This window comes from Brassica napus, chromosome C6 (assembly GCF_020379485.1).
Source record: "Brassica napus cultivar Da-Ae chromosome C6, Da-Ae, whole genome shotgun sequence".
Lineage (NCBI taxonomy): Eukaryota > Viridiplantae > Streptophyta > Magnoliopsida > Brassicales > Brassicaceae > Brassica > Brassica napus.
In genome coordinates this window covers 43,671,766-43,728,385 of record NC_063449.1, presented here as the reverse complement: position 1 = coordinate 43,728,385, position 56,620 = coordinate 43,671,766, and the positions used below count along the sequence as shown (strand labels likewise).

Below are 56,620 nucleotides of genomic sequence, written 5' to 3'. Positions count from 1 at the left end.
AGACCCCATGAACACATGTAAAGTGTTTAATAGAATAAGAGAAAAAGTACCAACCATAGCGAATCAAGTGAGAGAACTCTATATGCTTGTAAACACCAGAGCCACGAGAAAAGGTTATAAGACCTAAACAGTCACACTAATCCTGAAATGTCAAAAGCCTACCAACCTTGTATTATCTACTTGATAAAGCTGTAATGACTTTACAAACTTTTGTGTTAAAAACCTCAAACAAATATCCAATAAGCTAAAAAAAGAACTGAACAGAAGAAAAAAAACTCAAAAGAAACCAGAGAATCCAGTTCAATATTCCAAAACCTTGAAAACAGAATAGGAAAATTATTTGAACTTGGACTCAATGGCCCAAAGGAAAAAAAATGTGAGAATTGGATATGATTTCTTAATCGGCACAAATGGCCCAAGAGAGATCTGATGTGGACAGTGGGTTGGATCCGAAAAAATGGTCCAATATAGATGTGTTATTAATATTACTTGATTGTCCTTAATGAAACATGCAATGTTAGTAAAGAAAGGGCAGACTAAGATAAAAAAGACAATAGAATCCTGCTTTAATAGTATAGATTCCCAACAGTTTTTAAACGTCTGCACTACAACAAATAAAACAACCTGCCAGACTTCTTGATCTCAGCACAGATTCACTTGAATAATAATACGAATATGGTCATCGTTCAAAATTGATAATCTTGGTTATATATATGCACTTTTATATATAAAAGTTCCACTCGGTCCTACATCTATTTTTGATGTAATTGCACCATCTATCTTGGTTATTTATAAACGAAAAATTTTCAAACACCCGTGAAAGTTATGAATTCAATGGTTCTAAAACTAAAATAAAATTTTGATTGGTAATCCATTGAAGAATATTTAACCAAAACTTATATAAGTGAGATAAAAGTTTATTTAGATCACGGGTCCAATTAGTTGAGTTATAAATGCAAAACATTTGTTGTAAGAAGTTATTGTGTATTTTTTAGTGATTTAGTTGTAAGTTTTTTTATGTAGAGAATATTATAACATTTAAACCGTTGCTTTTTGAAAGAAAAAAACATTACGTAAGGCTGTAGATTTAGGAGGAGGGTCCATTATACTACTTAGAGACTAATTGGAAACAAAGCTATAAAAAGTAGTAAGCGAGATGAAGCTTTTCTATAGTCCAATCAATCAAACAGCATAACTAAAATGTAATTAACTTTTGTTCATTTTGTTCATCATCTTATATATTTTTTCCAATAAAAAAATATTAAAATTTGTATACTGAAATTCAAAATCCGTAAGACAAAAACATTGAATAATTAAAATAATTTAAATTTTATAATTATATATCTACTTATATTTTATAATAAATTATACTATTTATATATTAAAATAAACATACAAAATATATAATTACAATTAAAATTTAAACAAAAAATCTCGGGCGTAGTCCGGGCCAAACCCCTAGTTGCATATATAGTATATTGTTTTCCATGTGCGAATAGGATAGGACATAATAGTAGATGCTGATAATGGTGTCTTTAGTCTCAAGCTACATATCAATCACTTATAGACGATAGTGGTCCATCTTGTCTCATCCCATACTCATTTATTATGTTTAATTATGCACATGTCCACGCTCACACATATATGTAAGTGCTAGATATTTACATATACATACGTGTATTAATCACTGCTTAATCTAAATTCTTTTTTTTTTGGGGTCAAATGCTTAATCTAAATTCAAAAATCTGAAATGAATAAGTTACATAAATAAACTTACATATGTGATGATTTTTCATTAAATGTTGAGGAGACGGCAAATTAAAATGTGCTCTTGATACATTTTTGTTAAAATGTTTTTGTTTTAAAGCTAGTGCTATAATATTTGGACTTGAGTCAATAATGTAAAAGTACACACGCGAATACAAGGCAGACAATGATGAAAAGCAATGTTCATATTAAATTGTTTCTACTAATATTATTAGAAGTTGGTCATCATTTATATCCCACGTAACTTTAGGTTCTTTGGTTCCCCACTAGTATCTTTCAGTGCTCCAACTCCAAACTTAGAATTAACGAAAACAGGTAAACGAATTCACTAATTAATAATTCGATTCTCTTACATATCAAACTACTTTTTCGTGTGAATATCTTAAACCTAGTTGTGGTGTGTAAGAAAAGTACTTACACTTCACCTATAATAAAAAAAAAAGTTATTCCCTTCGAATATTCATACATTCTGTATTATACATACAGGTGTATTTATTTTTGTATATTGGATTTATGGATATTCAATATGAAAAACTATTCATATATTTAATAGTTCTGTATACTTTATTCACTCCTATCGATCATTAATATTTTTCAGGTTATATATCGTGACAAATATTTTGCTATTTAGTTCAAAATTTTCACTATGTAGCACCAAATGTCTTTTTTTTTTGCTAAAAATGTATAGCACCAAATGTCCATTGTGGGAATATCCCATACCGTATGTATTTTTTAATTCTGAAAAATATGTAACTGTTTTGAAGTGTTAAGAAGATGATTTAAGACTTTTAAGCGTAAGAAAAATAGTCGATATCTTTTAATTTCAAGGTGTGGGTATTTGTGAGTCGGTACTGACCTTGCACTATGATTGATACGAATATGAATTAAAATACAAAGAGAAGATAAAATGGAACGATCTAAAGATAAATAAAAATTAATATTAATCTGTACGCTAAACCAAACAATTTGATATAAACAGTTCCTAATCTATCTTAATAAGTTTGATGAAGACATGTTAACTACAGCGTGGGACATAATGTGAACGAGTACTCAAGTATTACAGGTACAGAAACAGTATTTTGAATACTATATATGGCATGATATTTTTCCCCATCAATTAGTGTTTTAAAAATTTGAAAATCAACATTCATAATTGATTGATAATGTGGTGTGAATTGGATTTTCATTTTTTACATGGATTTTTTTTTTTTTTTTTTTTGCAAAATACATGGAATTTATTTTGATATCCAAATAAAGGAAAATGGAGTCAGTTAATCCCAAACAAGTAATAATAGTATCTTTATAAAAATAAATAAAGAATTTCCATATAATAATTTTTCATTCATCTTAAAAGGTATAATATACATAGTCTACATAATATTATTTTCTTCTAATAATTTTAGATGCTTAAGAAATTTTTCTTATTTTATTTTATAACATTTTATGCAAAGTTTTAAAATTATTTTATCTTTATGACTATCTATATTATGCATTATATATTATGATTAATTAACATATTCTATTAAATATTAAATAATTTTTCGCTATAGAAGATCATTTATATGTTTTCTTTGACTCTGTGCCAAAAATAGCAGTACATAATACAATAGATAAATTTTAGAGCATTAACCACAATGGTGAAGTGTTTGGTGAAGTGTTTGCATTAGATTTTTAGACGGATAGTATTTATATTTTTTTTGTATTTATATTTTAGCATAACTGAATTGCTGGTTTTATGTTTTTAATTATTTTTCTTAGGAAAAGTCATTTAAAAGAAAACATGTTAGTATTTAAAAGTATCTCGTTTGATAAGTTGTTGTAGCTTTCCCTTATTTTTTATTGCATACTACATAAATATGAGTGTACAAGACATGCATGCATATGGTCGATCACCAACCCCTTTATTATTTTGTTAATTTGTTTGCCTTGTCCGAACACCAAAGATGAAAATCCTTTCTTGAGAGACTTAAAGAAATATAAACTTATAGAATATATCTTGGTAAGAGCATCTCCAATAGCAACCTTATATTTGAGGTTTACTGAACCTTATATTTGAGGTTTAAGGGTGACTTTCTCCAAGAGTAAACTTCAAAAAAACCTTAAAAATTTTCGGTTTTTACATAACAGTCCTTGCATTATACAAACCTCAAATAAAAGCATAAAACTTTTATATAATCTAAAATCATACAACAAAAATATTTTAAATAACATTTATTAATAAACTATTATCCAATAGCACCTAAGAATCGTAAATATTTAATCTACACCATTCTCTAGATTTCATAACTTTTCCATCGTTGGATGATATTTTAAATAACATATATAAATATTTAATATTTAATCTACAAAAAATATAACATGGCATCAACTATTAGATCAGAGTCTTGTCTTATCTATTTAATATATCAGAAAAGAAAATCTACAAAACTGAATTGTGGCCACTCATTTGAAATTTTTGGTTCAAGATCCAAAACTGAAAAAAGGTTTTAAATTTGACCATGTGTGGGTTTTGATGAAGGATATCCCAAAATTTACGGACAATATTAATTTTGGTAGTCCAAACACTCAGGAAAGCAATGTTGCTGGTTATCCAACATCACAATCTCCGTGATTGTCTTCATTTTCAATCAACTTAAGTAGTGATGATGGTGGATCAAATTCATCACAGCATCCCATTGGATCAAAGAAAGCAAAACTCAAAAGAAAAATCTCAGAAGGTAACAATTCTTCAGTTGACACTTTGGTTTCATCAAATGAACAAGTCATTGGTTTTTTAAAAGAAAATGCATCAGCTAGGGAGAAGAATTTTGAATTAACTCAGTTACATATGCAAAACCAAGCAAAAAAAATAGCCCTTAAAGAAATGCATGAAGAGAATAAAATGTTGTTAACAAACCTAGAATCTATCAGTGATCATACTACTCGTGAGTTTATTCGATCTGAACAAGAAAGAATTATAAAGAAAAGAACTCGAGGACAACAACAGCCTCCTAATGCACCAACTTTTTATGGACAACTTTTTAGTGATATTGAAGGTTCGGGATCAGGTTTACCGGAATATTAGTATAATTGTAATATTGCTTATGTAATTTTATTTTATGCATTTTTAGTTTTTGTATTAACTTGTTTGATGTAATATTGTCTTGTATAATATTTGTTTAATATTATTAAAATATTATGCTTTGTTTTTATTTAATCATTTATATATTTATTGAAATTTATATGTAAAAGTTAAATTTATAAGAATATATAAAAGATATTAAATTGTATGGACTAAAATGATAAACAAGAAAGTTATGAAGATTTTTAAAACACATAAAAGTATAAGGACCAAATAAAAATTGAACCTCAAATATAAGGTTTTGTACAGTGAAACCTCAAATATAAGGTTTCACTGTACAAAACCTTATAATTTGAGGTTTTGAGGTTGCTCTTGGAGTAGATAAAACCTTATATTTGAGGTTTTAAGGTTGCTCTTGGAGATGCTCTAACATCTGCCTTGTTAAAGTAGAAGTACCTAAAGGTTTTGTTTTGCAACTTTAATAGTAGTAAAAAAAAATTAATACTTTTTGGAAACATGGATATCTTAATAAGATAGATTTATTATTTCATGCTTAAATCTTTTAATTTACACTAAATGAGCTTTTAATTCTCTTATATCTTTGACCCGTTTTTGTGTTGGTCCACCAATGATAATCAAATAATGCTCTTTGACATACATACAAAACGTTTTATTCCGTATCAAACCAAATCATAGAAATCAAAACTGAAATATTTTTTAATAGTAATATTTTTTAACAGTACCATTCTATGGACCCCCTATTACACAATACAGTGAAAAAATACATAGTTTAAACATATAAACAAAAGTAGTCAAACTAGTCTATCTTATTAAAGTAGAAGTACCTAAAAGTTTTGTTTGGCAACTTTGATAGTAGTAAAAAAAACTAATACTGTTTGGAAACATGAATAGCTTAATAAGATAGATTTATTATTCCATGTTTAAATCTTTTAATTTACAATAAATGAGCTTTTAATTCTCTTATATCTTTGATCCGTTTTTGTGTTGGTCCACCAATGATAATTAAATAATGTTTTTTGACATACATACCAAACGTTGTATTCCGTATCAAACCAAATCATAGAAATCAAAACTGAAATATTTTTTAATAGTAATATTTTTAAAAGTACCATTCTACGGACCCCCTGTTACAGAACCTCCTGTTACACAATACAGTGAAAAATACATAGTTTAAAACATATAAACAAAAATAGTCAAACTAGAACCGTTAACTTTTCGTTTTTTTAAGTTTGTATATACCGTAAAATATGCATTCGCGCAATCGCGCGGATGAAGATCTAGTAATATTATTATAACAATAAGCAGTTTCTATTATATAATGCAACTCGATTCACTAGGTACGCTCAACTATCAGCAGTTTCTAAATGGTAAAAACCAACAAAATAAAAGATCAGTACGTACAAACTCGTCCATGTCTAGAAGAACAAATTTAGTTAATGTTATTTTGTATGTACTTGTACATATAGCCTAGCTTGCTTTCACATGGGATGGGATTGGAAATTAGCTAGAGAGATATCACAGAACGTTCAGTCTTGGTTCCACAAAATTGTAATAATTGCAGAAAAATACAATAGTATTATATAAAAAAGTTATCGCATAGACACATGTATTGTCAATAAATAACTAAAACATCCGTTTGCGAACAATTCACTCTGAAATAATCATGTGCCCACTCATAATATGTTACATTCATAGAAAATTATATAAAAAAGAGTATTACAAAGATCAAGAGAAAATATATATAGTAAACACAATGAATTAACGGCGACGGCGTGGCAGATGATCATAAGAAGCAGCTTTTCTTGTTCTTGGGAGATAAACAATGGACTCTGTCACTGTACAAGTTCTCCGACAAGAACCGTAGAGACTCACTAACCCAAACCTGTCGCCGATGCTGCTCTTTGATCCACCGGAGTTTCCTCGGAATCTCTCTTCTTCCCTCTCGTCTTCATCGTCGTCGTTGTCTTTGGAACACTCCAACAACGCGGCCGCGAAGGGATCTTTCTCAGTCACCGGGAAGCTGTTCTTCTTACTTAAACTGTTAGATTTTTTATTTTTTCCGGTGACCGGAAAATGTGTACTCCGGTGAGGAGGGAGGGGTAGTATAACTGAAGATTCTTTATTTAGGCGGTGGTTGAGTCTGTGAGAGTAGTCTTTGGGTTTCCCTGGAAGGTGTTCCCAAGAGAATGGAACACCGAGGAGACGAAGAGGAGTCGCCGGAGAATTTAAAGGAGAGTCGCCTTGAAACACGAGGGAGCTAGAGGAGCAAGAGGAGAATGACGAGAAGGAAGAAGAAGATAAAGATCGTCGGGAACAAGTGTTTCTCTTCGCCGGAAAGTTGACCGGATCAGATCTTCTAGCTAAAGTTCGGGTTCTTGAAGAATCCATGAGGAACAAGAAGAGAGAGAGAGACAATGTGATCCAGAGAAGAGCTCTGTATTTTGGCTTTTAGTTTATTCTCTGATGAGATTCTCCTTTTAAGCTGTGGAAAAATAAAGGACAGAATTGTCCAATTATTATTTTTAAACATTTTGTTAAATTTTATTGTAATTACAATAGTGACAGTAAAAGGCAAAACATAATTATTACATCTAAGTAGTGTTGTTTTGTTTCTACTAATTCTGTAACTCTTTACCGAATTAATTATACGCTTGCATTTGAAACTTTTATTTAGATGCGGAATAAACACAATAATAGCACAAGGTTCTCTCCAGAGCATCAACACAATAATAGTACAAGGTTCTCTCCGGAGCATGACACATCAGACTTTTAAATCATTGTGTAGTTGTCATGTAAATAAATGAAAAAAGTTGTATTACGAGTCAAAACATTTCATTGTTTATACATCATTCTAAAATATACACGTTAACTATCTATTCTCTGAATTCTATTTGTCTTCTCTCAGATTCTTTAGTTTCATCATTTTCAAAAAACGTCGTCTTCCCATCTATATCCTTGTAACACCGTCTGGTGGCTCAAGACAAGTGGTACTGATAAAGCAATCAATTGAAAGTGGAGAAGAAAACGCTTGGTGCACAAGCAAGAGTGGATAGTGATCTCATTTGCTCGGATCTCAACGTTGGTGGCTTGGTACGGCTCATATGGTAACGGTGTAGGATCTCCGGTGGATATATTTCAGCATCGAGTGATGGTGAAGAGCGGCCGCTCGCTCTCTCCTCCACGTCTCGGTTCCGCTACATTAAACCAACAAGAGTAAGGATGACTTTATCACTCTATGGTCAAAAGATACGATGGATCCGATGGTGAATAGTTTGCAAGAGGCAGTGGTGGTGACGATCGGAGACATAAGCAGAGGGCAAGATTTGAAGGGATAACCTAGAACCATGCGAAGGCAGAAGGAGGGGAAGAAGAGAAGATAAGAAAAAGGAGATGGTGGTGAGAAGCATCATGGATTACCTCACAAAGAAGATGACGGCTTGGCTGTAGGTAGAAGGAGATAGATATACTTATACAATTTATACACAGATTAGGTTAAAATGAATAAAAGAATTGAGTTTTGGTTTGATAAAAGAAAATTAAATAGACAAACCAAACCGGTTTTAGTAAACTGAAATATTATAATTTATTACTAAAATTGGTGAAATCGAAGACCATGTAACATGACAGTAAACCGGTTTTAGTAAACCAGGATATTATAATTTATTACTCATAAAAGTAGAAGTTGCATTCATAAATAATGTAGTTACTTTTACAATGCGTCGACCTTTTACAATGAGTAGATTTCGCATTCCTCATACTTAAAAGTCCTTTGAAAGATAAATTATTGGTTCTACAGAAATTAGAAAAACTTGTTTAACGTGGAATTCAATTTCTATCATGTCATTTTCTGTAGAAGATGAATTATTTTTTTTGTCATAATTAAAAATTGTTACTTTAACAAGTTTTACAATCCAAAAGACATCAGTTTGTGTATATGGGTATTTCATCAATTGTTTCTATTTTTTATAATTGTTTTGATTCCTAAAACTATTTATTTCATTAATTTTGAAAAATGGAAAGGGTAATTGAGTTAAAAAGGGACAAAAAGAATTTATACTAAAGAGAAAAAAAAAATTTAAAATTGTTTTCACAAATTTCTCCATTATAAATTTAGTAAACTAGAAAAGTGTGAAAAAAATGAAATGGACTTCTACTCTTAACCTTAAACTCAATTTAAAAATAAATAAATAATAAAGTATAAATATATAAGTGATCTAAACAAAAATTAAGCGTATATCATTTAGTAAAAAATGATAGAATACAAAATCGAAATAAGGATCAAATACACTATTCTGGTAGTTAAACCGGCTATCAAATAGACATATTAAGAAAATGATTAAGCTCTTTATATTATTTTTAATTAGAGTTTCACATTACTTTTTTTTAATCAATAAATAAGGTAAAAATAAAGATTAAACTGATTTTTAATATATAAAAAAATGTAAAACTGATATTTCTATTGAAATAAATTTGAAAATACAAAATACTTATGTGAAACAGAAGGAGAAGAGTTTTAGAGTCTTTTAGACCACATACTGAAAACTAAAACCCCCCAACTCAAAAAAATTAACTTGGAAGCTAATTCGCTAAAGATTATCAAATAAATAATTGTTATGCAATAACCAAAATATATAATACAATATATTTTTAGATTATAAATATCTAAAAAATGATATTAATATAATTATTTATTTATGAAATAAAAATATTTTATAAATAATAAAATAAGAATAAATCCCGCGGCATACCGCAGATAATTACTTAGTAACTTTAAAAACTCAAACAGAGAAAGGTCTTGTTTAATTTGGAGAGAGTTGTTAATTGCAAGTAAAGATGAATTAAGAGTGAGAGGGGCGACCCCATTGAATTGATGGCTTTGACGTGAGAGATGAAACCGATACTGGACATTAGGGACATGAACTTTTAAATTTCATAAATAGAAAAGACTTAAATGGTAGATATGCGAGCTTTTTTTTTTTGAGTGATGGATATGCGAGCATGAAAACTTATATATACTTTCTAAGTAAATTCTGTCTAGTTGTAGTATATGATTCAATAGAAAAAAGTTGTTGTTACATTGACTTGAAAACGGGACTGAATCATAGCTACGTGTTTTGTAGTTCGCGGTGAGAACAATGAAAGAACGGAACTGAATCATAGCTGCATGTTTTGTAGTTCGCAGTGAAAACGATGAAAGAACACAACTCTTAGTTGCAAACTTACAGATGATATTGATTAGTAATAATCATAAGTTCATAACTATGTAAATGCAGGACGTTGACTCCAATCAACAAGAACGCAACGCAAGTTTGAATTAACTTGGGCTAACTATGAATCAGAAAAAGTCAGAAGACATAGAAAATACTTCTTCTTAGTGGGTCAGTTAAAAAGGCGTGTCTAAGTGGGCCGATGGTGTCCTGAGCTACACTACGATGTTGCTTTTCTCTATTCAAATCTGACTTGGAGAAATAGCCCTCTTGTCCAGCTGGTATAGTCTATAAACCTCTATTCTGTAAGAACTAGATTTCAAGGTTCTGTTTGGTCGCACGGGAAGAAATCTAAAAGGAGAGAACGAGAAGCAGCCCACAAGCCATCATAACAAGATAATTATGGACTATGATAGAGAACTCACCCTACCATTTCCAATAAGAGAACGATTCTTTTTTCTATCCATCTCTTTGCACGTATATATTGATTTATATATCACAGCTTATGCATGCCGAGTTTCAAAATATGATCATTTTCTATCCAAATATCTGCAAACTATGAAGCTTATCTGCATATGTTTATTGGAATCATGTTACATATCGGTTGAAGGAAGTAGCAGAATAGGCTGTAATGGGCTGGTAATCAACAGCTTATGTTCCATTACAGAGAATAAACTCGATAACTTTGTACTCATATTGGAATCATATATCACAGCTGAATAACATGAGGACAAAGTTATCGAGTTTATTCTCTGTAATGGGCTGGTAATTTGAACAATCATATTACCCTCTGGAACCATTCAAAAATTAACTAGATTTTGACCCGCGCTTCAAAAACGCGGATTTTGTTTGGGTTATAAATAAATTTGGATATGAATTAGTACTTTAGGTATTTTTCGTCTTTCGTCTTTTCGGATACTTAAATTTTTTTTTTTTGCTCCTAAATATCCAAACTGAGCTAGACTATTACATATCCAAATTACATGTATTTTAGAATTATTTGCATTATGGACTCGAACTGACTCGATTCCAAAAGGAACCAAACTGAACTATAACCGGAAATATTTCAAATACCTAATTGGATCCAAATGTCGAGGACTCGAATAATTCGGATTTAAAAGAAAAATAAAAATAATTTACCCGACCTAAACCGAAAACCGAATGAGTATTCTAAGATATCAGGAATGTAAATATATATTAGTTATATTTTAAAATTAGGCCGGTTCAGGTATTACAAACATGTTTCAGATACATTGGTTATTTGTTTATTTTCAGGTTCATATACATCAGAACCGAACATATCCATATTTGGGAGGACCTACTCGAACCCTACCCAAAAAACTCAAAACTCTAATACCCTAAAGAATTGACTCGTACCCAAATGGGTACCCGAATGCTCATTCATACACTTAGGTCTGGACGTTTGGGTTTTTGGGTTGGATTTGGTCCAATTTTTTCGGATCTGGGTCCTTCGGATCCTAGAAATTTGGATCTAATAGGTATTCGTAAAATTTTTTTCTGGTTTGGGTTGGTTCTGGTCTATAATTAAAATACATGTACAATACTCTTAATTTTCGGATCCATATTGAATTCATGTATTTTCGGATCTTAAAAGCACATGGTATACCCAAACCCAATAAAATTTGGTCGAAATTTGTTATATATATTTAAAATTTTACAAAATAACTTAAAATAAACTATTAATAATTAAAATAAAATATTTTTAAACTCTAGATTTTACATTTTAAACTTCATATTACTTGAAAATGTTAGAAAATAATAACAAATATTGTTTGTAAAAAGATATTTTAACTAAATCATAAAATAAATATAGAAAATAGAACACAAAAATCATAGTTTTGAATATTCATGTTTTTAAGTCAGGTATTAATTGGCTTTTATCAGGTCGAGTCTGTTCATTTTTTTTTGGGTTCAGGTTCTTTCGGATAGAAGAATTTCCGATCCAATAAATACTTTATATTTTCGGTTTGGTTTCGGATCGAATATTTTTGAATCGGTTCCGGTTCGGATTTTTGGGTCCGGGTAAAATGTCCAAGCCTGTTTGATTTTGATGATACAATAACTTCCTTAAATTTTATACTAAACCGTGACAAATCTTCACTAAATAATTATAGAAAAATTATGGTAGTTTGAAGTTTATATGTGGATATTTTGGTATATTTCATTTATAATGAATATGAGACTATATTTCACATATATTTTATGCTTCAGTATATTGAAAAATAATGAGATCATGCAAGTATATTATTAGAGTTACGTTTTACCAAAGTTGTTAGATATTTGGTAAGATCCAGTAATCTTAGTTTAAATAAAATCCAAATCATATCTAAAAATCTCAATTAAATTCAAATATTCAATCATTTGAAAATTATAAGAAATTATTTGATCAATTAGGTAATAGTAGATTTTAAGCTTTATATTAAATTATTGTAGTTAAATGGTATGTTACGATTTGTTCCAATATTATACCAGCATGAGTTTTTTTACAGTTTATTCAAATCATTTCTGTTGATCTCAATTTTTTTTTAGAGTTTTTCTTTTTGCTAATTTTTTTTAGAGTTTTATCATCGTTTAGAAAACAAAGTAAACATAGTAATTACTGTAGTTTGTGTTATACCAGATAAACCCATATAGTATGATGATAACATGTTGGAAATATGGAAATAGAAATCTACTTATATAATGAGTCAAAATGTGATAACAATGTGATTATATGTAGGCCTGGGAAGAATCGGATATCCGGGCAATTTTCAGGTATCCGGATCCGGATCTTTATCCGGCGGATCCATAATTTTACTATCATTATCCGGATCCGGGGTTCTCGGACGGGTGTCAGATATCCTTCTAAAAATTGTAATATCCGGATCCAGATTTCGATCCTTAAAATAAATAAAAAATAATATTAATATATCTAAAATATTAAAAATAATTTAAAAATAAAAAATATATAATGTTTTTAATTATTTATATGTATAATATTACAAAATTTACATAAAATTTACATATACTATTATAAAAATGAAAATATATTAAATAAAGTTAGTTCTTATATATAGATATTACTATTTTTGAAATAATTATTAATAAAACTTACGGATCCGGATATCCGGACAAAAAAATCAAGATATCCGGATCCGGATCCGGCTTTGACGGATCCAACATTTTAATATCCGGATCCGGATTCGGTCCGTCCGGATATCCGGATTTTCGGATCGGATCCGGATCGAATCTCGGATCGAATCCGGATCTCGGATAAAAGTCTCAGGCCTAATTATATGTATGCATTTTCTGAACGTAAATACATTACTCAAGCTGTTAAAATGACGGGTGACATAATAATTTATTGGAAAGCTGATACAATTATTGTTTTGGTTCGTGTTTTAGTCGACCAAACCATTTTGTATAATACGTTAGCAAATTGACTAAAGTAATCTTAGATAAATATTTGATCAATTATATGATAACTCAAAAAAGGGAAGAAGTAAAAATCTGTAAATCTATGGTATAATGTTATTGACTAACTTATTGTTACAAAGATATAAGGTAAGACCAAATATGTATTTAAATCTAAGGAAATGGTGCAACAACCTTTTTTAAGTAGATTTTTCCAGAATGATTCCCTTTTAATAGTATAGATTATTGACTAACTTATTGTTACAAAGATATAAGGTAAAACCAAATATGTATTTAAATCTAAGGAAAGGATGCAACAACTTTTTTTAAGTAGATTTTTTCAGAATGATTTTCTTTTAATAGTATAGATGACTCAAAATTATCTTATTAATTCTTTTGAAGTTTGATATCTCTGATACATACAGAACCTCTGAGGTTGTCTGTTGCAACTCATAAATGCATAGAAATATGGTATGTTGGTGTATCTATTGACCTTGAAAGAAGGCTTCTGATATACTCCCTATGTTCCTAAAAGATTCATATTCTAGTTTTTTCACACATTTTAATAAAATACATTAAATTTACATAAATTTTTGTGTTTATCTTATTTCCACAATTTTAAGCCAATAAAAAATCAATTAGTGCAATTAAGATTTTTGAAATTTGCAATTATTTAATAAAACATGCATTGAAAATGTAAAAAATGAATCTTTTAGAAACAAAATTTTTCTCTAGAATATGTATCTTTAAGGAACGGAGGGAGTAGAATGCTGCCTCGCTATCTGGACATTACGGTTAGGTATCAAATTACAGAGCTCATTGACTTTTCATATCTCTATTAATTAAGTGCAAGTTGGAATGCTTATAAACAAACTATTGGGTCTAATTTCGATCTTTGATTTTTACATTTCTTGTCCGTGCGCAAATGTGACTAAGTACTAGTGCTTAGATGTTCACTTTCCAGTCTTGGTTAGGTTTGAGATATGGAATCAGATTGTTAGATTGAGTGGCCCATGTACAGAATCACATGTCCCTAGTTGTAATGTTACCCAACAATGTTATGTGTGGTCCGGTCTTCTTCTTTTTTTGTCATTTATGATCAAATCTATGTTCATAGAGTATAAGACTAGACCACCAAAGTTGATTGAAATTAAAAAAGGCATTAAATGTTCAAATGGAAAACACATAAATCAAAGACTCTTTATGATTTCTCGCTTTTTTTTCTTTTATAAAATATGTTTAGCTCCATTTTCATTGGAAAATTACCCCAACGTCGTATTTATATGACTCAAAAACAAGCGAAGAGACATGCGTGGAAAATATATTTCAAATAATAGTCTTTTAACGTTGATGCAAATCTTGAAAAAGTAATTGTAACAATGTCTGATGAAAATGTGCTAATCCACTCATCGACACGATGTAAAGAAATTAACGACTGCAAGTCAACCAAAAGAACATAGTTTCGAAGTTTTTGGTGAGTAAGAAGTTTTAATTTTTTACCGACTGGACCACCGTTTGCAGGTGGAGAAATTATACAACTTATATCAATTACTGGAGGTTCTGTGATGCCATTTATAATCGGGCGAGACTACCAAGTTAAGTTATAACACTTGGCACATTCTACTTTTTTTTAACACTAGTGAATCATTCTACAAAATGAAGTAAACAATAGTATGAAACATTTGCAATATGTAATTTTGAATTAAAGGGATGTGTGCCGATAATTGTCTAGTTTGTTATTATTAAAAAAATAAGTATAAAAGAAATATAAATGTAATTTATGAAAAAAATAGGTGAGGGTACATGAGGTTAAAAGACAAGATTTAAATTAAATCAAATTTCACAACAAGAGTCTAATTTTAAACCTTAATTGTCCAACTTTAAGACGCATAAATGTAGTTAACGAGGAAATGGAGGTGGTGATAGAAGACTTCGAGGCTTCTTCTTTTTCAACGAATATTAAATTCAGAAACTATATTTAGGAAAGAAACTAAAACAGATTAGCAGAGAAGAAACCATATGATAAGAAAAAAAGAAAAAGAAGAATCCAAATTAATTTATACTGCCGTGACGTAATTGTCATATATAAAGTGCACTCAAAAAGAAAATGGGCGAAGGGGATGCTCGTTCGTTCGTTATGATGACTCATGGCCATAAGTGGATCATGTGGTCCATATTCTCTGTACACTACTTAAAATAAATAAATCCTCCATCACACCTTTACTTTATCACGGCGAGTTCACCCACGCGCCGTCGTGGAAGGTGAGCTAGAACAAACCCATCTTCGAAGAAAGGAAAGTACACAGTGAATGACACAAAACGGATCTGAGTTGAGAAAAAAAGAAAGGACAGTTTTGAGTGGATCATCACTCATCACGTGCGATCGACACGCGTCGATGTCGTGGGGTTAACTAGTGGGACCCACCGTTGAAAGTTGAAACTGTGAAGTTCTTACACAAGTGACCTAAGCCATTCATTGTACTTTGTGTTTTTGTGCTTGTCTCTGTAGCGAAGTACTGAAATGATCCCGAGAAATCTGTTATTTTCCTTTTACACGATCTTTGACTTTTGAGATAGATTTGTATTTGTACAATCTCAGTCACATCATGGTCAACGCTCGCGAGCCAAATTTAATCGGGGATATTTCCATAGCAAAGAATAATTGCGAACGGTCTTCAAAACGATGTCGTGACGGCTCTGAAACGCACCACCGTACATCCCCGTAAACGCACGTCTTCTTCAACAGATACATGCATAGAGTTACATCATGATCACAAGAGTAGATAGAACATACGATATACATCATGTAACACATGTTTGCTCTTATCGAGTTTTGTCAAATTGAACCATGCATAATATTAATACAGTACATATGTAAGTCTTTTTTTGGGTGCACATTTTTGCTCTTATCGAGTTGTAGTCTTCGTACCCTAATTGAGTTGATCCACCGATTAGAAGGAACATTCGTGTCAATAAGTTTCTTCTTTCGTTCGACTCACGACCTTTCGATGTTTTTAACGTGTAAGGTCGTGATTCTTTCATGTTCGAATATTGTTTCACTCTTAACATGTTTTACAAGATTTGTTCATTAGATTTAGACATGTGCCATGTTTCTATATTCGCTCTATTTTGGATAATGAACAGCAGATGAACTTCAATAGAAGCATGTACATGTCGTAGAGACAAATGTATATACCATTTCAAAACATCAAATTAGCCACACACATAAAGCAATACAGCAACATTCTTCTTATCAAAACATAGAGTCTTCCATACGTTTGAATCATCGCAACTATTAAGATCTTATGTTCTTTCACAGGTTATTGGAATAACAAAAAGAAGACCAACAATACTTATGTTATTTTGAAACATCTACAATAATATAAAACTTACCATCAATCGTAGACTAGCATTTTTCAGTCATGCTTAAATATCATATTATTTGAAATAAAATTGATGGTCGACAAGCAATGGCCGGCTATGGCTTCGGGACATCTCAGATTTATAATATTTACACATTAGTTTTACCTCGTGTTGGCAAAGTGGCATGCTCACTATCTTACCGGCCGGTACTATATGCATTACGTACCTTGTGTCTCTTATATTTTATTTTCATCAAAAATATATGATAGTACAGTTTTGAAATGCAAGTTTTGTTCAAACTTTTCTCTGTCACTGTTCTTTTCACTTTATAATTCGATTTGATAATTTATTACATTTATCACTTTTATTTAACCATTTTATGTTTTATATAAATATCTAAATAGTTGTACAAAAATTAAATAACCATACAAACATTTTTGTAATCATTAATTATTGTTAATTTAAAATAATATTTCAGTTGCAACTGAACAAAAATTATCACATCTAGATAAAATGGTAATTTTGTTTTAATAGGAACTATTTTTGAGAAATTTATATTTTACTTCTCTTTCTTTTCATTAAATATATTTCTTTTCATAACCAAGTGGTAAAGAGGTTCCAGCTGGAGCCATAAACATCTTAAATGGCAAGAAAATCCGGATTTCTGTGGTCCTTTTGGTGAATAGTCTTTGGATCTAGAAAGCGTTTGAATTCACACCAAAGTTATCAAAAAAAAATATTCATAAAATAATGAAAATAAAATAAAATATGTTCTTATAAAAATAATTAAAATAAAAGCATAAAGTTATAAATTATTAAATAGAAAAATGATGGATATAATTAATTTTTTAAGATAAATATAAATATTACTCAACAAAAAGTCTTGCAAAAATATTTCTTAACCCTCTCTGTAAATTTTTAAATTTTATTTTCCTTTAATAGATATATACATATAGTAGTCTTTATTACATTTCTCAACCAATCTGATTATTTAACTATTTATTATCTTTCCATTAATATTTTTCTAATTTATAGTTTTCAATTATTAATTATATTTATTAGTAAAAACTCATTAACAGAGTCAGATTGAAAATATCTATTTTATTTGATTCAAAAAAGTTTTGGAGGTAAAGCTCACTCAACTGGATCTCTCTTCACTTCTCTTTCCATTATATAGAAAAAATTTAGAGATGCATTTATCACCTCTACAATTTACAAAAGAAAACAAGATGAAGCCAGCTGACACACACATTAACGAGAAAAAGAAACTAAAGCACATCCTGACAACATGATAATATACATTTAGACGAATCCATCGTCCTCCTCCAAGCTCAGGTGATTCTCAATTTGACAATTATAGTGGAAAACACTTATTTAAAATCTGTATTCTGTAAAGTGAGAGTTATATTCGAAATGAAAGAAAGAAACATAATAACAATCCCAAAAAGAGAAATAGAAAGTAGAATTTAAAGACACTTTCTTTTCCTCTTCCAACGACCCGATTCCGTTCAGCAGTCGCCAGCTGGTAATATACGTTTCGCCACGTGTTATTTGCTCAATGAACATTACTTTGCTGACGTGGCATCCACTTGCCTTTCACGTCCCACTTCGTCTCCATAAATAGAGGTCTCAGCATCTCACCCCCGGATCTTCAGACTTCTCCATATTCACTCACCTCTCTCTCTATCGCTCTCCGTCTCTAACTCCGTTTAAGTTTCGCCATCTGTTTTTTTTTATATATAAGGAAAAGAAAGAAGGACGTAACAATAATGTCAGGTTTTGACGGCGTTGAAAATCAAATGAACGGTCCAGATTCATCACCTCGTCTCCCTCAAGATACTTGTGATCAGCCTTCCTTATTATTTTCATCGTCTCCGTGTTTCCCAATCACCCTCAAGGTCTAACACACACACAAAATCCAGATTTGAATTTTAATATAGATTACAATTCATTTTATTTTTTTGAACGAACAATTTTTTATATTTACAAAAAAAACAAACACTGAATTGTTGACTAGTTTTGACTCTAGACATGACTCGTATTATTTTTTTTGATATAGTTCGTCGATGTGTGTTACCGAGTGAAGATACATGGCAAGTCCAGCGATTCCGTGAAACTCAAGAGATTGTTGGGACTTGAACACAAACCGTCCGATGAGATCCCATCAACGGAGAGGACGATACTAAGCGGAGTCACCGGAATGGTGACACCTGGCGAGTTTATGGCCGTTCTCGGACCATCGGGAAGCGGTAAATCAACGCTGCTAAACGCGGTCGCAGGGAGACTCCATGGAACAGGCCTCACGGGAAAAATACTCGCCAACGACGTCAAACTAACGAAACAAACGTTAAAACGCACCGGCTTCGTGGCCCAGGACGATCTCCTCTACCCGCACTTGACCGTGCGCGAAACCCTAGTGTTCGTGGCCTTGCTCCGCCTCCCTCGGAGTCTAACTCGAGACGTCAAGATCAAAGCCGCCGAGTCGGTGATCTCCGAGCTCGGGCTCGAGAAATGCGAGAACACGGTGGTTGGCAACACGTTCATCAGGGGGATCTCGGGAGGTGAGAGGAAACGAGTGAGCATCGCTCACGAGCTGCTCATCAACCCGAGCCTTCTCGTTCTCGACGAGCCGACGTCGGGTCTCGACGCGACGGCGGCTCTGAGATTGGTCCAGACGCTGGCTGGGTTGGCTCATGAGAAAGGGAAGACGGTGGTGACGTCGATTCACCAGCCGTCGAGCCGCGTCTTTCAGATGTTTGACACTGTGCTGCTTTTGAGCGAAGGGAAGTGTTTGTTCGTCGGAAAAGGAAGAGACGCCATGGCTTACTTCGACTCCGTCGGATTCTCGCCGGCGTTTCCGATGAATCCGGCTGACTTCCTTCTCGATCTTGCTAACGGTACGTTCTCAAACTTTTAATTATTTGGTGTAATCATACTAAAACGCATTATTAATTACGAATATTTCACTAGTCATATGATTAGACCTATTGGTATATATTTTGTGAAAAGTATTTTCTCACATGAAATTGACTGATGATAGGACCAACAAAAATTAATTACGAAATCATCTTTTGTGGTGGTTTTATTATGTGTGTATACGTATTTGAATACTGTAACCATGCATGAGACTACTCATGTGAGAGGAGGTAAAGATATTTGTATAGAAAAATACTTTGAAAATAACAGCTCGACCCCAATAAAAGAGAGTAATAATAAATGTCATATTTATGATCGTTATCGCAGACGTACGATGAGAACTATACAAGTCTAAGCTTTGATGTGTCCCTCGTTGACTCTTGTCATCGTTATGCCTCTTTATATTATATATATACAACTAATTACATGGTTAATCTATAGCTATTACATTAGTCTGGCTTTATGTTATTAGTTCGTATCCCAGGGGTTAGTAGTAGCAAACATTTTCTTGTATGGTAAAGGGACTTATCTAGCATTTTTTTTTTCTCACCGTTTTTCCAATAATTGTTTATTCTAAAGTTTACAATAATTTTTAAAAGTTAAAGTTGAAAATTGAAGGGTGGCTTTTTTATGATAATAATTATGGGCTATTGGGGATACGTGTTATGTTTTCTCTCTCTTTTTCAGTATGATATATATGCCATAGATTTTTGGCATAGATTATATATCATCTGAATAAATGTTATTCCTTTTTATGTTAAAACCTTATCGCATTACACATTTACACTATTATAACCGTGCTTTTTCTTTTTCTTTTTCTTTTTCTTTTTTTGGCTGGATAATAAACAGAAAGAAAAGGTTCTTTATTAAAAACGGGATTAGTGGAAAACACCACGTGTTACATGGTGACGTATAGGTTTCGAACCCTGGCTCTTTGTGTGTGTTTCTGTTTCCTCTTTATCTAACTTTTATTTTCATTTTATCTTTAACATCTTTTTCTGTTATACAAATAAATTCTCTTTTTGAAGCCACAACTAATAAAAACAGCCTTCTTTTTCGCTGTTTAATCAAAGTAGTCTTTCACACTTTTGATGCTCGTGTAACTTTCGAGCTCCACGCTTCGACTCAAGCGCGTGGTTTAGGGCATCTGCATCAATGAACTATGAACTTTGAGTGGGGTTTATAAATTTAATTTTTTATTATTTTTTTTATTTTTTCGTTTAATTTAAAAATAAAAAATAAAAAAAAATAAGCAGACCAATCGCGGGCCACCACGTAGCGTGGGGCCCGCGATACAGTGAAACCAGGTTCACAAAAAAAAAAAAATTTTTTTTTTTTTTTTTTTGGGAAAAGTGTGAACAGATGCTCTTAGAATTGTCTGCACTCCCTTATTTCCATGCATCCTTGATTTGAGAAACTTTTACTTTAATGAACCGCCTAAAAGAATCCAATCACACCCTCGCATCTACCGCGTGGTATCACTTTCCTTCCCTCAGCCCTCATGTAAGCAATAATCGTTGGGAATTGGATATTCTCAACTCACTTTCATTGTTTTTTGAGTCTTATCGTGAATACAAGAATTCTCACATTTTTGTGATTTATTTTTCTCTAGATAAGTACAAGAATAAGTGTAATAAAAGTTTTTCACATAGAAAAATGAAAATGAATTTATGGGCAAACTACAATCTTTAGCCTGAAGGGACATATACATAGGTCACGTTAGTTTAATCCAGTTCGTCCTTGCTCTATCCAAAACGGATGAGTAAGTACCAGATTTTGGTACGAGTGTTTTGACGTTTTAGGCATGTACAACAATGTGGACCAAACTTAGGTTCGTTTAATAAATCAGCAATTAGTTTTCATGACAATATTCATACATGGTCCATATCTAAGCTAGCTAGGGACATGCATCACAGATCCACACACGGCTGATTTAATGTTTTTCTAGGGATTGTTAAAATGGAATTAATGACTTAATTGTGTTACCCAAGACCAAACAAATCTCATAAGGCTGCATTTAGTTTCCGTCGTTGACTTTCTATTTTTGTTTGGTGTTTTTTTTTCTTCTGAAAAAGCTGTTTGGTGTTATTATTTATGACAAAACTTCGCACATGTACGTATGTATATACACGCACATGGTATGTATATTCTGGTGAAGCTATAGGTAGAGTAAGAAGGCAATAATAAGAGTTGAATGAAAAAGACGCATAAACAGTTTGTAGTGAAAAAAATAAGAAAATAAATAGTTTGTTGCGCACGATGGCATATATTTAGTACTATCAGATCTAATTTATTAATTTAGTGGGTATTAAGTTCTTTGTCTCCACGAACCATATATGCTTCATATTCAATCTTTCTTTGTATCATTATCTTTGTGAAAAAATCCCATTTTATTGGACCAACCATCCACATGACCATTCAATCTATTCCATGAATATATCTATGTATATATACATATGTGTGTGCATGTGTATGTGATTTTCCATGGCTGGAAAGCTGATAATCACATGATCTACTAAGCAAAAGTATATGCTATATTTGAAAAGGTTAGATATTGCTTTCTACGTCAAAGCATAACAGTAAACTCCACTTGCCCTAACTTATTGATCAATTTGAAAGAAAGGAACAACAGAAATTAATTTTTCTTTTCCAAAAGTTGGCTCTTGACACTTGATGATAACACTTGTCGAGTATTTCACTATGCATTGTTCATATTTATTTATATATTGACTTCCTCTAACTTATGTTCCCTGAATTCAATTTCAATCCTGTTGATAATCCACCTGATATGTAAGTGGAGTAATAACTAGTCGGCTTAATTTGTATAAGCTTTATCGTTTAGAAAGTTAAATTCAAATACTATAGAGTATTTGATGCTCAAGCTTTTGCATTTTATTTGTTTTTGGAATCAATGAAGAAGCTAAAACTAAGAACGTCTTTAGTGGCGACCTTATGCTTTCTTGGGTGGACTCTTTCGCCTCTCCACCTTGGTTGGTCTGCTTTACCGCAAATCCGATCTCCATTACTTATTAATTTAAAGATAAGTTAGTTTTGTTAGACAAAAAAAGATGGGTCCAATACAATGTCAAAACCTCTTTAAATACATTTGTTTGGTCGGTCCAGAGAAGACGATTGGTTGATTAGCCGTCACCTCGGTTCGGTCCAATGCCACTTTGAATTGTCTTTTGCTTTTTATATTTAGGACATTTAATTAATTACTCCATTGGCCAATTAACTTCCTCCTATTTGGATGATAACTTGAGTGGCTTAATTTCATTAATATATAGTTTAAGAGATAAAACTTTGGATACTTGATTGGTTGTTTGATTAATTAATTGACCACCCTGAATCTTTTCCATTGTGAAATTTATTATCCGATTAGCGAGTCATAGATACTTGGTATGCACTAGTGGTACTAGACACGAAAACAACTTTGTTTTCTTTAATTAATTTAACAATGTTTATTGACTATTATACGTAATTTATCTAACTTGATTGAGATTTTATGACCTATGCAGGTGTCTGTCAGATTGACGGTACAACTGAGCGGGAAAAACCTGACGTGAGACAAACACTAGCCATTGCTTACGATACATTGCTAGCCCCAAACGTCAAAGCTTGCATCGACGCGTCACCTTCTCCCGCAGAGAACGCACGTTTTGTGAAAACAAGAAAAAACGCTCGTGGAATAATGTCCGGTCTTGCAACATGGTTTAGTCAGCTATGCATCCTCCTCCATAGACTTATAAAAGAACGCCGCCACGAATCTTTTGATGCACTTCGTGTTTTCCAGGTCCTCGCGGCTTCACTACTATGCAGTCTCATGTGGTGGCACTCAGATTATCGAGACGTGCACGTAAGTATATAGACGTTATTAATCATATGTAACAAAAACACTATTTGTTTTGTTTGGCGTTATTTTTTCTAACGATAATATTGTTTACAGGACCGACTAGGACTACTCTTCTTCATATCTATTTTCTGGGGGGTACTTCCGTCATTTAACGCAGTCTTCACCTTTCCGCAAGAACGTGCGATTTTCACTCGAGAACGAGCGTCGGGTATGTACACACTCTCATCTTACTTCATGGCTCACGTCATCGGATCGCTCTCCATGGAACTCGTTCTCCCGGCAGCGTTCTTGACGCTAACTTACTGGATGGTCGGTCTACGTCCAGGGCTAATACCTTTCCTCCTCACCCTTTCCGTGCTATTGCTATACGTCTTAGCCTCTCAGGGACTAGGACTTGCCTTAGGCGCAGCTATCATGGACGCTAAAAAAGCCTCCACGATCGTGACTGTGACAATGCTAGCGTTTGTTTTAACGGGCGGTTACTATGTTAACAAAGTGCCATCAGGCATGGTGTGGATGAAATACGTTTCCACAACGTTTTATTGTTACCGTTTATTAATAGCGGTTCAGTACGGAAATGGCGATGCGATATTGGCGATGGTTGGATGCGAACCAAAGGGAACGCATGGAGCGGCAAAGACGGCTGGGTGCCGGTTTATGGAGGAGGAAGTGATCGGAGACATTGGATTGTGGACGAGCGTGAGCGTTTTGTTCTTCATGTTTGTTGGTTATAGAATATTGGCGTACTTGGCTTTGAGGCGTATTAAACTATAAAATGAGAGGTGAGAGGGAAAATTATTTTAATAAATAATGAGTGGGTATAAATTAATTTCTAGGCTTTATAATTTCTAGTTACCTTAGTTTGTTCGATTTTTCTTTTTAACATGTGAAAACCAAAATTACTAGAATGTTTAGCTGATTTATAATAAAAATGTATATTTCCATCTATTACATTGTTTTCTTTCCTTGCGTTCACGAGTTCAATTTTGTGTATGGGCCGGTTGACGAGTTTAATCGGGTATATTATGACCCATGGACTTGTTGTCGAAGGCTGAATATTTTTATGGTTTTTAGTGTTTTTAATCAGATGATTATTGGACATCGATAATGATTGTTAACTTAACTCTTCTTGGTGATGAAACTCAGAAGTATTTTTGGGTTAAATATATTTTCAAAAAGACATGTAACCGGCGCTGTGCTCAAGGCTATGGAAAAAGCCAATGGTCCTAGGCCCACATTTTCAATAAAAATTAAGAGCTCCCCTTATACAAAATAGATATGAGTTCTATTATTTGAATAAATATTTCCTCTTTGAAATTCTGTTATTTTTCTTGTATCATTTTCTTTATTCATTCTTTAAATTAATGTTATACTTTAAATTTTATTTAACATTGTAACTTTCATTACACACACTATAGATATAATAGAAAATGCAAATTTTACGAAATGCATATTTATATTTAAATAATTCTTGTGTAAATTATTTTATATAACATAAAATAATATGATGAGTGATAGATCTTTATCTTGTAATATTATTAGCCCCAACAAGCTTATGGACGGCACGGCATGTAACACCCCATGGGTAATACACTAATTAATACCTAATTCAAAGTTTTATGTTTATTTTTATAATTTTTCATTTCTTTGACATGATCGTTAACATATTAATTCTAGTTTCCAACTACACAGGACATTGAGACTCAGTAAGAGGAGAATTTTTCTTCTTGAATTTAATTTTAGTTTCAAAACTGGTGGTGATTATCTAAGTTTTAATATTTAAAATATTTTAATTAATATATAAATATTATTAATATTATAATAATTTAAGAAGATAAAATAAGATATTATATATTTTGAAATTTAATATTTATGTAAAATTACTTTGTTTAGTATGATTTTTTTTACTAAAGTTAGTATAAAATTAACATACTACTTTATATTTTTTGTTAATAATCTTTTAAGAATTTCATAGTTTTAATTGACAATTATGGATGACGATTTTCCAATATATTGGATTAGAAAATCAGTGCAAATAAAATATTTGGTTGATTCATGTTTTATTTTAATGGTAAGATAACCACTTGGCAGGAAAGTGTACTTATAGTGAAGGTCATATATCCAGGCCGGCAAAATTATAGCCGTCTAATCACAGATTAATCATTTGAGGCCGTCCATTATGAGTCAACTTAAAATTGATATAAATGGTAAAAGTTCACGTAACGCATATTTCACATTTGCGCCTCCAACAAGAAGAATCTACCTAAAACTCATCGTCTTCTCCTTCTTCTTATCACTCCTTGCTCTGATCATGGCTGACTCTACCAGTTCATCAACGTCCGAAGCAAATGTTCACATCATCTACACCGAGAAGCCTACAAATGAGGAACCTAAAGACTATCATCTCCGTACCCTCTCCTCCGTTCTTGGCAGGTCTGTAAACATCTTCTAAATGTGTCATTAGTAGCTTAAATATATACTTACTGTTGAATTGTGATTGATGTGATGCGTATAAGATATGATAATGGTGATTCTGTTTTTTTTTTTGTTCATTGTGGCTATTCAACAGTGACAAAGCTGCAAAGGACGCTCTGGTTTACAGCTACAAGGAAGCTGCCTCTGGTTTCTCAGCTAAGCTCACCCCTGCGCAAGTTGCCAAAATCTCCAGTACGTTTCTTTAACTATGACATATATGGTACATGAGATCTCAAACAAGTATAAGTAGAATCATACAGTCATGATGGCGCATTTTCGGAGTTATGTTTTATTTGTAGTGTCCTTGGGCAAAATATACATATGTGGCAATCTTTCACTATTCAGCCAGCTTTTGGATCTGAGTTATGCTCATTACTACTATAGTATTAGAGTCCACGGTGAAAATTCAGTATATGATTTTCCACGTAAATAATTTTTTATGTAGCATGTACAAATGGTTCATATTACCATGGTATGTCTGAGATATTGTGCTTGAATTGTTTTTACTGGACCGTTTTTTACCCACATTTCGAGAGGGCTATTAACATCCCATATCGTGGGATTGATTGTAGTGTCTTTAGACAATATATACCTGACTGATATGATAATCTGCCACAATTGAGCTAGATTTTGGGTGTGAGTTAGGCCTATCAGTAATAATATAGACTTAGGAAAAAAATGAGAAAGGTTTTAACTTGACCAATGTTTTTTTTTTCCTTCTCTTGTTGTGTGTTTTTTTTCTCATATGATTTTTGGCTGTTGCAGAAAAACCAGGTGTGATTCAAGTTGTGTCGAGCCAGACCTACCAGTTGCCCAAACCTGTTGGTGGTAATTTCAAGTTGACCTAACTTTGACTCTGTGTTATTCAACCTCTGCTGAAATAAATCTCTTGTTTTACAGAGAGAGTTGCTGAAACGTCCGAAGCAAAGGTTCACATCATCTACACAGAGAAGCCTACCGATGAGGAACCTAAAGTCTATCATCTCCGTAGACTCTCCTCCGTTCTTGGAAGGTCTGTAAACATCTACTAATTGTGTCACTAGTAGGTTAAAAAAGAGAGGATATGTATATTTATTGGTTAATTCTCGTCTCGATTGATGTGATGAGTAATAAGATATGATAATGGTGATTATGTTCTGTTCATTTTGGCTATTCAACAGTGAAAAAGCTGCAGAGGACGCTCTAATATACAGCTACAAGGAAGCTGCCTCAGGTTTCTCAGCTAAGCTCACCCCTGAGCAAGTCGCCAAGATCTCCAGTATGTTTCTTAAACTATGACATATGGCACATGAGACCTCAAACAAGTACAAGTAGAAGAATCATGTAGTCATGATAGCAACATTTTGTCAGAGTGCTTAGGGAAAACATGACAAGGGTTTTAACTTGACCAATGTTTTTTTTTTCCTTGCAGAACAACCAGGTGTGGTTCAAGTTGTGTCGAGCCAGACCTAACAGTTGCCCAAACCTGTTGGTGGTGGTTTCAAGTTGACCTAAATTTACGTCTGTCTTATTCAACTTCTGCTGAAATATTTCTCTTGCTTTAGAGAGAGAGTTTGTGTTGATGTTGTTGGTTTGAAAGAACTTGTTGTCTAATTTAAATGATGTCATGCTTTTTCTTTGGGGATTCGAGTTTTTTCAAATATATTATTTGAAGAGAAATATTTCTTTCTAGTTCTTGGTTTCATATACATTCTGAAAATATATAAATAAAATAATAACCTGGATTCAAAAAAGAAAAGTATTGACTCTATGATCTGTTCCTCAGTTCTACTCTCAAATGGAAAATACAAACACAAAAATTTATAAGCGAGTTAACCATTATTGTTTCCGCTGTGTCCTCTAATCAGTTAAAAGTGTAGTCTTGTCCTGTGTATTGTGAAGAGACTTCTCCTTGTTTACTCGTATATCTTCTTTCTTTTCAGTATTGTTGGAAGTATGGAGATAAACCCAATGAGGAAGAGCACCGACAACGTCTTGAAATCATACAAGTCCTTCACCGATTTGAGATCTCCAATGGCAAGTCCAGCCTGCAATACAAAGAACCAAGAACTTAAAGCTCTGCTTAGATGCCAACAAAAGAAAGGAAACCAAGTCTTGGACTAAAGGCTTACTCTGACGGTTATGTAAGCAGCGGGAATGAGACCGACCAATGTCGCCAAAAAGAAGATATGAAAAGGCACATCTACTATTGGTGAAGCCAAATTGATAAACAGATTTGGCAGTGTTGGTGTTATCCTCAGAAACAACATATAGTTAAGAAGCTTATCTCTACGCTTACCAATCTGAAAAAACCACACAACGAATCATTACCACCACCCCCAAATGAAGAATCTTTTAATCAGCAAAAGAAGAAGCTCAACCTCAGCCTGAAAGAATCTCAACTTATCAGGCCACAACCAAGTAATCAACGGCCGGCCAATCAACTTAGACAGAAAGAAACAAGAAGTAGCTCCTGCGGTTGCGTTGAAAACAACCAAGACAACACCTTTGATAACCCCAAAGAGAGCTCCAGCTAAAAGCGACATAAAGATAGTCCCTGGAATCATGAACGTCTGCATGAAAATGTAGGTCGCGCAATACCCTAAAACGAACTGCGCCGGGTACTCATTCGCATAGTCTGCAAGATTGTCTCTGAAACCAAAAAAAAGATCACAACTTTATCAATACCCTTATCAAGTTTCTACACTGACACTATCAAGAACCTCAAGATTTGATCAAAACATCGATCATCCTATAACAAAGTTTGACTCTTTATCAGTAAGATTGTTTCTAAAACCAAACAAAGATTACAACTTTATCAATACCCTTATCAAGTTTTCGACATTAACACTATCAAGAACCTCTAACACTGATCAAAACATCGATCATCCTATAACAAAGTTTGAATCTTTATCAGTAAGATTGTCTCTGAAACCAAACAAAAATTACAACTTTATCAATACCCTTCTCGAGTTTCGACATTGACACTATCAGAAACCTCAAGATTGATCAAAGTTTGAATCTTTATGAGTAGTAAGAAGAGAAATGATGTTTACTTGAGCAAGCGGAGATCAGAGATGCTTCTTGGGAGCTTGAGCTTGACGAATTCAGCAGCGGGCATTGTCATGTAGATGCAGAAGAGACCAGAGGAGAAGACGAGGAAGACGCCGAGAGACACCGCGAGTTCCCATCGGCTAAGAGGGAACCGATCGAGTTTAGATCGCTTTCCCGAGGGCGAATCGTCGTCGTCTGACATCGCTCCGAGCTCTTCGTCTCTGATTAGATTCCGTGTGAGAGCCATCCACCAGTTTGATTTGGGTTTGTGGGGGTTGGGATGTTAATTCATCTGCAATGATTTAAAGTTTCGATCTTCAGCAAGGTGGAGGTAAAACGTATCCTTAGCTTTTCTCCATTTTCGTTCTCGGTGTCGGAGACTCGGAGATGGATGGGTCTTTTAAGACCTTCTGCTCGGATGAGAAGGTTCTAATCTACTTCAAAATCGAAAGTCTGTCAGAGCCTCAGAGGGTACTTACGACAATCGTTGACCACCATTTATTTTATTTTGTTATATTGTTTCCTTTTTTTTTCTTTTGTAATTTGTTATATTGTTTCTTGGTCTACTAATAGTTTCATTATTGTTTTGTTTTTCTCATTGTTCATCTTTCTTTTTGGGCTACTTTTGTTTGTTTTACCGTTTTACATGCTATTACATGTAAACGGACATATAAATAACAAAGCTTGAATGGTATGGACTTACTGTTTTAAAAAAATGAAGAAGAAAGAATGGTAGACTTTTGTTTTATTAATCTAGGTTTTAGTTTTTTTTAATATATATATATATATATATATATTTACCATATAATTATTTTCAATACCACATGGTGAGCATATAATTTGAATTCAAATCGTACACTGGCATGATTTATATATATAATATTTATTATTGCCACTGATTGAGGTTTGACTTATGAGCACATTTTACATGTTCTCCTGGCTACTAGGCCACCATAGACAGATTTGGCGTGCATTGTCGTATAATTATGAGCACATTTTATTAGAATCAATGGACTTACAAATTCGAACAACAAAATAAATTTTAATAGAAAACCCCAAGGGATAGATAAAAAAAATTCCACCTTTGTGAAATTCACCAGGAAATCTCTACGTATTAAACACAAACTTGTTTTACAAATAGACAGTTATAAATGTTATTCTTCAGATGAAACAATTAAATCATAAAAACAAATCAATATAGTATATAATTTTATATTAATTACGAGTCAGGGAAGCATCCAAGAGAATCATGAATATTTGTTTCAACCTCATGACTATAGTTTTGATGCATGGAAGGGAAGTTCTGAGCCGGATTATACGACTGCGTTTCGAACGAAGACATTAGGGCATTAGGGTTTTGTGGATGTGTGACTTGTGTCTCAAGCAAGCTATCTAGTGTTCTCCAGTCTACACAGTTGAAGCTCTTCTCTTCTTCTTGCTCGAATCCCTCGTTCTGATCTTTATTCGTCCCTAGACTCGGTGATAAGCTCGGGCTGTCCAGCTGAGGGAGCGCGATATTGGCATATTGATGCATCGATGAGGATACATTATTGCCATTGTAGTGGTTGTTGCTCATGAGCATTTGGCTAAGGTTATGGCTCGATGAAGAGGCACCGATATGATGACTCGAGTTCATTGTCGCTGAAGATGAGTAGTTGTTACTACTATCAACGTGGTAGAGCTGGTTCTGCCATGGCTCGTACCCTAGTGGCCTCTGGTTTGGAATCGGCTTCCTAAATGCTCGACACACGACCCAACCTTCCTCCTATAGTTCACAAATAAATGATATAGAGTCCATTTAGGCTTGGCTTCACATTATTAGCTCGATTGTGTAACATATGGTATATAGTTAAGGTTATTAGATATTGGTTTGATATTATATAAATTAGAGTCAAAATGTGTACCTGAACCGGGGCAACCTCAGAGTTTTGGAGACGGTATTCGTGCATGATCCAGTCCGATTTTCTTCCATTAGGAGCTCGACCTTTGTAGTAGACAAGTGTCTTCCGCATTCCTATAACATTGTTCTTTGAAAGAACCGCCTTGTCTCTGCCGGTGGCCTTCCAGAACCCAGCGGCCGTGGCTCTATTGGTCCTAGTCCCGGTCGGGTACTTCCTGTCCTTGTGGCTAAAGAAGTACCACTCATTTTGCTCTTCATACCCTAGGGTGCATCTCGCTGCAATGCAACACCAAATGTTAATGTCATAATTTTTCTTACACTTACAAAATATTAGCATATTAATATTAAGGGGGTGATTGGAATGAACTGTAGCTTTATGTTTTTTACTGTATAATTTAAGCCACAGATTTATTTGATGTAGATTATTTTGCTGTAGATTTGTAAAGCGCTATTTATTTGCTCTGAAAATAAAGCTCTCTACATCCATATTTTGATTTTGTAGAGATTTTTTTTGCTGTGAGTTTTTTAAAGAAAGAAAAGTTCGATTGGTTAACATATATTGCTCTAGACTAAATTTTCGCTGTCTAGAGCATCTACAGCGGCAACCAATCACCCCTACGAATTGAAAATAATGTGGTTAATTGTATTTGGGCTGATAAAAGATATGATTTCAACTTTCCCACTTTCAACCAAAATATCAACTAGTTTAATTTCAAATGAGATATTATGAGTTATGATTGTACTACGTCTCTTAAATTTTCATTGCAATATTCTTTTCACACACGTTTATAAAATCTTATAAGTCAAAGAAAGTAGGCTTTCTCATTCATTTCGCATGCCAAATTCATCGCACACTATTGGTTTTCAAAGATCATATTAAGTAAACAATACTGCCATTCCATGCAAAAGATTAATGACTGATAATCATTATACAAAATACACGTTAATTACCTTGAATATCCCATGGCTCCATTTTGTAGAGATCAATCTCTACAATGACGTCTAAAGCACTTTTCATTGAATTGATCTTCCTATCTAGGTAATAACCGACGAGTTCTTCCTCTGTCGGGTGAAACCGGAATCCTGGTGGCATATGCATTATGTTATCCATCTAAAATGATCCTGTAAAGGTATATAAGTCGGAAAACTGTTAGAGAAATGAGTAAGAAACGAGATGGAGAAATGAGAGAGAAGAGAATGATATGAAGCAAATGTATTTGTATATAAACCTAAGCGTGTCTTTTTGGAAGCTATTGCGAAAACCTTAGACAAACAAGGCACAACCTTTAAGTTTTGTTTTGGGGACCAAAACCAAAGCCTATAACAAGCTTCTTATATTTAATTAGAAGAAATGGATGGAATGGCTCTTGGGTCCAACGGAATTCCAAAAGCTGTGTTGGCTAATGATAGTGATGTTACACACGGACACACATGATAATATATTAAAATATCTATAGATATACACACACATACTATATGTATTCACCTGTAGATAGATAATATCTAAAATCTTAGATCTTTAAGCTTAAGGGTATAGCTATTATATGTTTCTGATGATGGTTATGATGTATTTTCAGGGGACCACCAACAATGGAGGAGCGCTTACTATTTTGCAATAATAACAAAAGTTTGATAGTGAAAGTTTTTTGGATTTTTTTCTTAGATAATATTAGGTTTGACAGTTTAAGTGTTTGTTTCGCCTTGTACATACCGAACGATGCTTTAAAACGAAAAGATTAATTCAAAGTTTATACACTAAGTATAAAATATAAAGAGCTCTAAAGAACATAACATAAATTGGTTGGTATTATAACACCTAAAATATACAAGAACTATATATTGTATATGGAAGATAATCATATAAAATGGATATATAGCCGAAAAGCTTGACGGGTGGAAGTCACCGAGGTTGATGTTCCTTTGAGTGTATTACACACTCTTGTATGTGTTTATATCCCTATACTATCGATATATTATTTTTAATGGTGCAACAGACAATAATTTCTTTGAAAAACATAGATTTCGAAATCCCCACCATTACTTTCAATTTCCCGTTTACTCTAAATTTTGTGGTCAATGTCTACACATATACACATTTGTATACTATATGAACCTTCCAACCCAAATACAAAACGATCCCATACTATATGTATGTAATAATGCATATTTGATGGGAAAAAAACTGAAACTGTGTATAATGGTTCCTGCAGTATCCATATGTATCTTATATGTATTTTTGTGTGTGAACAAAAAAAAACTAAAACTAATAATGAGTTGAAACTTACAAGTTAATATAGATTGGACGAAGGGCTTGTGGCAAATACTGATATATTTTTGTAAGCGATTTCAACAAGAACGATCTGAAATAGGGTAGCAAAAGGAAGAAGGAGAGGAGGGTTTGAAATCTCTGTTGCGGATTGAATGATGAGTGTTTATAAAACAAGGCAAGAGATTGGCTTTTGATTAATTAGATCACATGTATATGGACCATCTAGAAATCTTAGAGTGTATATATATAGGTTTATGATGTGAATATGCTTATTTATATAAATGGAAGTGTGTGTCATGTGGGTGCAAAATGATGATATAAGGAGAGGGAGAAGAAGAAGATTGAGATGTAGCAAGAGGGTTTGATTGCGCGTGGGATAGACATCTACGCCTTGTTTTTGGACGGCTCTATCTCTCTCTCTAACCGCAATTTTTTGTTTAAAGTTTTTCCAAGCTTCTCCACTTTACCGGCAGTTACTGCACAACCCAACTTTTGTTAGTTGTCTATTGTTTACTAGTTTTTTATTACATCTCACAAGATTAAAAATCCTTTTTCATTCTTATCTATTATATACCAAGTTATATATATATATATGATTAGCGATTCTTATGTGGCATTAGGTTAAATAATAAAATGCTCTGAACATCATCAAAAAGTTTTATAGATTGCAAATTTTAATTTGATTGTAGTAAATATTACAAACGATTCTAGTAGTTTACTATTAATTTTATAATCAGGTCTGTACTGTATGCATACTGCATAATGTCATCGTATATGCATAATGTAATATCAACAATATAACGATAAATTTTAGATATATGTTTGCTTAATCTGGGGTTAATACATGTCCTCGTTAACCAATTGATAAAACACGTGAGTAGAAAAAAATGGAGACAAAGAAAATAACTATATTGAGTGTACCTCTCAACGTCGAAAGAATTTACCCGCATGTACATTTTATGGATTTATTTAAAAAAAAAGAAATGTTAATTTATGGATAACTACGTAAATCTCACTCAATATACTGACCGCATCAAAATTTATAATGTAATATAGGAAATACATAATTGATAATTTTGAGTCTTAGATCCAATGGAAACCATACAATCCCAAAATTTCTTTTCACAAAACTATTAAAATATTTTTCAGATTTGTAGTAGCCCTAAAGGAATGAACGTTGGCCATTAAACATGACGAATCGTGTCCGTTTGTAGATTATATTAAAAACAACAAGAAATAAAAGAGAAGAGTAAAACAGATGAAGATGTTCTTAAGTCTTTCTTCAGCAATCCAGCTCCCATTGTCTGGTTGGTGGCGCCGTCCTTAACAAGTGTCGCTCTAGATGCAGGACACGTGGGGGAGAAGAACTGTTTCTATTACATAACTAATCATTTGTTCCTCGTCTGATCTCCGCTTATCCCGGTCCCACCAAAGCCGTTGGCTGTCGTTTTACTGTATTTACCTCACCCTTTCGGCTCGTGACGTCATCTCAGTAACTCATTGAGTCTCTAGTCCCCAACGAAAAGTCCCAAAAACTAAGAATCTTTTTTGAGTTAGTGAAGATTATGACAAGGAGGCATGGAAATCAAGGAGAAATGGATATATACAAAAAGGAAAAGGAGTTTATACGATAAATAAGAAATGAGTACTAAAACGGGAAAGGAAAATTTGAAAATGAATTGAATAAAAGCTGGATTTGAGAAATGAGAAAAAGGGCACTTGATTTTGGTTTCAGTTTCACATGCATGCCTACTTGTCTGGTGTCTACTGCGTGAGGGAGAGCTCTTTTGTTCAAATCCCAAGGATTTACCCACAAACCCTTTCACACCATTCACTTTTTCTAATCAGAATATACATTATATATGTGCCTCGATCCCTATATTTCCTTCTCTAATCATAATGTCTCTAACTCTCAAGATAAAAATTTATATATACTCCCTTTTGTACTTGTTACGGGATTTTGTGTGTGACAATAATAAGCCTGCCCTCTGATTTGATGTACTATCTATCAAGTAAACATTGATTTTATGATGGGTTTCACAGTGTTTATGAACCAATGCACAACATAAGATATAAGTATCTGAAATGCGTTCCATTTTTAGAACAGATATACCTTTTTCCAACTTCATATTTACATAAGGTATATTTCTCTATAATGAACTATATATAGAAGGTCAAGATTATAGTGCGTGTGTACTTAAAACTCTCTAACACTGATTATAACTAGGGTTAACGGTAATTATTGGTGTTAGTAGGCTAGTAGCCTACTTAATCAAATAATTAACGATGCATTACCAGTTAGTGTTTGTTGTTTTCACCCAGCAGAGGTCAACGTTCTCAATTGAAATTCTTATCTAAGTTTTTTATCCACTAAAAATGGACTGTAGAAGTTAGTGACGCCACTGTAAATAGCTGAATATGATTCCACCCTCACGATTGGCTGGCCGGTTTAATAACTTACGATATTTATTGAATTATATTAAGTAAAAATGCTATTAAAGCCTGCTAACAAAAGTAATTGATACATTAGACGCACGATTTTTTTGGAGGCTGCCACTTTACCGTCCACGAATTAAAAGGTTATCAATATCACGCCAATATCGTAAAAATTTGATACATTGGTCCAATGACTCCAAGGTCTAGCCTTTTTTCTGTTGACGAATTTGAGGCAATCCTTGATCCTAAGAAAACTTCATCCCGTAGAGTCAAACAATAGCAAGAATATCTCAATTTGATTAAGTGTTTTTTTTAAGAATGTTTGAATTTTTGTGACTATGCATAGTAATTAAACTGATTTTGACCGACCAGAAGTTTCAACATGCCAATTAATATTTAAGTCGACACATAGAATATTCTAATACACACTAGTACTGTAGTACAGTAGTACTTATATCTTTTAACAAAATAACAACTATTCCCTCCGTTTCATATTAAGTGTCGTTGTAGAAAAATTTTTTTGTTGCAAAATAAATGTCGTTTTCGACTTTCAATGCAAAATTTATTAATTTTATTCAGTAATTTATTTTTCTATTGGTTGAAATATGGTTAGGTGTATAGGTAATTGTGTTTTTATATAAAAATATACAAAATTAATTGTTTCCTTAATCTGTGTGCACAGACTCAAAACGGCACTTAATATGAAACAGATGGAGTATTAAATAATGTCGAGTACTGAAATATAAGAAACATATCTATTGTAATTTGTATAGAAAGCAAAAAAAATCATTTCAGTATCTTTGTGTAAAAACTAAAAAGAGGAAGAAATCGCGAATATAAAATTCAACTAATCATTAATTTGACAGAGAAAAATGGGAGGAAACATGGTGAAGGCGTGAAGTCCATAAGAGTTTAGCACATCTTATAAGGTTAATGGACAAACTGGTACGAAACAGAATTTATTCGATCAAAGGAAGAGGAAGGCGTACGGTTTGACAAAGCCATGGAAGCTTTCAAGAGAGTAAAGGGATTCTCTGTTGTTTTTTTCAGTCAAAAGTAGATTTTCATATAACCAGATTAATGACCATATCTATTGTAAAAAATTTTTTTTGAGAAAAATAACTTTTATGTTCTCTCAAAAGACTGCAACTAATTTCAAAACCAAAGCTTCAAAATATGATCTATGACCTTACATATATGTCACAATTAGTATCGCTATCCTTCTTTTGAGTTTTGACTAATTGCTAACAACGAACCATGCAGGCTAATGGAGTATGTTTTTTGGACAAGAGATATACTATTTAGCTCATCATATTTATAGTTTGGTATGCAGTGTGCTGATAGCAAAACTAAAATTGTGTTGTCTCCGATGATGGACCAAATTTTTTGAAACAAAACAAGTCGATTTAGTTTGCAAACAAATTAATCCATATTGTTTATTATCGTCATTGGAATTAGTTTAAATAGCTATCTAGTTGGTTAATTTTGAAAGTTTAAGGAGAAATTTTCGTCTAAATGGGTCCATAGCTCAATCAAAAATATAAATCATGAACTTAATCTGATAAAATCATTACAATCTGATGTGATCTACCGACCTTTCACTAACCTTTTATATTTATATATTGTAGTCCATTTCTATTGGACTGCTCATCAAACTCCCAACAGATAATATACTGGACTATAAAATTATGGCCGCACAGCTTCTTTCCATTGGTCACTTTGAAGATTAGTCACATAATATTATACTATATCCGAGAAAATCAACGATGGTAATACATCAGCTTACCAACTCTTATTTTTAAACATCACTATTTAAACTATACAAGGAATTGCAATATAAAATAAATATTTTAAAACAAACACCTGACATCAGTTATAGAGCAAAGCCTAAATATCGAGAAATATTTGAGAATTTGTATTATGCATGAATCAACTATGGAGCAATGCCTAAAATATCTTTTCAGGGGATTGACTGAAATGTAAAATAAGATATTTCGGTGATATGTATGATAAATAGAGTAAATAAAGAAGAAAGTTTCCTGAAAAAGAAAGAAATATATTTGCTTTGCCTGGAAGAGTTAGCTTAGGATCTTGTCTTAGATTCTATCCTAACTAAACTTTGAAAACGACCTGTATCTAGAAACAGCCCCCTATATACACTTTATTTTATTGACCACTTACATAACATATAAAATACATGTTTTTTTAATATAACATATAAAAGACATATAAAAAAAATAAAAGACATGATTTACCACTTACATATGTATGTAGTTAAAATTATACGTATGAAGTTATTTTGTGTACACGAAAAATATTGTTCCTTATACATGTTCGTGCTTACATCATTTATATAGGTATATAATACATAAGCAAGAAGTTCAAAATTTTCAGAACCTAGATATTTGAAAATAAATCGTAGAACTTATTTGGTGACAATTCACTTGAATCTGATGTTACCCAAATATATTCTGAATGGAAGATAAAATCGTGAAAACTTAATTACAATGATATACATGGAACCGAAGAACATGATCATTTATATTAACAGTTCTCATATATATATATATATATATATAGATATACATACGGGTATATTGCATGCAATCAAACTTCGTAATTATTCTGTTTTTGTTGTTTGATAATTAAAATTATTCACAGCTCTTAAAATGTGAAAAAACTAATGATAGATAATTCACCAATATATCATTTTATTCTATGTATAATTTCTCTCTGTTTTTGATGGTTAACCTTTAAGAATTCGAGTCATATGTTTAAATTCTATTTTACCTTTAACCAAACAAACAATTTCACTAACTGTAACAATTGTTGTGCTTATGAGTTATGAATCACTGTGAATAAGTTTATCTTAACATTTGCACCCCAAAAAAAAACACTCTGAATAAATACCATTCGCTCAAAATACTTTTATATTATTTTTTCTCATAACATCAAAGAAATATATTTGCACCCTTTTACCCCCCAAAAAATATATTTGCACCCTGAAAGATATCATATCCACCAACAAATTATTACCAGCTGATCTTAGAGAAACAATAATAATTAAGAAATAGAAAGTCATTATTACTGATACTCATAGGCTATATATTAATCATTGACGAATTTTAATTCCTCCATAGGCACTTTCGAATTTGTCTTTATTTGAGAATGTTCGGAAAATCTATCTCTCTTTTGAGTAAATTACATAATTTATGTGAAGAATCTGAACACTATAAACAAACTGCGAACACTAATGTGTAGTCCATTTCAAAGTAACATCTACATTTACTCCTCAAATGAAACAAAATTTTCAGAATGTAGGTTTTAATACGTACTCATGATGTATAAGTTATTAGCTTAATGAATGGCATACATGTGTATCAGATTCCAAATGAAAGAGATATACTGTTTTGAGAAAGAATTTTTTTTTTTTTGTAGAAATCTGTGTTTGGAATCCGCGTTCGAAACACAGATTTCTACTAAAAAAATCTATAAAATTTTTATCCTCAAAGACACATTTTGTCTTATTAATTTCACTCAAAGACACATTGTGATACAACACACTTTCTCACACTTTTTCTATGCTATGGTTACTAATATAACCCTCACCCAATTAAACTAATCTAGTTAACCAAAACAAAACCAATTCCTTATTTTTTACTTCTTATCTTTTACTTTTCACCAACCATCCGTTTACCTTATCTTTTCACATTTTTACGGTTCTTGTAAATCAATCTCAATCTCCAAGAACCCTAATCCTTTTCACCCGATGAACCCGTTGAACCCGTTGACTCCGATGAACCCTAATCTTGGCTTTGTTACTTTCTGAGTATCTTCACCGAAATCGCTTACTGATTATCTTCTCCGAACCCGGTGACTCCGATTACCCCTAATCCGGTGACTCCGATGAACCCTAATCTTGGCTCGCTTTTCGTTTCTCGTCCCGGAAGTTCTTGAGCTTTGCGGTCCAAATCAAACCTCATCAGACCTTACGCCCTTTGATTTTCTTGTTCGTCGCGCCGATTTCGCTTATATGTTTCACCGACAAACCTCACCGGTTCTTGATACTCGCTTCCCGGTTCACCGGCAAACTCCTAATGGAAGGTTAGATCCCGATTCTCACTTTATTTTCCTTATTCTCTATTCCTAAATATAATCTAATTGATTCCGTTGGTTTGGAGCAAAACCTAAAATTTTGAATTTTTCCTTATAATTTGCAGATAACGCGTGTGATACCCGTCTCCCCGAGAGGATTTTCGCCACTGATAGATTCCCCCGTAATCGTTTGATTATCTACTCTAGGCCGAACATTCTAGCTTTCGTTCGCCACGTTCTTCGCGGTTCTGAAGCGTTTGCAAAGATTAGGAAATCTTCCTTCGGAAAGCTTTTTGATCTCCAACTCGTCAGTACCCAATTTCCTGTAAGCTGATACATAGCCTTCTCTCCCGCCAGTTGCGCTGCAATCAAGAACACACGCTATGGTTTGTGTTTGGTAAAGACCCTCTTAGATTCAGCCTCGAAGAGTTTGGGACCATTACCGGCCTTAATTGTGGCTCATTCCCCGACGGCTACGAAGCACCTGACCACAACCTAAAGGATGCAAACAAGCAGAAGGGCGCACACAAAGATCCGTTGTGGCAGAAGATAGTAGGCAAGTACGACAATATCACCATTGCAGACTTAGCTGACGATCTTGAGCACGACCACCAAATGGATGAGTGGAGGAGAATCCGACTTGCTCTCATCATCATACTCGATGGAGTCTTGATCGCCTCCCAACAGATTCCCCGCCCTACGCTGAGGTACGTTCAGATGCTAGACGATGTTGATGCTTTCCTCGAATTTCCTTGGGGGCATGAATCGTTCCTACACACTGTGCGCTGCATGAAACCGCCTAAGTTCGAGAAAGGCAAAACCGTAGACAACCCAGTTGATATGCTTGTTTTGAAGCTCAAACAAGAAACATTCCGTCTCACCGGGTTCCCGCTAGCTCGGGTTCCCGCTAGCTCTGCAGTTACTCGCTTTCAGAGCCATACCCATGTTGCTCTCTAAGATCCCTGCTCCCTTAAACGACCAGACAATAATGGACCTTACCGAGTCTAATCTACCTAACCATCCGTCCATTGAACTAGACGCAGTTCTACAAGTCGAAGTTAACCCCTCTGTAAGTATATAGCTCCTCTAGCGTCCATTGTTTTCCTTTTTCTGCTGACTGACCACACTAACTTTGTGTGTTCTGTCCCATGCAGCTGCGGGTGACACCACTCATACCGGTCATCAGGGGACCGCATCATGGGTGGGGGGTATGGCCAAACGATAAGACAGATGATAAGGTGACATACATGGAGCAGTTGAGAGCCAACAACCACTGCTTTACTAAAGCTATGTGGCCCGGAGGAGATTGCACGGAGCCTGTTTTTACGTTTACTCCAATACCGGAAAAACCCGTCCACAAGAAACACACTGTTCCGAGGAAAAGGAAGGAGTCTACGCTCAAACCTCACAAAGCAGGGAAAGAAACTTCAGTACCTACAGATCAAAGGCGTAGCACACGCTTGCAAGCGTCCTCCACACCAACCCCGCGCCCCTCCAACGAGTTGTTAGAAGCTAGAATCTATACTTTGGAAGCCAATGCCGCCGTGATGGTACCCAGAATCACCGGATTGGAAGCCACAGTTGCCAAGTTGGGAGCATCCAACGAGTGTCTTAAACAAAAGCTACACCGGAAACGTAAAAGGAACAGAGCCACTTCTTTATTACCACTGTTTGTTGTCACACATCATCGCAGGAGCGCACCTCAGGCACCACAGAATAATGATCTCCCCGGTGACGATCATCATGATTCTCCCAACTCTAAGAGGCGTAAGACCAAGCAGGTAACCCATTTGACTTGTATAATAACATACATATCCATTACATAATTTTGCTTCTCAAACTTTGAGGTTTAATTGTTTCCCAGCTCTCTGATGGCATTTTGGGTTCTGGATCTCCTATTCTGAGTCAATACCGTGCCCAACATTGTGCTTCTAGACGCATTGATTTCAACAACCCCGTTTTTACTGACCACCTATCAGCGGACCACCCTTCTGCTGACCACACATACTCTCCACATCAATATCCTGGCCCACACTCTCCCCTTAACCACTCTCATAACCAACGCTCCACCCCACTCCTAGCTACTGACCACAACTCATTTGACCACCAATCTCCTAACCATCAAACACATAACCACCCATCACCTACTAGCTGTTATGCTGACCACAACTCTTCGAACCACGACCCTCACCCCTGTGAGGCCCTAGTCGTTGACCCCCTTGACCACGCACCGCCCATCCACATTCATCCTACCACCACAACATCATACATATCCGCACCTGACCATAACTCTCCTCTGCCCGCATTTTCCCTCGCCCAACATTCTCCAACCATGAACACATCTACCGAACTATCTCCCCTTTTCACTGCCGCCACCTCTCCAAAACACCCGCTCCCACCTGCTCCTGCTCTCTCCCCTCAAGGAAGCCTTTCACAACAATACGCCCCAATAGGGACTTTGCCACAGTTTGATGCTACCCCTCTTAACAAACCATCATCCCAATCATCGCCTTCTCACGGTCTTACACTACCTGAACCTGATACCGCCCCACCTGTCTACGACTCCTCAACCCTTCTGTACTCCCAATTTCACTATTTAACCCCACACCTGCTGCCACAACCCCACCCACCATATTCCCTAATCCACTATTTACCCCACCACCTGGTTTGACCACCACATCAACCAGCTCCCCAAACAAGCCCGCTGGCTTCTCTACCCACTACTCCACGCCAAATGCTTTCGCTGCAACTGCTACTCTTAAAGGGTCTACCAGCCGTTTGATCTCCCAAGTAAAGGACACTTCCTCATTCACTGATACTTTATTGATCCTCTTCTTATAACCACCATTCTTTCTAAACTCACTCACTCCTTTAATTGTTCTAGGATCCAACCAACGAACACGGAGTGGGAGAAGATAGTGATTCATCACCAGACAAGACAGTACGCAGGGTTGTGGACGAACTCAATGTACTGTTTCTAACAATAGCTCTCTTAACCTTCCAAATCGATGCCCCCATTCTAATCCTTGCCCCGCTTATATTGCAGGCACAAACGTCTGTCCCAGAAGTTTGCGAGCTCAGTGACTCATCGCCAGCCAGAAAAACAAAGGAGCATCACCCGTCTGAAGCAGAAAAGGTCCTAGCACAAACTTTCCTCAACCGCCCCGATTTCCCCCACTACCTTCTGGTAACGCCTCCACCGGAGGATCTATGGGTCATTTTCGCAAAAACCATGGCAACCAACAAAAAAGTGTAAGCCACATCATTGACCTTCTTCTTCTAATCGTACCTTCTACATTTTCACTCATCAACTAACTCTTTTTTTTCCTATGTATATCAGTTTCCACGTCACACTTTCAAAACTCGACTTCAGCAACCAGTTTCTCCTCCAGCTCGCTACTCCCTCCCAGTGGACAGACTCTCTGGTACGTGCAGGCACATGTTCTGATATAGCATCGTCCCCCACTATCACCTATTACTAACTCAATCTCTTTTTGCTTTATTGTTTCCCCTCCAGCACATGGCTGTGCTAATGCACATGCTAGACATGCATCACAAAGATGTGATACAGATGGCGAATGCGACGTTTATGCCTCCCACCCTTACCTCATTAATGCAGTCTAAAGATCGCCAGTTCCAAGCCGCAGATAAGAAAGACAAAATCCGGTGGGATCATCGGATTTCCAAACTGATCCTGCTCCCTGGCAAAACCTGGATGAAAGAAGTTCAGAAGGTATACACTCCAATGATCTAGGCTGACAGACACTGGGTGGGGTTAGCCATCGACCTCCGGGCTGGACATGTCGACGTACTAGATTCGCTACCCTCTCTATACGATGAGGAAGATGTTCAACGATTTCTCAGGCCCATCCTCCAGATGCTCCCCTATCTCATCCGCTACCTGGTCAAGAACAACTCCCGTGATCTATCTCCTTTTACATGTCAGCGGAGGACGGGCACCTATGAAAACACCAGGTCTAGCGTCTGCGCTCCTGTATGCGCTAAGTTTATGGAGCTACATCTATTCGGTGACCCGTATCCACACATGAGCAGTCTCACAGATGCCATGGTTGACAAGTTCCGCCAACAATACGCAATGGAAGCGTATAAAACCATTGTCTTACCAGCTTACTACTAGTCTTCTCTCCCTAACTTTATTATACGGATTAACAAGGCACCTTTTCATGTATTCTACTAATGTGACATCCTTATTCTCGGACTACTTGTGTTTTCTGTATTGTTGTCATCCTGGCTAGAAACTACTATGTAACCTTTTATCAACCAACTAAACTACGCAGTGGCTTTAGATAATTTCACAATTTATCTACTTCTGTGATGGTTAGCTTCATTGTGGTTGTATTGATGCGCATCGGTTTTACCATGTCAGCAGGGCACTTTCGTAACCACGTCATCATGTCCACAATACAAACAAACACATTCACCCTATCACACCAAACACTCGAACGCGTCCATGACCAAAAAACCATTGAAACTCAGCGCTTAGTACAATCACCTCGTGTTGTGGGACCATCCAGGGAAAAAATATTAATATCTTCACCTGCTATAATGAAGCCTCTAGTTTCAGATCTCAGATCTAAAACACAACCGAAGCCTACACTTTTTGGAATTCCTCTTCTTTTACTTTCCCCTTAAAATCAACACTTGCTTTAGCCGGTCCAAACCATGGAGACGGTTCAGGGGATCCCCATGCATTGTCATTGCGGCTATAACACCATTGTCCTGACTTCCAAGACTAGACAAATCCAGGAAGAAGGTTTTTTTTGTTGCGAGACATCTGCCAGTCCAGGCCATCTTTTCAAATGGGTTGACGAAGCGAACTCCGAAGAGTTAGCCCTTTTGAAAGACAAACAAGTCAGGTTGGATCAAGATCTGCTACAACTTAAGCAAGAGCTTCTTGACATGAAGAAAGACATCGGCGAGCTTCAGGTTTTAGAGTGTATCAGATCTAAGGTATAGATCTGGATATGTTTGCAGACACCATAAACTTGTTCTAAGCATAGCTGCAATCAGAGTATTCAAAAATTATGGGTTATTGCCTCACAAAATCTTGTATTACACATTCCGCCCATCTACTATGGAGCAGGTACCGCAAAATGGCTAAACAATCATCTTTCAGCCATCAGTTATTAGCCCAATCTAAACCAAAACATCCCTAACTACACCCCAATGATAACCAACTTCCATCCCCAATCTCAACCACAACATCCCTAACCACGTTCAAACACAGCATGACCCCAAACAACATGGACCCAAAACGTTTGCAAGAAATCGCCCTGCAACTAATAAAATATAACTATACAGAAACTGACCCCAACCACTACGACAACCACTATAGCTTCTTCTTTTACTTCCACCAACCACAACCCCGTCATCCATCATTAAGCCAACACCACAACCACACCCTAAACAAGCGATTTCCACAAACAGACTAAACCCCAGCACAACATGGTGACATCAACCCCCACAACCTCTGCATTTTTAGTTACACAACACCACAACCACCACCACGTGATCCATAACCATAACCAACAAAGATCTAACACCCCACCCTAAACCTAAACCCGTGGCCAATCTCACGTGACATCCATTGTAACCAGAACCAACTTAATCACACTTTTCATGACCACACACACCTCCCTAAACCTAAACACGTGGCCACTATCACGCGACACACCTTGTAACCAGAACCAACTTAACCACATTTTTCATGACCACACCCACATCCATTCATACCTACAGCACTTGTAGCCCAACCATGACCACCACCACCAAAACCAGAAAGCCACGCAAATAGCTTCCGTTACATTACTCCCAACCATAACCTATTTAACCACAACGACCACACACACTACATCCATGCCAATCCCTACATACCTCCCAACCATAACCTATTTAACCACAACCTTCATAACCCCACCCCCCCCCCCCCACACTTCCTTTCGTACTCCCACCACCTTGTAGCCAAAACAAATACACAGAGACCACAAACGTGTCATCCACCCAGAAACCCAAATCAAAACATTCACCACGACTACACCCTAATGCTAAGCACCCCCGCCCCTCTCATATACTACTTCACCTTTTATTTTGGTTCCAATCCAGCTTTTACTCCACACATATCATATACTACACTAAATAGGAATACCAAACATCCAATTCCTTCAAAACAGCAATCAACCAAAACATAAGCGTCCATAGAGTTGTTTCTTAGAATCATACCAACAAGGTTTTTGCTCACACAAATGGTGGTTGGTGGCATTAACATCTCTATTACATATACCAAAACTATTACTCCTTGAGGTTACACGGGTTCGGTACCAAAAACAATTCTCCCAGCACCCCCTTACAATACCCGTCCACAAAAAACTTCAATTACATATCAATCAATCTCCAATCATATCGGAGCAGTGCAATTTGTCCGGTTGTGTCCTTCTACCCTGCACCTCCCACATTTATTAGGCACAGTCTTCTTCTTAGCACAATGCATCAAAAAAACAAAAAACCTCTTAGCACAAAGATGGATAGTCACATTTATTAAATAATCCCACACTAATTTCAACAAGAGTATCTACCGGCATCTCCCCTGTCGAGGGGAATCTTTTGGTCCTATGCCTTCCTGGTGGCCTCTTAGTCAATGTTGGCATTAACGTTGCATCCCTGATATCGTCTGGAATATCTTCGTCTCTAGGGTCGCCAATTGGGCAAATAATACCTGCATAGGTTTCCCTCCACGCCACCGTCTTGTACCAATGTCCTACCATAGTCTCATATGCGAGCCCCATGTTGTCGGCTGCAATCATGGCATGTCCACATGGTATCTTCATGTTGTCAAAGTACTTGCAAGTACACTTCTTCTGCTCCAACTGAACACTCTCAGAACCACCAAACTTCCCAACAACTTGGCAGCTCCAGCTAGAAATAGAGTTAACCTTGCTGCCCCTAAACATCGCCATGGTCTTCGTCATCACTTTATCGACTTCTATTGTCATCAAACCCCGGTGCTTATTGGCCTTCTTACGTCTTGCACTGAACCACCTTGTCATCATCCCTTGTATGAACATCACCAACTCAATTATTGGGGACGACCTACCCTCTACCAACGCGTTGTTAAGCTGTTCAGCTATGTTACTAGTCATTATATTATACCTCTGCCCCCCAAAGTACGTTCTAGACCAACGTGCAGACCCTATCTTCCCCAAATAGACACCACATTCGTTGTTTGACGCCCTGATCTTGTCACAGAAGTTTTTGTAATCCCTCATCCTATGCGCAGTCACAGCCGCAGTCACCAGCCTCGCTAACCCCTTACTAGAAAACCTAGCATTCACGTTCCTGGCCAAATGGACGATACAAAACCCATGATGGGCTTGTGGATACACACAACTGACCGCGTTGGCAATTGAAGTGGCCCTGTCTGATATTATAGCAAGGTTGCTTGAATCTGCCAATAGCCTCTCAACTTTCTGCAGAAACCACGTCCAAGCCTCAATATCCTCACTGTCTACTATTGCAAATGCCATAGGAAACACTTGGAAATTGCCATCTTGTCTACTTGCTGTAAGCAACACTCCCTTGTACTTCACACTTAGATGTGTGCCGTCAACAACCAACACATGCCTCAGCTTCTGAAACCCCTTAATAGATGCCCCAAACGCAAAAAACATGTAAAGGAACCGCTCCACACCCTCGTCGTCCACCTCTGTCTCAATATCAGCTATCGTCCCGGGATTAGCAAGTTTCAGCATATAAAGATACTCAGCTAGCTTCATATACGAGTCGTCATCTGTCCCCTCAACTCAAACATTGCTTGCTCTTTGGCTCTGTAACACTTCATGTATGATACCGACAGCCTAAGATCCTCCATCAAGAGCCTTTGTATTTCAACCACCTTTGGCCCTTTTGAAGGATCTTTAAATTTTGCCTTGTACACTGCTGCGATAACCCTAGCAGTTCTCCTACTACCATACCCATTCCTACTCTCGATAGGACAAGAATGATCCAGTTGAGTTTTCCTAATTTCATAGTAACCACAACCCCGTATCTCATGAGTTGTGACTCTCCAGTCACAACGATCATCGGGACACTCAGCCTTTGTCCTCATCTGTTTGAACTGAAACTGCCCTTTAATAGCGTAAATGGCCAAAGCAATCTGACAATCGACTTTACTACCATACACCTTCCCAACATGAACAACACCATCAGCCTCTTCGACATCTAACCCTGGGATTTCGACGGCTTCGTACACCGTGTCATCATACAAAGGCGGAATGTCAAACTCTTCGTCATCCACATCTGCCAGCTTGCGGCTACTCGAATCTTGACCACCAGACTCCCGACCACGGCTGTTACGTCCACCAATACTCGTTCGACCCATCCACGCGAAGTCATCCACGGGGATCTCATCCTTCAAACCACTACCGCCACTGCTTCCCCCGGCAGGCTCACTTCTGTTACCCTCCGACGACTTAGCAACCCCGTTTGCCTCTTTCTCGTTAAACACAACTTCCACGGCGTTGCTGCCTCCCAAATCACCATCTATTAGTGGCTCCCAAAACTCAACGTCATATCCTCTAGGCCTACCATCCCTTTCATCAATCGCTTCTGGCCCGCTGTAGTCGCTATCAATACCGTCGCTCATGCCATTACAATCACCTCCACCAGTGGGGTTACTTTCTGACCTTAACCGCTCTTCGATTTTCTCAACGTCCTCAATAAGCTAAAAATCATCAAGGTTAATGAAGTTGGTTTTCGAGCCAACGCTGAAGAGGTCGACACTCTTTCTTTTATTACCACTCTCGCGCTGCTTCGTACTGCATCTTGGTGTTTCAAAGCCATCCATGTCAAGAGCAGCCGTACCATACCCAAAACTTTCGAAGGTTGCGAACAGATTCAAACTCCCGGTGATTTTCATGTGGGAAAAGAAATACCTGAGCGCACCATTGCTTGTCAGCAGGACAGGGGGGGTTTAATTCTGGTTGCAAGGTCCTTGCTGTCCGGAGGCCAATAGCTAAGCGCTACATTGAAAGAAGTTTCCGACTTCTTGAACTCAGTAAACACACGAATCTCGATCTCCTTTATGGTCAGCGCTTCATGGACAAGTATCATCCTCGCCATATTTGTCTTGTCCACAACAAACTCCCATTTCCCGTCAGACCCACATAGCCATGCTCCACACATCACCATACACATCTCGTCCATCTGCATTAACAACGTACATCGTTTACAGTGGAAATCTAGAAAATACTAAAAAACAAAACCCTAACCACAATCTATAAACTACACCGTAACAAGATAAATCCATAAGAAGTACAAACTAACTTTCACTTCGGCAGCGCAGGAACTCGGCGCGGAGCTCCCTACGTTGGTTATATCTGTAAATTCTCTCCTCGCCTTATCTTTCAGCTTCGGAAGCGAAAACCAAAGAAAAAACACATTTATGGCGACCCCAACCAACACGCATACTCTTAGCCATTGGATCTCCTTTTTTCAAAATGATATGAGCGTCACAATTAAAACCTCTATATTTCATCTTCTTCATTTATTACAACAAAACAATGTCTAGTTTGGTTCCTTGGAGGGAACATACTCTCCCTCTAGTAAACCGCTGAGGGCCTTTCTGTCAACCCAAAAAATATCTGTTCAAAGAATGTGTCCCCTAACCACAAAGTATCTTATAGTGTTAACAAAAGACACAAAGTGCCTTCCAGCGTAAACATCTCAAAGATTTAACTATAAACTGATTAACCAAAAAATGATATGAATCATCAAATGGAAAAATAAATTAAAATAAAATTGATGATAACTCCGAAATGGGTTCTTTTTCTGAACTTATTAGTTAAACCACGGCGTCACTATTTCTTTTATCACATTGCTATGTTTTTTTTCACCTCATTTTATTTTTCTGGCAAAAATCTTATTGCAGTTGAAATTTCCGAACAAGTAACCTGTTGACAATGAAAAAAATAAAAGGATTTAAAGATAAACAAGAATTGATAATGAAGATGGTAAAAAGAAAATTAAAAATATTAATCTGTTAAGATTGAAAGAGCAATTAAATTGGCATAAATGAAAGTTATAATTAGCCGCAATTAATGATGAACGACGGTGGGTGAAGATCGATCACTATTTCTCCAAGTGACCCCTACAGCCTCCTCTACTTGTCTCCCTATTCCACATCCTATTTGGTAACCATTGTCAAGATTTCCCATTAACGTTTCATTTTAAATTTGGATAATCTTTATTGTAGATATTTGCTACTAACATGTAAACACAATTTTTACTTTGGTGTTTGAAGGGAGATCAGAAGTGAAGAGAAAGCATGTTGGCAAATCTATGGTTTTTTGGGGCGGTTTAGTGGGACTGCTTATAAACCTTGGGATTTTTAGTGTTAATTTGCTGAGATTGCGTCTCTATTACAATACATCGTTCTACACTATTCTGTTTCTTATTATTATATAACTTTAATTATTTAACCAATTCTACTTTTGGAAATGTTCAAACGTTTCTCATTTTTTATCATTTGTTTTGTATCATGTTATGAGTAAAATCAACGACAACATAAAACCAAATAAGACCTTCCAAAATCCTTCTTTCTCTTTCTCTCTATTCATTTGTATCAGTTTTGCCTGTACCGTACAAGTTCTGAATTTTGTTTTCTTTTTGTTTATAATTTGAGATAAGCTTAACAATTATTTGGCTACCTGAAAACGATTTTTAAAGTTTCCAAATTTTTATCCTAAACATTTTATGAATCAAAACAGAAGAATTAAAGTATAATGTCGAGTGTGATATTATAGCTCAACATTTGATTTTAAAATTATAGTATAGTTTAAGAGCCAAAACAAACTATTTAAAATATCTCAATAAATGGATAAGTGAAATTCAAATTTTATCCCACTATTATCCAGAAGCCATAACAATTGATATATAAGACGAGGAAACTGAAAAAAAAAATGTAATGATAACAGAAGCAAATACTACTAGAGGTGAGAATGGAGCAAGAGAGGCTCTGATGATGGCATGTCGGCCCACACCCCCCAAGTTGTCTCTTTGATCCTATTGCTTATTTCATACTTATTCCTACATCTTTTATTTTAGTTTTCTTTTGCCTTTCCTTTAGGTCCCTTTACAGCTTAATTATTTAAAGTTTATAAACTTTTTTATAAAATTAATGAACTTTTCTTATAGTATTATTAATAGTTTCTTTGATGGCATTGGTTAAACAAGGGACAAAAAAATTCTTTTATTTTACAAAATACTTAATAAGACAAATCTCATGATGTTTGTATAGTAAATTGCAGAATAATTAAATGAATAAATTATAGCCGAAAAAATAAACTTGATATAAATATAAAACACTAAAATTTTAGTAATAATGTACTCCCTCCGTTTAAAAAAATGTATAAGTGGAATTTTCACACATTAAAAAACATTTTAAATTTTGATTACAAATGCATTGTTTTTTTTTTGTAATTAACTAGTGCTCACAATTTTATCCAATCAAAATTTAATAAATACAATTAACCTTTTTAAATTTATAATTTATCATTGTTACTTAATAAAAATGCATTAAAATGTAAAAAAAAAATGTATTTTTAAACAATTTAAACATAGATTATTTTGAAACGAATAGAGTACTAATTATATTTTGTTTTTAGGTTATATCTTTAGCACCAACTATTTATAGCCAGGTAAATTTAAAAATGTGAAATTTGATAAATATTAAATTACAAAAAATGTTAGAACTATGTTCTTAGAAAGTGAAGATGAACAAATGGTATTTCATTCATCATCAACATCTTTCTAACTTGTTTGTGGCTTAATAATGAAGTATGTGCTTATGCCGAATATTGCAATAAATGAATTATGAATTAAAGAGAGACTGCAAGAGTTTGTGTTAAACTTTAACAGAAACAAACAATTTGGACTTCATTCCGACCAGACCAGAACTCATTAACTAACTCCTAGTCATCAGTCACGGGAAATCGGCTAATTCATACATCAACAGAGGACCGCAGTCCCGATCAGTACACACACTGAGTACCTGTGCAAATTCATACACAAACACATGATTAATTCAAATTTCATACATAAATAATCACATTATGGTTAATACATACTTTGACCATGATTCTGTTAGCCAAATGGTTACAGTGGCTTAGGTGGATTTAACGGATGCTTACATGGAATTATGATATAATGATGTGTCAATATAATATATTTTTCTTAAAAATCGTTTGCCCTAAACGACGTCGTGAAACTTATCAGAAAGACAAACCACTGCGCCACATAAGTTAACTGATATATACTCTCGTAGTCTTTTATATCTAATTCCAATATTTCAATTTTCTTCCTTTTTTTTTTTGAAAATGATCTTTTTTTTTTTGAAAAGAATCTTATTCCTCTTGTTTTTTTTTTGTTTTTTTCATTCAATCTCTTTCTCTCGTTTTTTTCTTAATAATCTAGATCCCTTCTTCTCAAGGTCGAGGAGGATAGGTTTGCACCCTCATCACGAGTCAAGTTTATTTCAGATTTGTCTCCTAAACCATAATTATATTTAATTTGGTTTTGAATTTAGCAAAATGGTTCAAAGGTTTTCTTGGGTATTGATTGCTTAATCTCGTCACATTAAAAAGATGATAACTTTTATAACGATGAGCTTAATTGTTTATGTAACTGTTTACTATGGTATAATTTGATATACATATATGGGAAGAAGAAAAGGCGAAGATGAAACAACAAAGTAATATATACATTAAGAATAAAACCATAGATACAACCTTCACTAGTTCTTCTTTGGTGTAGTGGTTCTGCTTATGTAGATTTTCTCATCCAACCTGGGTTCAACTCTCCCACAAGTATAATCCTTTATAAATATTTTTCATAATTGAAAGACTAAAACGACACCGTTTTGATTTTCACCTGATTTAATCCATGTCATCGCCACATCATCTTTAGTTAACAATCAACTAACATTTAACAAACAAATTCACGGTCAAGATATGTATAAGCCTTAATGTAATTGTTTGTGTATGAAATTTGAATTAATCAGGACCGGTCCTCTGTTCGTGTATGAATCGGCTAATTTTCACCATCAGTCACATATCAAAACTGTCACTTTCAATGGGCTACATCAATGTCTTATAGCTGGGCCTTACATAGGCCCATTATCATAAATTACAGTGCTACCAGAGATGTTTCACTTATTGCAAATATCCAACAACGTGAAAACAAAAAAAAAACAGAGAGGTTTCAATGAGTTTCAAACAAATGAGAAAAGTCAATAAAACTGCTTAAGGCAATCCATGAGAGCATCAGTGTGTTCAGGCTTCCCAGCAGAAACTCTGACAAAACCTTTAAGCTCTCGACTGTTGTAATGACGAACCATCACACCCATTTTAGCCAAATCCTCTTTCAGCTTCTTTGCGTCCATCCCAGAAGCAACCTCACAGAGAACAAAGTTCGAATGGCTCGGGTAAGGATTCAAGAAAGGAACCTCTTTCAACAGCTTAAAAAGTCTCTCTCTTTCGCGCACCAAAGCATCTCTCACATCTTCTAAGTACTTCCCGTTCGAAAGCGCTGCTAATGCAGCTACTTCTCCTGCAACAGAGACGTTATAAGGCTGCTTTGCTCTCCACATGTACTCTATTATGCTCAATGGAAACGCTCCATATCCAACTCTAAGCCCAGCCAAACCTGAAAATGTCATAAATACTCTTATATATGCAGACTTTTATGTTTATATTACTCGCTCTGTTCCAAATTAATTGTCTGTGCTAGAGAAAAAATTTTGTCACAAAGTATCGTTTCAAGGCAAAATTTATTAACCTTAATCCTCTATTAATTTTTTTTATTGGTTGAAATACGGTTAGATTTATATTGAAAATAAATAAAATTAAATATTTTTTTAATCCGTGTGCACAAACCTAAAACCACAACTAAAATGAAAAGGAGAGTATATAGTTTCATTTTTACCAGCTCGCTTGCTGAAAGTGCGGAGAACGATAAGGTTCTCGTACTTCTTCACCCAATTCATCCTTGATTCAACTCCTGAGAACTCGATGTAGGCTTCATCTAGGACAACGAGTATTGGCATGTCTAGAATCTTTAACAGATCCTCCTCGCTGATGATACTGTAACAAAGAACATAAACTCGGATTAACCATGAAGGACTTAAACAAAAGATCTTCTCTTTTTTTTTGTTTTGTTTTATACCTCCCGTCTGGATTGTTGGGGGAAGTTAGGAATATGCATTTGGGTTTCTCTAGCTCCACAACTTCAGCTATGCGGTCCACGTTCAAGGTGAAGTCATTGTTCCTTGGTACTGTTAAACCAAAACAAAGACGAAACATGTCTTAAAGTATTAATCTTTAAACACGAGAAAATATTTGATCTTTTCACCTTTGATGACACCAGCTCCATTCACAGCAGCGTCAAAGACATACATTGAGAAAGTAGGAGGACAGTCTATGATCTTCTCACCAGGATCCAACACGCATCTGCAAACACACACAGAGTTTAGTCAGGAGAAAGAAACTCACATTTACAGAAGAATGAGGCAGAACCTCATGATGAGGTCGATGAGTTCGTCAGCGCCACAGCCAACAAGGATGTACTCAGACTCAAGACCAGAGTCTTGGGCAAGTGCGTCACGAAGCCTGCGACTTTGAGGGTCAGGATAGACGTAAGGGAACTTCATGTTGCCTAGTGCTTCGAAAACCTACACCACAGCATTCTGAAAACACTAAAAAAATTATCCTTTTTTTAAATCATCAACGTGTGTGTGAGTGAGAGAAAGATATTAACTTGCCTCTGGAGGAGGACCGTATGGATTCTCGTTAGCATCTAGCTTTACAATATCCTCAGGTTTTCTTCCTAATTGAGCAGACAGAACCTAAATTACAAACAGACAAGAAGCATGTTTTAGAAACATGAATCCAATCTAATCTAATCATCTAAGGAATGTCAATTTTACCTCAAAGGGTAAGATTGGCTGATAAGCAGCTAGTTGCCTCAAATGTGGACGGATGAAAGAGTCTCCCATTGTTAAGTTCTTGGATTCTTCTAAGCAGCAAACCCTAGTTATGTTTTGTCTTAAAGCTCGAGACTTTCGAACATTTGCGCAGGTGTACGATGGAGCGCCATGAAGATCAATCACACCCATCTGTTGTTTCGTGCTGCGCAGAGATGTACGAGGAGAGTGAGAGACTAGCAAATGAAGATGGAATCTTGGAGTATATTACCTGAAGGTAGTGGGTGGAATGAGACAACCCTACGAACACGAGAAGAGGCCGTCGCAGAGAGTGTCCGTGAAAGCAGAGAGCAAAAGCTACGATTTTTCTATGACCCACTTGCGATTCGTAGACAAAAGTTTGGATTTTTTTTTATTATTCTGAAGAATCGGACTCAGCCCGAAATTGAATCCGTGACCCGGTTTTGAAGATTCGGATCGGGTGGGGGATTGGATTATAGGAGGTGTGGTCGGTCTATATAGTAGTAGACTGACTAGTAGGTTGGTAAAGGTATCGTGCGGGTCTATTTCTTCTCGACTTTGTATAAATGGTTGCAAAGTCTTCTTCTTTGTATCATCTTTAAAAGTCTCTTTTTTCTTTTTTTTTTTACAATTTTCTTCCTATCTCGATTTTAGGTTTTATTTCATGGTCATCGCCAAAAAACAAAGATTCATCTTCATCTTCAATCCTCAGAGTACAAAAAGGTTTTACATCTGTCTATCTACGGCCTTGTGGTCTATTGGCAGTGGACGGACCTTGGATACAAACACATTCCGGGTTCGATTTTCCTGATGAGAAAACTAAGTCACATTGTTCTGTTCATCACGGTTGCGGATACGTTCGTACAAAAACTCGAAAAAGGACATATTGTGGGCTGCATCTCCCATCCGGAAGTTAGGTCTGTGTCTTTAATAGATCCGAGTTTAATTTTTTTTTTATCAAAAAAAAAAATATGTCTATGTACTTTAATTTTACATGCATAAATAAAGTACAAAATGTCAAGGAAAGTTTAGGTTTCTTTGAATAACATAGACATTTACCAAATGAAAGATATTTTGTTGTGGTGAATAACGTTGTGCCGATGTATAGGACAACTTATATTATCTCTTGTATAGCTACATAGACATGATTCATTAGTATTTTAACACCAAAAGGCCTAGATTTCAAATCTTAAAAAAAAAGTGAATTGCACAAATTAATGAAAGAAATTATAATAAATCTTTGTGTAAAAAATACCGTATAATGTGGATTCTATGTAACGATTCAAGGCGGTGCCATAAGACGTAATACTCGTATAATTATCGGCGGTAGTTAGGGGTGTTCAATCCGGATATCGGTTCGGTTTCGGTTCGGTTTTTTCGGTTTTTCGGTATTTCGGTTAGTAAAATATAACTACCATTCTAAATCCATATTTACTTCGGTTCGGTTCTGTTTATATACCGTCAGTTTTCGGTTTATTCGATTTTATACCAAAAAACATAATTCTTTATTTTGGAATCATATTATATGAATTTTAGAGTCTTGTTGTCAACACATTCATTTATTAAAAAATATTATAAGTTTAAATAAAAGAACAAAAATAAAAAATGTTTATATCATCTAATAAAATAATCAAATCTATAATTAAAATCAAAGCTCAAAATTTTGATAATAAAAATAAAACAGAAGCACGAAGCACAAAAAATAAGTTATTATATTCTTTCATATTTAGCGTTCATTAAAATCATGTTTATTATATTAAACACGAAACTCTATTCGTTTATAGATAAAAAAAATTG

At 35.0% G+C, this 56,620-nt stretch overlaps 7 protein-coding genes across 11 annotated transcripts; 2 read left to right on the top strand and 5 right to left on the bottom strand.

Moving 5' to 3' along the window:
- Positions 1-6,401: 6,401 nt before the first annotated feature.
- BNAC06G32990D lies at positions 6,402-7,471 on the bottom strand. The gene has a single exon (XM_013816940.3). The coding sequence runs from the start codon at positions 7,235-7,237 to the stop codon at positions 6,608-6,610; it is 630 nt and encodes a 209-aa protein (XP_013672394.1). The 5' UTR covers positions 7,238-7,471; the 3' UTR covers positions 6,402-6,607.
- An 11,011-nt stretch (positions 7,472-18,482) lies between these two features.
- LOC106376813 (ABC transporter G family member 25) lies at positions 18,483-24,550 on the top strand. Its single transcript, XM_048761361.1, has 4 exons — positions 18,483-18,731; positions 18,893-19,730; positions 23,268-23,605; positions 23,696-24,550. The coding sequence occupies exons 1-4, from the start codon at positions 18,603-18,605 to the stop codon at positions 24,374-24,376; spliced, it is 1,986 nt and encodes a 661-aa protein (XP_048617318.1). The 5' UTR covers positions 18,483-18,602; the 3' UTR covers positions 24,377-24,550.
- Positions 24,551-25,442: 892 nt separating this feature from the next.
- On the top strand, positions 25,443-27,736 carry LOC106374820 (subtilisin-like protease SBT3.4). 2 transcript variants are annotated; one of them, XM_013814761.3, is made up of 6 exons: positions 25,485-26,035; positions 26,172-26,269; positions 26,843-26,905; positions 26,978-27,089; positions 27,238-27,335; positions 27,489-27,736. In XM_013814761.3, exons 1-6 carry the CDS (start codon positions 25,782-25,784, stop codon positions 27,527-27,529), a joined length of 666 nt encoding a protein of 221 aa, XP_013670215.2. In that variant the 5' UTR covers positions 25,485-25,781; the 3' UTR covers positions 27,530-27,736. The 2 variants fall into 2 exon arrangements, with proteins under 2 accessions (XP_022559688.1, XP_013670215.2); XM_022703967.2 differs by lacking the exons at positions 26,978-27,089; positions 27,238-27,335; positions 27,489-27,736 and having other exon boundaries at positions 25,443-26,035; positions 26,843-26,925.
- LOC106376812 (uncharacterized membrane protein At4g09580-like) lies at positions 27,725-29,549 on the bottom strand. Its single transcript, XM_013816939.3, has 4 exons — positions 29,113-29,549; positions 28,438-28,708; positions 28,189-28,359; positions 27,725-28,104 (listed from the first exon to the last, which is right to left on the bottom strand). The coding sequence occupies exons 1-4, from the start codon at positions 29,355-29,357 to the stop codon at positions 27,973-27,975; spliced, it is 819 nt and encodes a 272-aa protein (XP_013672393.1). The 5' UTR covers positions 29,358-29,549; the 3' UTR covers positions 27,725-27,972.
- A 542-nt stretch (positions 29,550-30,091) lies between these two features.
- On the bottom strand, positions 30,092-33,823 carry LOC106374819 (NAC domain-containing protein 30). Of its 2 annotated transcripts, none has more exons than XM_013814758.3 (4): positions 33,296-33,823; positions 31,962-32,132; positions 31,015-31,286; positions 30,092-30,875 (listed from the first exon to the last, which is right to left on the bottom strand). In XM_013814758.3, exons 2-4 carry the CDS (start codon positions 32,119-32,121, stop codon positions 30,330-30,332), a joined length of 978 nt encoding a protein of 325 aa, XP_013670212.2. In that variant the 5' UTR covers positions 32,122-32,132; positions 33,296-33,823; the 3' UTR covers positions 30,092-30,329. The 2 variants fall into 2 exon arrangements, with proteins under 2 accessions (XP_013670212.2, XP_013670213.2); XM_013814759.3 differs by lacking the exon at positions 33,296-33,823 and adding an exon at positions 32,240-32,422.
- A 12,514-nt stretch (positions 33,824-46,337) lies between these two features.
- On the bottom strand, positions 46,338-47,600 carry LOC106373754. The gene has a single exon (XM_013813888.1). It carries the CDS (start codon positions 47,598-47,600, stop codon positions 46,338-46,340), a length of 1,263 nt encoding a protein of 420 aa, XP_013669342.1.
- A 5,307-nt stretch (positions 47,601-52,907) lies between these two features.
- LOC106376811 (histidinol-phosphate aminotransferase 1, chloroplastic) lies at positions 52,908-55,300 on the bottom strand. 3 transcript variants are annotated; one of them, XM_013816936.3, is made up of 8 exons: positions 55,074-55,300; positions 54,806-55,007; positions 54,641-54,724; positions 54,396-54,550; positions 54,232-54,329; positions 54,046-54,154; positions 53,806-53,963; positions 52,908-53,526 (listed from the first exon to the last, which is right to left on the bottom strand). In XM_013816936.3, exons 2-8 carry the CDS (start codon positions 54,992-54,994, stop codon positions 53,111-53,113), a joined length of 1,209 nt encoding a protein of 402 aa, XP_013672390.1. In that variant the 5' UTR covers positions 54,995-55,007; positions 55,074-55,300; the 3' UTR covers positions 52,908-53,110. The 3 variants fall into 3 exon arrangements, with proteins under 3 accessions (XP_013672390.1, XP_013672391.1, XP_022560965.1); XM_013816937.3 differs by having other exon boundaries at positions 54,806-55,038; positions 55,074-55,289; XM_022705244.2 differs by lacking the exons at positions 54,806-55,007; positions 55,074-55,300 and having other exon boundaries at positions 54,396-54,565.
- Positions 55,301-56,620: the final 1,320 nt, after the last annotated feature.

Excerpts from the sequence above, each read along its gene's own strand:
- BNAC06G32990D (XM_013816940.3), bottom strand. The coding sequence starts at position 7,237 with ATGGATTCTTCAAGAACCCGAACTTTAGCTAGAAGATCTGATCCGGTC.
- LOC106376813 (XM_048761361.1), top strand. The coding sequence starts at position 18,603 with ATGTCAGGTTTTGACGGCGTTGAAAATCAAATGAACGGTCCAGATTCA. Across the intron at positions 18,732-18,892 it reads GTTTCCCAATCACCCTCAAG|TTCGTCGATGTGTGTTACCG; the intron begins GTCTAACACACA and ends TTTTTGATATAG. Across the intron at positions 23,606-23,695 it reads CAGATTATCGAGACGTGCAC|GACCGACTAGGACTACTCTT; the intron begins GTAAGTATATAG and ends TATTGTTTACAG.
- LOC106374820 (XM_013814761.3), top strand. The coding sequence starts at position 25,782 with ATGAGTCAACTTAAAATTGATATAAATGGTAAAAGTTCACGTAACGCA. Across the intron at positions 26,270-26,842 it reads GCAAGTTGCCAAAATCTCCA|AAAAACCAGGTGTGATTCAA; the intron begins GTACGTTTCTTT and ends TGGCTGTTGCAG. Across the intron at positions 26,906-26,977 it reads GTTGCCCAAACCTGTTGGTG|AGAGAGTTGCTGAAACGTCC; the intron begins GTAATTTCAAGT and ends CTTGTTTTACAG.
- LOC106376812 (XM_013816939.3), bottom strand. The coding sequence starts at position 29,357 with ATGGCTCTCACACGGAATCTAATCAGAGACGAAGAGCTCGGAGCGATG. Across the intron at positions 28,360-28,437 it reads TGAGATTCTTTCAGGCTGAG|ATTGGTAAGCGTAGAGATAA; the intron begins GTTGAGCTTCTT and ends TGGTTTTTTCAG. Across the intron at positions 28,105-28,188 it reads CTGCTTACATAACCGTCAGA|GCTGGACTTGCCATTGGAGA; the intron begins GTAAGCCTTTAG and ends TTTGTATTGCAG.
- LOC106374819 (XM_013814758.3), bottom strand. The coding sequence starts at position 32,121 with ATGGATAACATAATGCATATGCCACCAGGATTCCGGTTTCACCCGACA. Across the intron at positions 31,287-31,961 it reads GGAGCCATGGGATATTCAAG|CGAGATGCACCCTAGGGTAT; the intron begins GTAATTAACGTG and ends GTTGCATTGCAG. Across the intron at positions 30,876-31,014 it reads CTGAGGTTGCCCCGGTTCAG|GAGGAAGGTTGGGTCGTGTG; the intron begins GTACACATTTTG and ends TGTGAACTATAG.
- LOC106373754 (XM_013813888.1), bottom strand. The coding sequence starts at position 47,600 with ATGAAGCTAGCTGAGTATCTTTATATGCTGAAACTTGCTAATCCCGGG.
- LOC106376811 (XM_013816936.3), bottom strand. The coding sequence starts at position 54,994 with ATGGGTGTGATTGATCTTCATGGCGCTCCATCGTACACCTGCGCAAAT. Across the intron at positions 54,330-54,395 it reads CTCATCGACCTCATCATGAG|ATGCGTGTTGGATCCTGGTG; the intron begins GTTCTGCCTCAT and ends GTGTGTTTGCAG. Across the intron at positions 53,964-54,045 it reads CCCAACAATCCAGACGGGAG|TATCATCAGCGAGGAGGATC; the intron begins GTATAAAACAAA and ends TCTTTGTTACAG.